The 70,968-nt window shown below is 49.0% G+C and overlaps 1 protein-coding gene, 2 non-coding genes and 1 pseudogene across 4 annotated transcripts; all 4 read right to left on the bottom strand.

Annotated features, from left to right (window-relative positions):
- The window catches only part of LOC127033507 (N-alpha-acetyltransferase 15, NatA auxiliary subunit-like), a 9,849-nt pseudogene extending 5,430 nt beyond the window's left edge, over positions 1-4,419 (bottom strand).
- Positions 4,420-7,600: 3,181 nt separating this feature from the next.
- LOC127033888 (U2 spliceosomal RNA) lies at positions 7,601-7,788 on the bottom strand. The gene has a single exon (XR_007769243.1). It is a non-coding gene; the product is annotated as a U2 spliceosomal RNA (small nuclear RNA).
- An 8,833-nt stretch (positions 7,789-16,621) lies between these two features.
- Positions 16,622-16,703, bottom strand: TRNAS-UGA (transfer RNA serine (anticodon UGA)). The gene has a single exon. It is a non-coding gene; the product is annotated as a tRNA-Ser (tRNA).
- An 8,965-nt stretch (positions 16,704-25,668) lies between these two features.
- Positions 25,669-59,590, bottom strand: LOC127033793 (bone morphogenetic protein receptor type-1B-like). Of its 2 annotated transcripts, XM_050921980.1 has the most exons (13): positions 59,518-59,590; positions 58,440-58,460; positions 57,920-57,961; positions 52,167-52,263; positions 43,932-44,034; positions 42,265-42,373; positions 35,546-35,642; positions 34,612-34,747; positions 33,828-34,020; positions 31,952-32,249; positions 30,776-30,951; positions 28,974-29,104; positions 25,669-25,988 (listed from the first exon to the last, which is right to left on the bottom strand). In XM_050921980.1, exons 1-13 carry the CDS (start codon positions 59,588-59,590, stop codon positions 25,863-25,865), a joined length of 1,602 nt encoding a protein of 533 aa, XP_050777937.1. In that variant the 3' UTR covers positions 25,669-25,862. The 2 variants fall into 2 exon arrangements, with proteins under 2 accessions (XP_050777937.1, XP_050777938.1); XM_050921981.1 differs by lacking the exons at positions 57,920-57,961; positions 58,440-58,460.
- Positions 59,591-70,968: the final 11,378 nt, after the last annotated feature.

Genomic DNA, 70,968 nt, shown 5'->3' with positions numbered 1-70,968 from the left:
GACTTGTTTAACCTGGGACACGTGGTCCTCCCAGGTCTGGCTGAAGACGCAGATGTCGTCAATATACGCCACAGCAAAACTCTCCATCCCCCTCAGTAGCTGATCCACCAGGCGCTGGAAGGTGGCCGGTGCTCCCTTGAGGCCGAAGGGCAGGGTCAAAAACTCATAAAGCCCCAGAGGGGTGATAAAGGCCGATTTCAGCCTGGCATCTGCGTCCAGCGGCACTTGCCAGTAGCCTTTGGTAAGATCCATAGTGGTGAGGTACCGAGCACCTCCCAGCTTGTCTAGGAGCTCGTCAGGCCTGGGCATAGGGTAGGCATCAGATACGGTGATGGCATTGAGCTTTCGATAGTCCACACAGAACCGGATTGACCCATCCTTCTTGGGAACCAGCACTACTGGCGAGGCCCAAGGGCTGGAAGATGGCTGGATCACCCCCAAAGCCAGCATGTCCCTGACCTCTCTTTCAAGATCCTGGGCAGTTTTACCAGTGACCCGAAAAGGGGAGCATCTTATAGGGGGGTGTGACCCGGTCTCCACCCGGTGGACAGTCAAATTAGTGCGTCCAGGCTGGTTGGAAAACAGCTGTCGGTACAGACGCAGCACCCCTCTGATCTCAGCGTGCTGGCCCGGGGTCAGTTGCTCAGAGAGGGGAATCGCCTCCAGGGGGGAACTAGCTTTTGTTCCAGGGAATAGATCCACTAAGGGGTCATCTCCCTGCCCCTCCCAATGTCCACACACGGCCAACACCACATTCCCCCTGTCATAGTATGGTTTCATCATGTTCACATGGTACACCCGACGGTGATGTGCCCGGTTTGACAGCTCCACCACATAGTTTACCTCATTCAGTTGCTTGATAACCTTGAAGGGCCCTTCCCAGGCAGCCTGGAGTTTGTTTCTCCTCACGGGGATGAGAACCATCACCTGATCCCCGGTGGCGAAGGCACGGGCTCGTGCTGTGCGGTCATACCAGACCTTCTGCCTCCTCTGGGCTCGGGCCAGATTCTCCCTGGCCAGGCCCATGAGCTCGGCCAGTCTTTCCCGGAAGGTCAGGACATACTCCACCACTGACTCTCCCTCGGGAGCGGCCTTCCCCTCCCATTCGTCCCTCATCAGGTCTAGGGGCCCCCTCACCCGCCTTCCATACAACAGTTCGAAAGGTGAAAACCCGGTAGATTCCTGGGGTACCTCCCTGTATGCAAACAGCAGGTGAGGTAAGTACTTGTCCCAATCTTGCGGATGCTGGTTCATAAATGTTTTTAGCATCATCTTCAGCGTCCCGTTGAACCTTTCTACCAGCCCGTTGGACTGGGGGTGATACGCTGAGGCCCAGTTGTGCTGGACCCCACATTTCTGCCATAAGGACCGGAGCAGGGCCGACATGAAGTTGGACCCCTGGTCCGTTAAGACCTCCTTGGGGAACCCCACCCGGCTGAAAATTGTCAGCAGCGCATCTGCCACTGTGTCTGCTTCGATAGAGGACAAGGCCACCGCCTCGGGGTAGCGAGTGGCAAAATCCACCACCACCAGGATGTATTTCTTCCCTGACCGGGTCGTCTTGCTGAGGGGTCCCACTATGTCCATGGCCACCTTCTGGAAAGGTTCTTCTATGATGGGTAAAGGCCTCAAAGCCGCTTTCCCCTTGTCCCGGGCCTTCCCCACCCTCTGGCAGGGGTCACAGGATTGGCAGTACTGTCGGACATGGGTAAAGACCCCAGGCCAGTAAAAGTTCTGTAGCAGCCTCTGCCTGGTGCGCCGGATTCCCTGGTGCCCTGCGAGAGGGATGTCATGGGCCAGGTACAACAGCTTGTGACGGAACTTCTGGGGAACCACCAGCTGCCTCCTGATCCCCCATGACTCTACTTCCCCTGGGGGAGCCCATTCTCGGTACAGGAACCCCTTCTCCCACAGGAACCTCTCCTTGCAACCTCTCCTCATGGTCTGTACCGCACTAAGGTCAGCCCGGTCCCTGTGCTTCCGCAAGGAGGGATCTTTCTGCAACTCGGCCTGGAACTCAGCAGCTGGGACAGGAATGGGGACCGGCTCTCTCTTGCTGGCTGGGTCTGAGGCCGCAGCCTCTCTGCACTGTGCCCCTGGGCGTTCCCCGCTCCCTGAGTTAGGGTCCTGCACCTCAGGTCGAGTACCTTCCCCGTTGTCGGGGAGCAGTGCCATTTGCCGACTCTGACTACGAGTCACGACCAGGGCACTCTGGGTGTTACTAGGCCAATCTTCAAGGTCCCCTCCCATTAACACGTCAGTGGGCAAATATTGGTGTACCCCTACATCCTTGGGGCCCTCCTTGGCCCCCCATTTCAGGTGTACCCTTGCCACGGGTACCTTGAATGGGGTCCTGCCCACGCCCATCAGGGTCAGGTAGGTGTCGGGCACCATCCGATCTGAGGCCACCACCTCGGGCCGGGCCAGCGTCACCTCTGCGCCCGTGTCCCAGTACCCAGTGACCTTCCTCCCATCCACTTCCAGGGAAACAATGCACTCTTTCCGGAGGGGCAGCCCTGCGCCCACCCGGTAAACCAAAAACCCGGAACCGGGAGCATCCACAGGTGGTATGTTGCCAACCCCCCTTTCCTGGGAATGTAGCCCCTCCTCCGATTGGGTTTTTACCCAGTCCACCCTCTGCGGGTTGGGTCTGCTTGGTCTGTCCCTGAGCTTGGGGCACTGGGCCCGTATGTGACCTCGTTGGCCACAGCGATAGCAGCCCATATCTCGTGGGTCCCCTTGAGTGGGTCGGAGGGACCTGCCGCTGGATGTTCCCCTTTTGGGGGGGTTCTCCATAGGCCCCCTTTGGGAGGTCCCATGTTGACTCTCTCTCTGCGTTGAGGCAGGCCTGCTCCTTTGAGACTCCTCCCTCTCACGCTGGCGCTGGTTCTCCTCATGTTTACGCTGGTTCTCCTCATGTTCACGCTGGTTTGCCTTCTCCTCCAGCTCTCGCCTCTTTAACTCGAGCTCTTCCCGTCTCAGCTCCCTTTCATATTCCAGCCGCATCCGCTCCACGGATGCCAAGCGTTGCCGGGAGGATCCCCTGCTGGGGGGTGAGCTTCGCCGGGCGGATCCCCTGCTGGCCGGGGGTGTCACGGTGCCCTCGGTATACACTGGGCTCCTTCCCGCCCTTCCTCTACGCCTAGGAAGGGGGGGTCTCGGGAAGCCCTCGTCCGCCGGCTGACCACTCCCAGCGGGGACAGACACTGGTGCCTGCGCTGCATCTGCTCGGCTGCTTCCCTCAGAGACAGGGCTCCGTTCATTCATGCGGTCTCCCTGCTCCAGCTGGGCAATCAGCTGGTCCTTGGTGAGCCTCCCACTGCGCATTCCCCTCTGCTTGCACAGCTCCAGCAGGTCACACTTGCGCCGCTTGGCATACATCTTCCTGCTGGCCACTCAAAGGCCGGGGTGCTCGCCGCTCCCCACGGTTTCCAGGGGGACCCCTAGTGCACCAGCCCTTCTTGAGGTCACCACCTCTCTGCCAGGGTCGAGCTGCAGACTCCTCCGCCCCTGGGACCGCTCGCTGCAATCCCCCGGGGGACCCTGTTACTGCAAAGTCCTTCTCACTGGGCACACACTCCCAGGGGTTAACCACCCCTTCGTTTTACTGCTCCCCAGTCACTTACTGCAGGAAGCGCCGTCCACGGGGTGCAGTATCTCCCGCCGCTGCCACCAGTTGTCACGGAGTGTGGGGGAGTCCGGCCCTGCACCCCTCTTCCTGGGACCCACAGTGACTCTCAGCCAGCCAGTAAAACAGAAGGTTTATTGGACAACAGGAACACAGGTTACAGCAGGGCTTGCAGGCACAGTCAGGACCCCTCCACCGAGTCCTTCTGGGCTTTCAGGGTGCTTGGATCCTAGCTAGGATACCCTGAATTCCGCCCACACAGCCCCAAGCCCAAACTCAAACTGCTTCCCTCCTGCCACTCCCTTCCTTTTGTCCCCTTCCCGGGCAAAGGTGTTGACCTTTCCCCTCCCTTACCTAGCTCAGGTTACAGGCTCTGGCATCGTCCATCCCCTAAAGTCCTCCCCTGCTCTCCCGCTCCCCACACAGACAGTTCCTACTGCATCACAAGCAGCACATAACACCACATGGGGCCAGGCTGAGTTGTTGGTGAAACATTTCTGCAAGAGGAGCTGGGGATTACCTGATGCCTTGAGAAACAGGGCTCGAGGGCTTCTCCAGTTTTGACTCTGGGTCTGGAACTCGAAAAAGTTCGGTTCCCCATCTCCGAGGGCCAGCGGGTTGAGCTGCAGGGTGCAGCTGTGCTGCAGGTCACCCAGGAAATGGGCATGCTCAGCCTTGTCATAGCCCTGCCCCAATGCTACAGTGAGCAGCACAATTCTCTCCTGGTCCTGCCTCCAGGGCACAGCTCTGATGAGCTGCCCCTCAGGGTAGGCGTAGGAGCAAAGGATCATCATGCATGAGCCGCTCCATCCAGCCAGGGGGCCCACAGGCAAGGTCAGCCCCCAGCCCTGACAGCCAGTACCTGGAGGGGCAGCAGCACACTGCTATCTGCAGCATAGAGCCCCCTTGTGCTACCCTAGGGCACTGGGGCCGGCACTGACCGCCAGGGGAGAGTCCCCACCCCACTCTCTGCAGCAGAGCACCACCTAGTCATGCCCTGGGGCATCGGAGCCAGCCCTGCCTGCCAGGGGAGCGTCCCCACCCCACTCTCTGCAGCAGAGCACCCCCTAGTCCTACCCTGGGGCATCGGGGCCAGCCCTCACTGCCGGGGAGTGTCCCCACCCCACTCTCTGCAGCAGAGCACCCCATAGTCCTGCCCTGGGGCATCGGAGCCAGCCCTCACTGCCAGGGAAGCGTCCCCACCCCAGTCTCTGCAGCAGAGCACCCCCTAGTCCTCCCCTGGGGCATTGGGGCCACCCCTGACTGCCAGGGGAGAGTCCCCACCCCACTCTCTGCAGCAGAGCACCCCCTAGTCCTACCCTGGGGCATCGGGGCCAGCCTGACTGCCAGGGGAGAGTCCCCACCCCACTCCCTGCAGCAGAGTACCCCCTAGTCCTACCCTGGGGGATCAGGGCCAGCCCTCACTGCCAGGGGAGCGTCCCCACCCCCCTCTCTGCAGCAGAGCACCCCCTAGTCCTGCCTTGGGGCATCGGGGCCAGCCTGATTGCTAGGGAAGAGCCCTCACCCTGCCTCCTGCACCGCAGGGCCCCCTGGTGCTGTCCTATGGCATTGTGGCCAGCCCTGACTGCCAGGGTAGAGACCTCACCCTGTCCCCTGCAGTAGAGCACCTCTTGGTGCTGCCATGGGGTATTTGGGCCAGCCCTGACTGCCAGGGGACCACCCCGCTCACTGAGCAGAGCGCCCCCTCATACTGTCCTGGCACATCGAGGCCAGCCTGACTGACAGGGGAGAGCCCTCACCCTGCCCCCTGCAGCACAGCATCCCTTAGAGGTTGCAACTGAACCCCAGACGTTCCATATGCCCCCTGCTGGATTCCAAGCATTGGCAGGTGGAGCTGGTGCCATGGCAGAGTCTCCAACATTCCTGGCTCCCAGTTCATCCCTGTTACTGTATCCCAGCCCCAGGCCCAGTGCAACCAGCACCACTCACCAGGCAGGATGGAGAGGGCCAGCAGCAACAGGTGCGGGGGTGGGGCCTCAGGGGAAGGGGTGATGAGGGGATGGGACTGGGAGAAGGGTCAGTGCAAGTGTGTGGTCTCGGGGGGAAGGGTCAGGGTGGGGGTTAGGTTGAAGGGGCGGGGTCTCAGGGAAAGTCACAGCGTAGGGGTGGGGCCTTGGAGGAAGAGGCAGTATGGGGCGGGGCCTAGTGGGGAGGGGCAATGCAGGGTAGGAACTTGGGGGAAGGGGTGGCTTGAGGGCAGGGCAGCGATGGAGCCTTGGTGGGAGGGGGTGGTGCAGGGCCAGTGTCTTGAGGAGAAGAGGAAGCACAACCCCAGGAATTCAGGGGAAGGGGCACTGTGGAAGACTAAGAAAGAAGACCACTACGCTCCAGGACAGACCAAGACGAGGATCACTATCTTGCCAGCTCCGCAGAAATTTTCAGCTGCAGCTGCTCCTGCATCTACTGCCTCATGGAAAACTCAGTAGTAACTGACCTCAAAGACCACCCTCTGCTCTTCTAGGGAGACACGGACAACCAGCAAGGATGAAAAAAATCAGTGCCTGGCTGAAGAAACCCCCCCGGGGTTCCTCTGCAGGGAGATCTTGCACCAAGAGGACGGTTCTTTGGGACCTCACAGCCAGGAGCAACATCTCACCAGCTCTTCAGGAGGAGGCCCCCCGGAGAACCTCACCCACTGCCCAGGACCCAGAAGCTACTCATCACCCTGCTACTCCTGAGACAACGGCTATCAGAGCCACTCTGCTTCCCTTAGCAGCTACCACTCCCCATCTCCCCCTCCCCACTCTGCCTCCCACCCCCAGCCCCTTCTCCACCCAGCTTCCCTCCTTCCCAGGCTTCCTTTCTGCAGGTGAGGCCATCCAGGGTGCCCTCCTCTTCCTCGCCGGCGGACACAGAGGCTTTGGTGCATCCACAGCCATGGCTCAGGAACACCCCTCTGGCCCCGTGCACTTGACAAGCCAGGAGGGTGTTTGACGTCCTGTCCTAATTCCTGGCACTGAGAGCGTGGGGCTGGGACATGCCTGCCCTCGGGCAGCTCTGGGAGGCGGCAGCAGAAGGGGGTGCCCCTCTATGGAAGTGGGGCAGTGGCCAGGGCGCTGGGACGTGTACAGTGGGGGGAGGACTGAGAGTCACTGAACGAACTGCAAACCCTGGATAGGATGGAAACTGCTTCCCGCCAGGGACTGTGGCAGCCCCTGTGAGCTCCCCTAGTCCCAGGCTCCAGCACCCCTAGGCAGCAGTCCCAGAACCGCCCCTGTCACTTGATCCTTCCTCCCATGTGAGCGGCTCCGAGGCTGGTGCTCTCAAGGGGAGCAGCCCCTGCACAGGGTAGATTTTGGGGAAGCCCAGCACTGACTGGCACCCGCCCCCACTCTGTCAGCTCTCCGGCTCCTCTGCCTTTGCCCAGAGGCTTTCTGGGCTACAACAACGCCACCTTGTGGAAGTTCCGGGGCCAGCATTAGGGCAGGACAAAGCTGGAAGGCCTGGCTGAGGGAATGGCTCCCCCTAAACCGCTGTGGCTGCGCCTCCGGGGCGCTCCAGTCTAGGGGAGAGTGGAGCAGCCGAGGGAGAGGGAAGGAGCCTGGGAGTGACCCTGGAGGGTTGTTGGGTGTGGATGGGACAGCAGGGAACAGTTTCTTTGGGGGGATTGTTAGGGAGTTGGGGCCTCTCTCCCCATTCAGCCTCTGGGTGTATGAATATGATTCAAACCTTCCTTTTCTGATCCTATAAACTATCCCCAGTCCCTGGGGAAACCAGTCATAGAGACTATTCCTGGAATAACTCTGTCCTGGGGGACACTGTTGAGAGATGCTCATCCAAAAACTCCTAAGTGCTTTACGATACAACACTAGAGCAGGAATAAGCAGGGCAGCTGCAAAGCTTCATAAACCTACATCACAAAAAGAAAAGAGAGAAACTAACAAAAAACACAAAAGAAAAGCACAACCCAGCACCTGCTTTTTCTGTTTTTGAACCAGTCTGCTTTCCCCAGGAAGACTCACCACACCCAAAGATACTGCAATACCAGGATGATGCACGAAGTGGATAGAGAAAGCCCCTAATCCATCTCCCCATTCCACAGATCTATTTGATATAAGGCTTTCAATGGGAACATACCAGATATCAAACTGATACAAAAAGATTTAAAAGTTTATTAGAGAATATTTAAATAAAGATGATACAGAGAGTTTGAAGCGTCAGTTATTGGTCATCGGGGGTAACATACAGAGTATAGGGGGATGCTGGTATTTGGATATTGGTTAGCACGTAATATATACAGTCTGCAATGTCCCCAGTGCGGGGTGTACGGTGGGTGGGATCAAGGTACAGTAAGGAAGCAGTGAGGGTACATCGCTCATACAGTGGGTTACATTCAGTCATGGGTATAAGTAAGCGGGCTGGGTAATGGGGACAGGATGACCCTCACAGGGTGGAATCCAGTACGGTGGGTTCAGGGCTCAGGGGATATAGTTCAATGGGGGGGTTTATAGGTCTCCTCCCCCCCGTGGGTGCACGAAGCCACGCCGGCTCACTCCTGGTAATGGTGGTGGCCGGTGATGTGCTCCTTGTAAATGTCCCTAGACCATCGAATAGTATACGAGACCATCAAACATCTCATGAGCCGCACATAGTGACAGCCCACTCCACAGGCCCTAAGTACACGTTCATTACAGGGGTCCCAGGGACCCAGCGCCCTGACGATCAAGGTGTTGGTGTAAACCTTGTAGCCCTTTGTCCACAGAGTGTCAGCCAAGGGGGTGTATTTTTCGAATTTATGGGCTCGGGCTTCCCTGAAGGCCGGGGTCCTGTTCTTGAACGGGATCGTCACGTCGACGAGGATGATCTTTTTCCGCTCCTCGTCTGTGACGACGATGTCCGGACGCAGCCAGCTGTTAGTGTCGGGGATGGTGCGGTTGACTGCAATCTCATCCAGGTGTGGGGCGATGGCCTTCACCAGTCGGTCTTGGAGGGCGTTGTGGCACAGCTTTCAGGCTCTGGCGTGGGGCTTGCAGCTGCACAGGACGTGGGGCAAGGTCTTCATGGCGTACCTGCACTTCCTGCAGTGCTTGTCACTGTTCCTGTGGTGGACGGCTCCATTGAGCGGGACGCAGTTCAGTCGGGCGCGGTGTATGAACCGCCAGTCAGCGAAACGGGTGAAGCTGCCCGCGGGCGGAAGGTGGTTGCTGGAGTCCCACTTGCTGGTCACCTCGAAGGCCTTGCCCTGGTCGGGTTTTTTCCTCAGGGTGTCCATGTACAGCGCACGGACGGCGGCCTTCAGTGACCTCTCCAGGACGCCTCTGGCTCCAGGGCTGACGATGGTGTTGCCCTCCATCTCGATCCGCGGCACCAGGACTCCCAACTCCTGTTGCTCCTCGCTCCATACCCAGAGGCAGCCCAGTCGCTTTCCCAGCCGCCGCATGGCATTGCAGGCGCGGGACCACAGCGAGGCAATGTTGCCCCCGTCCCAGGCGAATTCGCCATCCAGGGAGCCGCTCAGGAAAGTGGCTACATCTGCGCTGGAGGGAGGCCTGCCAATTCGCTTCTCGATGACAGTGCGTAGGGCGGCCTCTGCGACGTTCTTTACCATGGCATCCGGGCACGTCAGGAGGCAGAAGGCATGCGTGACGACCGTGATGCTCCAGAGGTCACCCATGTGAGGGATGTTGGCACCACCATGCCTGTGGGCAATGTATATGAGCTTGTTGCTGGCTCTCTGGGGCAGGGACAGCCACTTTTTGACCTGCTGCTGGATGGTGTTGTCTGCCTTGTTGAGGGGCACCTTTGCCACGGCGGAAACTCTCAAGATGAAGGCTATGCGGGGGATCAAGAAAGTGTTGAGGGCGTTAATCTTCTGCCAACGTGCTGAAGATGTGGTGGTGGGGGATGGACCTGGAAGCGTTGGACAGGTCAAGCCACGCTATCGCGCACTGCTTCCACGCCCTCTTGGTCATCTGGAGGACGGTCTGGAGAAGGAAGTTGTGCTCGTAGCACCCCTCCGACGGCATGAAGCCCTTCTGGGCCGGGCTGATGGCTCCCAGCCTTTGCCCACTCCGTGATCCTGGCTGCCAGGCAGCTGGCGTACAGTTTGTACATCGTGTAACAGAGGGAGACAGGTCTCCAGTTGCTGGGGTCGTCTCGCTAGCTCTTTTTGTGGATCAGGAAAGTCATGGCCTTCTTCCAGGAGGTGGGAGACCTGCCAAAGCGCCGGCATAAGTTACAGATGCCAGAGAGCACAAGGCAGCCAGGGTCTCGCTTTCTGAGCAGGCTGTAGGGGATGCCATCCTTTCCAGGCGCGGTATTCTTTGTTGTGGAAAGCCTGGCTGTCACCTCTTTGGGCGTGAAGTCGGCCTCTAGGTCGCCTGTATTGGTGACATGAGGAAGGGGGCAGAGGCAGTCCGGGCGCTGCGCGTCGTTCCTGGGCATGCTGCCAAACACTCGAAGGAAGTAGCTGTAGAGGCGCTCGGGTGGGATCGTGGAGTAGGATGGGGGGCCATCGAGGACCTCTCTTACAGCCTTGAGGCGGTTCGTTCTGTACAGCTTCTGGATCTTGGAGGCTGCTGCCGGGTCATAGCGATGGTTGGTGTTCCTTCTTCCCGTTCCTCTGGAGGTGGTGGCATGATTCGGGACGGGCCGTCTGAAGGCAGGCCGGGTAGTCACTTGGTTTGGTGCCCTCTTTGAAGCAGCCTCTGTAGGTAGCTCGCGGGTGAGCCTGTCGATGAGCGAGTCAAAGTCCTCGAAGGAAGCTGCTGCTTGGAGCTCCTCGATCCAGGTGGCCTGCCAAGGTGTGGCTGGCCTATCCGGCTGCTGTTCCTCGGGTTCTTCGACCGGTGTGAGCAGTGGCTTTGCCGCGTGATCAACAGGTTGTCTCACTTGCGGCTCAGGGGACCTTTCGGCTGGTTCCTGAGGCAGAGTCACCAGTAGGGTAGCACCGTTGTTGGTTGTTGGTGGGACTTGGTTTGGGTTGGTGGGTGTGGAGGTGACGCCTGGTCTTTCGTGCATGGTTGTCATCTGGTGGGTACCTGTAGGAGCACGTGACCTTCTGGTGGAGGGGATCGGCCTGGCGTCTTTTGGGGCGGTGTCGGTCCGTCCGATGATGGGGGACTGGTAGTGCGGTCTGGTCGTGGCGGTGGATCCTGTGACAGTAGCAGTGTGTGGAGTGGTCTAGGGGGTGGTTCCTGCTCCCCCAGTGGGTGTGGTTCGTAGTGCGGGTGGGGGAGTTGCGTTGGCTCCCCTTGTGGCTGGTGTTCGTGGGGTGGTCCGAGGGCAGCGGCAGATTTTCGGGCAGCCATGTGTGGTGGAGCACTGACCCTTCTTGAGGTGGGGTCACGCTGGTTGGGCCTTGAGGAAGCACTGAGACGCCTCAGCTCAGAAAGCTTCCGAGCGACCTGCAAGGCTGTGACAGGACCCCTGCTGGAAGGGGCTTGGCTGGCGTCTCCTTCTGCAGCAGGCTTCATCCTGGCGGCGGGGCCCTGGTCCACTAGCTCAGGGACTGGGGTAGGTTTCTGGGCAGCGGCTGGTGGGGTCGTACTGTTCCCTTGCAGGGTAGGAGCAGCGGGCCAGGACATAGGATGGTGGGGGGTCGGAGCCGGAGCTGCTGTTGTGTGGACTTTCTTGCAGCTGGCCTGGTGCTCCTTGCAACTCTTCTGGGACTCGAAGGGCAGGCTGCAGAGGGCACAGCTGAAGGCGGTGGACTTGTTGTGGCACCTTCTCAGATGCGTGGTGACCCCTCCGAGGAGAGGGAAGTGTCGGGGCTGCCAACAGATGGGACAGATGAGTGCATCCACGGCAAGGGGGTACTTAAAGTTGATGGTGTCTGAGGCTGACTAGTCATCTCATGGGGTGTCCCGCTGGAGGTCAGGGGGGTTGCCTCTCAGTGGCGGGGGCTGTTGGAGTGCAGAAGGTGTGTCCGGTGACTGCAGGAGAATGGCAGAGCCATCTCGAATCGGCTGGAGCTGCTGGAGTGCAACGGGCATGTCCGGTGACTGCAGAAGTACGGGAGAGCCATCTTATAGCGGCTGGAGCTTTGGGAGCACAGGGGGTGTGTCCGGTGACTACATGAGGACAGGAGAGCCATCTTGTAGTGGCTGGAGCTGTTGGAGCTCGGGGGGGGGGGGTGTCCAGCGACCACAGGAGGACAAGAGAGACATCTCTTGGCAGCTGGAGCATCTGGTGATCGGCGGGCAGGTCTCTCGTGAACTGAAGCAGCTTGTCCTCAGGGGGGCAGTCTCTCAGTGGCTGCAGTTGCTGGTGGGTGGTGGGGGATCCCCGTGTGGCTGAAGTGTAGGGGAGCTCGGTGCCTGGGGCAGCTCCTGTCTGGTGAGGCTGACTCTTGGCGGCTGCAGCCACTGGGGGGCGACGGGGGAGTCCCTCTGCAGCTGGGGTGTAGCAGGGGCATTTCTCTGCCTCTGGGATGGCTGGCATGTGGCGGGGCAGTTCCCCGGTGCTGGGTCTTGCCTCCTGAAGTGCATTAAGGAGCTCCCCAGGCGCTGCGAGCAGCGGCGGCTGGGGCATGGGGTCCACGTCCCCCGGCGGCCCGAGCAGCCAGGGTGCCCCTCGGAGCTCCCCCAGACGCTCCAACAGCGGCAGCGGAGGAGTCCCCCGGCAGCCCGAGCAGCGGCGACAGAGACATGCTGCAGGGCCTCCTGGGCCCCTCGGGCAGCGGCAGCCAGGGTGCGGGGTAAGGATCCCGTGGCGGCCTGAGTAGCGGCGGCTGGAGCACGCCACAGGGCTCGCCGGGCTGCCCGGGCAGCGGCAACCGGGGCGCAGGGCAGGGGTCTCCCGGCGACGCCGGCAGCAACTGCCAGAGCACATGGCGGGGCCCCCCAGGCCATGCGAACAGCTGGGCCGTGGGGCAGGGATCACCCAGCGGCTCAGACCACACCGGCCCGAGAGGATGGCGAGGCTCCCCAGGCCGGACAACCTGCCAGGGCGTGGAGCAGGGATCCCCGGGCAACTAGGGCAGCAGCGGCCGGAGCACGTGGTGGGGCTCTCCAGGGAGCACGCGGCAGCGGTATGGGACAGGGATCCCCGCAGGTATGGGTGATAGTAGCAGGGCCGCGGGGGGGGGTCCCCCGTGGGAGCAGGTGTTGGGGCTCAGTGGGGCACTCATCCATCGCCAAGAGCAGCAGCTGGGCAGCGGGGCTTCTTTCAGGCAGCTGGGACGCTGAGGGACAAGTTTCAGGCTGCATCAGTGGCTGGGCGGCTGTAGGTCTCTCCGGCGGTAGGGCCGTGGGGGCGTCGTCGTTCTGTGGCTGCTGGTGGTCGGGAGGCAATTCCTCCCGCGGGAGGAGCGTGGTGGTGCAGGCTCCTTGTAACTGCTGGCCATCGGGGAGGTTCCTTCGGTGCTGGGAGCCCGGTGGGGCAGACTCCCGGTGGCTGTAGCTGCGGGCGAGCAGCTGGGGGTTCCTCAGGGCTGGAGCACTGCAGGGCGGTCTTCCGTTGGCTGGAGAGCGGGGCGCAAGCCCTTCTCCGTGGTAATGTTCTGGCAGGCTGGTCTCGTGGTGTGGGAGCCACGTGTAGCGGCATCTCAGGGGAGATCCTTCTTGGTCTTCTTCTGCCCCCTGGATTTACCAACCTGCCGTGTCCGTGGGACCACAAGGGCAGCACTTCGGAGCCTCTTGCGAGTAACCACCGGGATCCTGTGTCGGGCGGTATGGCGTACCGGGGAAGAGATCGGTGCCTTGGCCTGCGTTTTAGGAGCAACAGGGTGCATCCCTGACCACCATTACACTTTTTTAAGAGTAGTAAGTACAGTGTATATAAGTGTAGCAAATAGGGTTAAATCGAGATCTAAAGGTTTATTAGAGAATATTTAAATAAAGATGATACAGAGAGTTTGAAGCGTCCGTTATTGGTCATCGGGGGTAACATACAGAGTATAGGGGGATGCTGGTATTTGGATATTGGTTAGCACATAATATATACAGTCTGTAATGTCCTCAATGCGGGGTGTACGGTGGGTGGGATCAAGGTAAAGTAAGGTAAGGGGCCGGGTAATGGGGACAGAATGACCCTCACATGGTGGAATCCAGTTCAGTGGGTTCAGGGCTCAGGGGTTATAGTTCCGTAGGGGGGGTTTATAGGTCTCCCCCCCATGGGTGAACGAAGCCACGCCGTCTCACTTCTGGGATTGGCGATGTCTTCGTGGTACTCGTCCCCTTACAGTATGAGGGAGGCGATCATACTGTAAAGGGAAGCGTAACACCCTCCTGTGTACAATACTATAAAATCCCTCCTGGCCAGAGACATCAAAAACCTTTTACCTGTAAAGGGTTAAGGAGCTCAGGTAAACTGGCTGACACCTGACCCAAAGGACCAATAAGGGGACAAGATACTTTCAAATCTTATCGGGGGGGAGGCTTTTGTGTGTGTGGGGGGGTTGTTCGCTCTTGGGACTAAAAGGGACAGGACATCAATGCATGCTCTCCAAATCTTTCCGAACCAGTCTCTCATATTTCATAGTATAATTCCCAAATCTGGACCTTAGCATCCAAAATAGGGGTACTAGCATGAATTCTCTTAAGCTTAATTACCAGCTTAGATCTGATAGGCTGCCACCAATCAGGATTCTGAGTACCTGATAAACTCTGGTCTCCCCAAACCTTCCCTGGGGACCCCAAGACCCAAATTCCTTGAGTCTCACAACAAAGGGAAATAAACCATTCCCTCCCCACTCTTTACCTCCTCCCAGATCTTTCCCGCCCTGGGTACACTAGGAGATCACCGTGATTCAATTCCTTGAATCACCACACAGAGAGGAATGATACCTTACCCCAGAGGCAATCCAGATTCAAGCTCCGTGAATCTAAAACAAAGGGATTCCACCCTTCCCCCGCTTCTCTTTCCCTGTTAAGTACAGACTCAATTCCCTAGAGCCTCAACAAGGGGGAAAAACTCAGGCAGGTCTTAAAAGCAAAACTTTTAATAAAAAGAAAGGAAAAATAAATGGTCTATCTCTGCAATTTAGATGGTAAAAAGTACAGGGTTTTTCAGCTTATAGACAATAGAAAGAAAGCTTTCTCCAGCAGAAATACAATTTAAAATACTTTCACCCAAATACACATTAAAACTCTACCAGCCAGATACACAGTTGCAAATACAGAAAAACAATTAAAAAGACTAAACTGTCTTTCTACTTTTGTACTTACAAAATTGGAACAGAAGATTAGAGAGCCTGTAGGTACGTGTGGTCACTCTCAGAGCCTAGAGAGAACAAAGCAAAACCCAAAAACTACAAACAAAGGCTTCCTTCCACCTAGATTTGAAAGTATCTTGTTTCCTGATTGGTCCTCTGGTCAGGTGTTTGGGTCCCTGTTTGTTAACCCTTTACAGGTAAAAGAGACATTAACCTTAACTATCTGTTTATGACAGGGGGAGGCTTTTGTGTGTGTGGGGGGGTGTTCGCTCTTGGGACTAAAAGGTACAGGACATCAATCCATGCTCTCCAAATGTTTCTGAACCAGTCTCACACATTTCCAACTTGTAAGTAACAGCCAGGCAAGGCGTATTAGTTTATCTTTGTTTTCTCAACTTGTGAACATTCCTTTGCTAGAGGGAAGTTTATCTCTGTTTTGTTGTAACTTTGAACCTAAGGCTAGAGGGGGTTCCTCTGGACTCTTTGAATCTGATTACCCTGTAAAGTTATTTTCCATCCTGATTTCACAGAGATGATTTTTACATTTTCTTTCTAATAAAGTCCTTCTTTTAAGAACCTGACTGATTTTTCCACTGTCCAAAGACTCAGAGGTTTGGGTCTTTGTTCATTTTTGTAACCAATTGGTGAGAATATTATTATCTAGCCTCCCCAGGAAAGGGGGTGTAAGGGTTTGGGGGGATATTTTGGGGGAAGAGGCACTCCAAGTGGTCCTTTCCATCTTTCTTGTTAAATCACTTGGTGGTTTTAGCATACCAGGTTTTGACCTAAGCTGGTAGAAATAGGCTTGGGGGCTTTCATGTGGGTCCCCACATCAGTAGCTTCGAGTTCAGAGTGGGGAAGGAACCCTGACAGGGGATGAGACTCTCTGGGCGCAAGAAGTAGAGTTCCCAGCAAGATGTGAGACTTAATTCTATGGAGCCAGGTGCAGGACTTTGACAGGGAGGCTCAGGTATGGAGAATTGGGGGGCAGCGGATGGAGTGGCTGTCTAGATGCAGAGATTTAGTGACCCTGAGGTGCAGGAGGGAGGAAGAGGACAAGGAATTGGCAGTGGCCATGGAGAAGAAGAGGAGGGGTGGAGCCTCTCAGCAAGCCTGGCTAGCTCAGTCAGGAGAGCATCAGGCTCTTAATGGGAGGGGCCAGGGTTTGAGCTGCTGTCAGGGACTCAGCTTTTCAGTTGCCTTGTGTGCCAGGAGCCAAATGACTCCTGGTGGTGCCTAGAGCCACTTGTGGGCCAGGGAGGCTGAGCCCTGTGGCACCTGCTTTGTGCAGGGCTTCTGGTTGCTCAGACACAGGGAAGGCTTCTGCACTGCGGCGCTGACTTTCCGAGTTCCCGGGGGTTGCTTGGCCCCTGCTCCACCTCAGGCCCTGACCCCAAACCTCCACTCTGTCCAGTCTCTTCCCCACACCCTATTTCTTCATCTCCCCATGCCTCTCACACACCCAATCACTGGCAGGCAGGAGGCGCTGCAGGGGAAGAGGAGGAGCTTGTCAGCCAAGCCTGCTAGCAGGTGGCAGGTGCAGGGGCAGAGCTGGCTGCCAGGCACCTGTTTTTTTTTCCTGTTGGTTCTGCAGCCCCATAGCACCCATGGAGTCACTGAGTCGGCTCCTTTAACACACTAGAGAGAGGAGCAGAACCAGGGCTATGGCTAATCTGTGGGGCGCTAGGTGAGCAGCAGAGGCTTCAGGGACTGAGAGTTTCCCTGACACCTCAGGGACACAGTGTGAGGTGGTGTCCCAGGCATCTCCAGGAAAGGAGCAGAGCAGGATTTGCTTGGGGTGGGGAGAGATTTGAGAGTGTCTAAGGGGGCTGTACAGAGGTATTGCCTGGGTGAGGGACTGGCTAAAACACAGACCTCGTTGTGAGCAGGATTTGAACCTGCGGAAAGGAACCTTATTGGATTTCAAGTCCAACACCTTAACCACTTGGTCATCACAGCTGTAAGCACAATAATGCTTCAGTACCACAAAAACTGGTAAAGAATCCCAATGTCCAAGCGTGACGTCATCTGAAATCCAGATTTCCCACAGCAAACCTGGCTCCCAAAGCATCTGGGTGATTTGGGGTTTGTTCTCTTTGCCTAGCCATGTGCCATCGCATAGACAGCACTTTGAAGTCTCCCCTCCCACAGAGCGGGAATGGGAAATGATTCTGAACTGAAAGCTTGATGTGAATGAGGATGTCGGGACCACCGGGCCAGGGACTGGCCTTTGCTAGAGAAACCAGTGACACACAGAGCCAGGGTAAGGAAAATGTTTCCTGGAGTCAATAGGTGGAATAGCAGCAGTATTGTGCAGAGAAATGTCTCACGAGAGGAGTCAGTGCATTGATGGTTTGGTAGCAGAATTCACAGATACAATGTGGAAAGTCTGTGGGTCATGAATGAAGGGCACTGGCAGAAGGGTGACAGGGGAGCTCAGGGCTGGGATTTCAGGTGCTTCAGGTCAGGAATGAGGGGCCCTAGCAGAGCAGTGATGGGGGAGCTCAGGACTGGTTTAATAGAGGCTTCGGATTGGGAGTGAGGGGAACCAGCAGAGCTGTGAGTCTGGAGATCAGGACTGGGATAGCAGGGGCTGCGGGTCGGGAGAGAGGGGCACCAGCAGAGCTGTGAGTCTAGAGGTCAGGACTGGGATAGCAGGGGCTGTGGGTCGGGAGTGAGGGGCACCGGCAGTGCAGTGACTGGGGAGCTTAGCAGGTAGCCCAGGGGGCTGCGGGTCGGGAGTGAGGGGCACCAGCAGAGCTGTGAGTCTAGAGGTCAGGACTGGGATAGCAGGGGCTGCGGGTCAGGAGTGAGGGGCAGTGGCAGAGCAGTGAGTGGGGTGCCCAGGACTGGGAATCAGGAGTTGTGGGTCAGGAGTGAGAGGCACCAGCAGAGTGATGACTTGGGAGTCCAAGGATGGGATAGAAAGGGCTGCAGGTCAGGAGTGAGGGGCACTGGCAGAGCTGCGACTAGGTACCTCAGGGCAGGGACAGCAGGGGCTGCGGTTCGGGAGTGAGGGGCACTGGCAGAGCAGTGACTGGGGAGCTGTGAGGAAGTGGGAATGTTGCTGTATTATGGTAATGCTAAGTGAGGAATACTGACCTGGGAAGGTGGCAGGGGAGTTTCGCTGGGACTGGCTGTACTGGGGAAGGGAGGACACCTGAGCATGTAACCTGAGACCCCAGGCAGGGGGTTGGAGGGGATTTTGGGGGGCCTGTCCTGGGGAAGGGAGGACACCTGAGCATGTAACCTGAGACCCCAGGCGGAGGGTTGGAGGGGAGTTTGGGGGGCCTGCCCTGGGGAAGGGAGGACACCTGAGCATGTAACCTGAGACCCCAGGCGGAGGGTTGGAGGGGAGTTTGGGGGGCCTGCACTGAGGAAGGGAGGACATCTGAGCATGTAACCTGAGACGCCAGGCTGGGGGTTGGAGGGGAGTTTGAGTGGCCTGCATTTGGGAAGGGAGGACACCTGAGCATGTAACCTGAGACCCCAGGCGGGGGGTTGGAGGGGAATTTGGGGTGTGTGTCATAAACAGATAGTTAAGGGTTAATAGAACAGGAGTACTTCATGTCTGTTTTGCCTGTAAAGGGTTAACAAGTTCAGTAAGCCTGGCTGTCACCTAACCAGAGGACCAATCAGGGGACAGGATACTTTCAAATCTTGATGGAGGGAAGTTTTTGTGTGTGCTGTTAGTGTTTGATGGTTGTTCACTCTGGGGGCTCAGAGGGACCAGACGTGCAACCAGGTTTCTCTCCAATCTCTCCAATACAGGCTCTTATATGTTCAGAATAGTGAGTACTAGGTAGATAAGGTGGATTAGGCCTATGTTTGTTTTCTTTATTGCAACTGTGTATTTTGCTGGAAGGATTGTATCTCTGTTTGCTGCAACTTGTATTTGTGCTGGGGTGAGGATTCTCTCTGGTGTCTATAAGCTGAAAGTCCCTGTAACATTTTCCATCTTGATTTTACAGAGATAATTTTTACTTTTTTTTTCTTTCTTTAATTAAAAGCTTTTCCTTTCTAAGAACCTGAATGTTTTTTTTATTCTTGTGTGAGACCCAGGGGACAGGGTCTGGACTCACCAGGGAATTGGTGGGAGGAAGGAGAGAAGGGGGGAGGAAAAGCCCAATTTCTCTCTGTGTTAAAATCACTATCTCCCTCTCAGGGAGAGTCTGGGAGAGGGAGAGAAGACGGGGGAAGGTGAATTTCCTCTCTGTTTTAAGATTCAAGGAGTCTGAATCACAGTGATCTCCCACTGTAACCCAGGGAGGGGAAAATCTGGGAGGAAGAAAGTGGGGGGAATGGTTTATTTCCCCTTGTTGTGAGACCCAAGGGGTTTTGGGTCTTGGGGTCCCCAGGGAAGGGCTTTGGGGCCAGAAAGTATCCCAAAACACTATATTTTTGGTGATGGCAGCTCTACCATTTCTAAGCTAGTAATTAAGCTTAGAGGGGTTCATGCAGGAACCCCATCTTTTGGACGCTAAGGTTCAGAGTGGGGAATCGTACCTTGATAGGCATGCATTGGGGAAGGGAGGACACCAGGAGGGGGGTTGGAGGCCAAGTAACACCTCTGCCCGGGACACTTGACAAAGGACACAAAGGCTGGGGGAGGAGCCAGGGGGAGGCTGGAGGAGAAGCTGGAGGGAGTTTCTGTTTGGAGCTGACTAGGAAATGGAGAGCGGCCCCGACGGGGCCTGGGCTCCCCAATGGGGCTGTGACCTCCCTGCGTCCCCAGATGGACTGAACTAAAGGGGGTCCTGTTGTCTGTACCGGCAAGACCTGTTTTGGACTGTGTTCCTGTCATCTAAATAAACCTTCTGTGTCACTGGCTGGCTGAGAGTCCCGATGAATCGCAGGGAGCCGGGGGTGCTGGACCTTGACTCCCCCACACTCCGTGACAAGCCGTGTCTTTACAAACCTGCATGTGCTGTTCCTTTGGGACAGTGCTGAGCGGCACAGGCTGGGCAGTGCACTGGGCGTGGGGACCTCGCGCTTGTAACTAGAGGCTGGAGGCATCAGAGAGTGGCTCCATAGCCAGACTAAGAGCAGTGAGGTGCCCCTGGGGCCCCACAGAGAGGGGGACGAGGAAAAGAGAGAGAGATGGGCTTGCAGAGTGTGTGTGTGTGAGAGAGAGCGAGAGAGAGAGAGCGAGAGAAAGAGATGGGCTTACAGAGTGTGTGTGTGTGTGTGTGAGAGAGAGAGGGAAATGGGGTTACAGTGTGTGTGTGAGAGAGAGAGAGAGAGGGAGGGAGATGGGGTTACAGTGTATGTGTGTGTGTGTGTGTGTGAGAGAGAGAGAGAGATGGGGTTATAGTGTGTTTGTGTGTGTGTGTTTGTGAGAGAGAGAGGGAGGGAGATGGGGTTACAGTGTATGTGTGTGTGTGTGTGAGAGAGAGAGAGAGAGATGGGGTTATAGTGTGTTTGTGTGTGTGTGTGCATGAGAGAGGGAGGGAGATGGGGTTACAGTGTGTGTGTGTGTGTGTGTGTGTGTGTGTGTGTGTGTGTGTGTGTGTGTGTGTGTGCGTGCGCATGAGAGAGAGAGAGAGAGATGGGGTTATAGTGTGTTTGTGTGTGTGTGTGTGCGTGCGCGCGTGCAGGTACTAGTCCCTGGTGGAACTCAATGACCCTGCTCTCGGTGGGTAGCACAACACTCTCCCATTTGTCTCCAGTGAGTGTGGGCTGTGTACACGTGCAGCGGCAGGAGTGGGGGGTGGTAATCAGTGTGAGCGGCTCAGTTATTGCTGTGCCCCAGCCGCTGGCGTGTGCTTATTTCTCAGCTTTTTGGTGGGTTTTGGTTTTGGCTCTGGGTCTGTGCAGGGCTTGGCCCGGCTCGGTGACCAGGTTCCTCAAGCGATAACACCCATTACGGGAGCCTGGCCTGTGCGGTCTCAGGGGTGGGGGAAAGCAGCAGCCTCACCGGGAACCGAGGCGCTGGCACAGGGAAGCAGTGAGCAGGGGCGAGGAACAAGCCGGCTGCTCCCGGTCATGCAGGGAGCACGTGGGGAAAGTGAGTTGGCCTGGTGGTGGTGGTGCAGACAGGCCCCCCAGCAAGGGCAGACCAGCTAAACAGGGCCCACAAAGCCGGGCCCCGCGTCCCCTTCCGGACCGCCAGGCCCTGGTAATTTGTACGTGATCCCGCCTCCCTCATCGGCCCCGGGTGCAGACACACTGTGCACGGAAATAAAGCAGTGTCTCTGTCGGGGAGCCAGGCCCCGTCCCTGCCTCCTGGACAAGTCCATGTCCCGCGTTACCCGGCAGTCTGCGCAGCGCGGCATTTAGGACGAGCGTTCCCATTGGCTGGGGCCACGACGGCGGGAGGATACAGCAGGAAGCGGCTCACGTGCAGCGGCTGCTCCAGCATCCAGAGTACAGAAGAGGCCAGAGAGGCGAATGGCTGCCGGGCCCCCAGGAGCACCTGGCCCGCTCCCTACTCAGGCTCGGTGCTACAGGCCCCCCGGCATTCGGCAAAGTCAACGGGCAGGACGAGGGAGGACCTACAACTTCCCTGCTTTGGGGGGGTGCATCTCTGGCCTAGGTTAGGCCGAGCAGGAACGCTGTGGCCTGGGTTGACATTCTGCCGGCCGCACACGGGGGAGGCAAGGATTGAAAAAGCTGGAGACTGGCAGGGCTGGAGTGCAGCCGCGTCACCCTTGGATTAGTTACAGTCGCACAGAACCAGACCCAGACGGAGGTATCTAACTCAGGGGTCTCAGACTGGGGGTTGGGACTCCCCCCAGTTATTACATGGGGATGGGGGGATGTACTGTTAATTTAGAAGGGGCGATGGGTGGGATGGGCTCATAGTCAGAGGCTTGCTAAGTGACAGGGCTCACCTGTACGAAAGGGCCTCCCACAGTGCTGTCTGGCATGTCCCTTGATCTCGTGCCATGCACCTGCCTCATCGCGGAGACCTGGCTGGGCTGGAACACTGGCCCGTTACCACTAACTAGACAGTAGTTGTTTAATCTTGGGCTTTTCCTTCTCCACTAATTAACACTTCTGCCTGCTCTGAATTATTAGTGATAATTCTCCCACTACCCTTTTCAAAAACTCCTTCTCCTTGTTGACCTTTACTCTGCTGGCAGATTTCTCCTTGTCTCTCTTTACTTCCCATATCAACTTTCTTCCATTTTTTTCATAGCTGCTTACACCAATCCACCTTTCTTCCTCGATTGTGGTTTGTTTGCATTTTTTATAGCAACATGTATCTATCTCACAGGTCTGGATGTTAGTCTATAGTCTATCTCCACATTACAGTTCCTCTTTAAAATGTATTTTAGTACTGGCCTTCCTGAATAGCTTTTAACCATTGATTTCTCCTTGGTTAATTTTCCTGACCCATTGAAATTATGCCAGAGCTTTTCATTTCCTCCTTGGTGAGAGGTATAGTTGTGGGGGAAGGGATAGCTCAGTGGTTTGAGCACTGACCTGCTAAACCCAGGGTTGTGAGCTCAATTCTTGAGGGGGCCATTCAGGTAACTGGGGTAAAAATCTGTCTGGGGATTGGTCCTTCTTTGAGCAGGGGGTTGGACTGGATGATCTCCTGCAGTCCCTTCCAACCATGATATTCTATGATTAATAGCAAGTCTACCAGATCCCAAACCCATGGTTTTTGGGGCTCCATACTGGGAGAAGGGGAGCAGAGAGCCTCGTCCTTACAGTTTCTTCCTAAGAGTCTCAGAAGCTTCCAATAGGGCTTATCTGCACTGGAGAGGGGATGGCCCAAGATGCCCGTCTCATTCTGAGCCTCATGTCTTGGTAGTGTCAGGGTCAGCTGGCTGTGAACAATGAACCGCGGCTTATCTTGTGCTATGGAGGCAGCAGTTCTGACAGTCAGAAGACCGGGGGTGCAGTGGACAGGCTGCCTGCCAATGCTGAGGTCCGGTCTAGCCCATTAACACTTCTGCCAACTTATTGTGTATATGGCACAAATTATGATGCATGGGACTGTGAGGTCAATTACTGATATCCTGAACTTACAATACAGTCCATGCAGTCCAAGTGATTTTCCCACAACCCCGATAAAGTTTTTTAATTTGACAGGTTGGAAGAAGGCCCTGGACCATTTTGTGTGTGGTTTGAGGGCAAAATTTGGCCCAGCATCTCCTCGTATTCTTCTTTGCCCTCCCCCCACATAGCACTGTCACTGTTACTTGTCAATCTGTGCATTTTCATAAATATTGTATTTCATTTAGTGCTTTATCATCCACAATATTTTCCTCTTAATCCACATATGAGAGTTATTCTAACTCCCAACTGAATATATCTATGTCTATAACATATAAACCTGAACATCTTAACATAACAAATATTATGACCTGCCAACCGGCATCTTAGAATCCCTTCCTTTCAGGAACAAAAAAATTAAAATCCTTGGGAACTCATTGGGACACTCAGCGAGTGGCTGGCGCGAGGCCTCTCTCCCTTGCTACATACTGAGAGCATCTGGTTCAGGGCGCTTGGAGGAGTCTATCTGAAAGCTGCTGAACAGCGAGGTTGCACTGTGCCCGCCAATCACCAGAACAATGGCAGCTGAGCCGCTCTAAGATAAGTCTGGGAAAAATAAATTAAAAAAACTTGGAATATTTTAACATAAATGAGATGCACATTTCCTTCTATTGGGGAAAAATGGATAAGGAAAAACCACCTGGGATACCATCTGCAGGAGAACTAGCAAGGTCTGAGCCTCACAGCTTTGGGGTGGGTCATTGCAGGGTCGTTGTTAGGGAGAACCCTCCCTGCAGCATGTTCATCTCTATACTGCTGGGGATTACGGTTGGAAACTCACACAGCTATGACTGGTGGAACTTGTGAAGATTACCTCTAGCACCTTCGCTGTCCTCAAAATGGAGATTAACGTATTTCCCCTCTTTGGGCATTTCTTATTCATGACCTAATTCTGCTGTCCGTTACTGCAGCGAAAGCTGATTTATCTCCACTGCATTCATCAGAGTTACTGAGGAATTAGAGCGGTGGCAGAGACCAGGATCTGTCCCTCGGTTATTAACCCCACTGCTTTAGAAGGCCAGATCCTTCTCTCAGATAACCATATGCATCATCCACTGAAGCCCATGGAAATTGACCTTAGAAAATGCTTAACCAATACTGAAACTCTTCTGTTCAAACGTCTTGAACTTTGCACATTTTTATCAGCTTTAAAATATGAAGTCATAATTTTTCAACCTATAAATAACTGAGGCAAGCCATGAAGCTGAACTCAAATGACGTTTACCTGGGTGATACAAATAAATCAGTTTTGTCCAAAAAGTGAAACACAATTCCTTTCCTTATGAAAGCACTATGACTTACAAGTCCTCAGGTGGAAAACTCCATGACTGAGCAATGCCACCCAGAGATCCAGACGTTAGTGCAAAGGCTGTTTAAAGTAACAAGAACGCTAAAGTTTCACACCAAGATTTAAAAAAAACCATGAGCCTAACATTAGGCTCTAAATCCATAGTTAGGTGTTCAAAATCAGTGGCCTGTTCCAAAAGGGCTGAGCGCTCTTGGAAATCGGGCCTCTTGTTCCTGCATCTAAACGCAGATTTAGGGAATGAACTTTGGTCTCAGATTTTTGAAAGCGTTCAGCTCAGATTTTTGTTAATTTTCTCCCAAATACCTTCTATTAAACATAACTGGAGAAGAAAAACATATTGTGGGAAATGTTTTCCTAAAGTTAGAAATGTCACACCTTGTACGCATTTTAGAAAAAGAATTCTCTATGCATTTCTAGGTTTTAAAAAAAAGGGATAGGACCTGATAATGGTCAGAATAAAGAAATAATTCAAACAGTGTTTCAAAAGGGACTCTGAGAACTAATGTTTCTTTGTGCAGTAACCATGGAATTTTTCTTCATAAACAGTAACACTTCATAATGGGCGAAAGCTTGGACCAGATTGCCCACCCCTCACCTCTTCCACTGACTGCAGCGGGAGGTTTTGGTGGAAAGAGAAACGCAGCACTGGGTCCAATTCTGCCTAAACAAATCCAAACCGCACGATCAACTAACTGTCAGCAGTTCCCTCCTTTCAGTCCTTATCAACAGGAAGTTAAGAAGTCTCACTACATTTAAAAAAGTAACAACAAATAATCCCCCAGAATAAACGGGATATTTTTTTCCTAAAAGCGTTAATGCTTCTTTCACATGCTGAAGGGGAACTCTCACTCGTGTTGTGTATAAGTGTCTCCTATGCAACATTTTCATATGCGGTTCACAGCAGCTTCACTCACCAGTGGTTTCTCTCGTAAATGAAAGGCCGTTAAGATGAACTAAACTCGTTCTTGAGTGAACCTGTTCCTTTCACATCAAAATTCTTTACTTTTCAGTAAAAAAGGCTAGAAAAAGTGTGCTTTGGCTTATCCTAGAAACCAGAAATCCAAAAGGTGTATGAAAAACCACAAGGCCCACAGAACTGCCATTGCTACATGGCTTCTGTTTTTCTCCAATTCAGTAAGTTCTGCCTGTGACAGGCCACCGGCAGAAAGTCAAGAAAGTAGTACCTTTACATAGGGAAGCTTTCTAATCAGGGTACATCTACACCGAGAGAACAGAACACACGAGACTGTGAAAAGTAGTCTCTATACGAAGGTAGCTTTTAAGACAGTTTCTTTTAACTTCAGAGCCGCTCCTCAATATTTTTCTTTTCTGGTGGCATGCAAATCTTTTTATAAATCAAAAAAAAGTCACTTTACTTTCATCTTCAGGCACAGTTTCTTCTGAGTTTTTAATGTAACAATATAGGTCTTTACTTCTCACGATAAGTTTCATTTTCATAAAATTTTAAAACAGTGTCTTCTTTTAAACAATCAAAAATAAAATAAAATAAAATAATGGGCTTTCACAGAAAACAACATGCATAATCTCCAACCAGTTACTGAAATGGTAGTTCCCCGTGCAAACAGGGAGCAGACGAGCCTTTTCTGGTCTTGTGTGTCAAAGGCCGCTGATTTTGCAAAGGCTCCTCTCCTCAAAAGATGTTAGTTAAATCCACAGTTGCTCTGAAGCATGACTGTGTTCAGGATCCATATTAGTGAATGCTTCTGATTCCTCTTCATGTCCTCTGACCACAAGGGAAAGTCGTTTTGGATGGGCTTTCGCCAGAGATGTCTTTTGTTGAATCAGATTGTAATGTCCCGTGACTCCATCATTTTGGCAAGTGTTTTCTTTACTTGCAGGGCTGTGAGCCGAGAAGCAGGGTCGTGAGCCCAACACTCTGTCATGAGTTTTTCCATTTGTCTCAGGCACTGTGGAAAGAAAAGATTAAAAAGGCTCATACTTGGGTCAGCTGGAATGCAAGACTGCTGTCCCGAAAAACTGCAGTGTATTCTAAAGGCGATGCCAGCTGCTATGCCACAAAGAAAGGTACACGCTGGATGGGATGACATTTTCTGTATATTGACTGCAGTTCTCAGCAGGTCACTCAATTTGAACATTTATAACAAACTGGGCTCCACCTTTGGTTCAAAAATCCAACATCAGAAAAGCACTTTTCCCATCTCCCTTCCCTGAATGCTAAGGAAAACCTCTCTGATAACTTCCCCTTAATGTGGGCTGCATGACCCTTGTGCAGCAAGGCTTTGGGTCTGGAATGCAACAGGGACTATAGGGTAGAATTCACTCTTTTAGCCTGCAAAGTGACCCCAGGCTTCAGCACAGCCTGAGTGTGGCAGCTTTTCCAGCTGCTGTCCCACTGAGTCGTCTTGCAGGACTTCTCACTCACCCGACTCTATTCTATGTTACTCTTATCCCCATAGTATGAGACGATCTGGTCGATGTCTGCTGTCTGCCACAACGATTCCTTCTTTTGTGCCGACCCACTGGGGGACAGTCACTGCTTCTGACATGGGAAAGGAGGTACAGAGGACGTGATCCACAGCTCTTCTGCCTATTCTTTGCTCCATCACAGAGGGCCCTCGCAGGCCATCTGCACTGGGGTGAATCCTAGGATTTAAATCACTGCAAGTTCCTGTTGCTATATTTGAAAAAAAATGGTTTTGGAAAAAACTCTTCCTGATGTTTGCATAAGGCCAGGAAGGCTTTAGCGGCCTGAGAGGGGCCCTAGATAGAAGTGTCCTGTAACCAGAGCCATCCCCTGGATAGGGTGAATCGGGGTGATGTCTGGGCCCTGCACACCCCTAGGGATGGCCCTGTTCATCACCACTCCTTGATACCACCTCCATGAACCCTCCTTCATTAATGGCAAGAACAGTGAAACAGCACAGGTCGGAAAGGTGGGTGCAGAGCATTAAAGTGCAGCAGCATTTACTAAATAACCAACGAAGCCAGAATCTTTTCTGAAAGTGTCTTAGATAAAAATGGGTTGGGATCCCATGTGGTCGCATGCACTAATTTACTAGGTTTGCTACCTGGCAGTGTGGTCCCCATCCTGGAGCTGGTGATGCCAACTGCTCGGAGAAGAGTAGCTAACTCAGCAACCCTGCCCAGCACCTGATGGGTGGTAGCAGCCAGACTAGATTCTTTATTTCTCTGCGCTAAAGCCTTTCTAACCAGCCCCACTACAACACAACTTCCCATTTGCCTGACTCCCAAGATGAAGTCCCCGTTAGGCTTTGGTCAGCAGCAGTGCGAGACAGGTGGTTCCTTCACTGTTAAACAAGTACTCAAATTTCCAGGGATGGGGGTGTGGGGGGGGGTTAACCCACGCCCCACTTCTCTGACCGCTTACAACTCTTGCAGCTGAGATCTTTGATCCAACTGCCAAACGCTCAACCGAATGCTGCTATTCCCAAACCACACCTGTCTGCTACAATAACAGCACTACACTATCCCCTTCCACAAGATGAGTGACCTCCGCAGAGCGTCATCGTCAGTCGGCAAGTTTATCTGAGGTACATCCATTATTGCTCTACTGAGCAGAAATGCCATTTTGATTCATTAGAAATTCTCAGAGGACTGAGTTCAGATCCTCCCCTCCCCTCAAACCCAGCATCCCTAAAGGAAAAACACCAGTATGCTCGGGAATGCCGTTTCCTAGAGCCCATTCTTAGGGGAAACATACACATGTGCAGGCAAAGAGATGCATCGATACCTAGAGCCCTGCAAATCCACCAGTAGCCGCTTTCGATCCGCGGACCATTTCTGCAGATAGCAGCGCAGCTGTGGCTACAAATCTGCATAGGGCTCAGACAGTCAGAGCTGGCAGGCAGCTGTGAGGAACCGTGGCAGGGACACCAGGGCTGCTTGGGCCTCAGGCCCAGGGTAAGTGGAGGCTCCTCCCAGCTGCCAGCTCAGAGCTGCTGCCTGGCCATGGTAAGAGCTGGGCAGGCGGCAATGAGGAGCAGCAGCGGATCCTCCACCTGCCCTGGCTGGGGGCCCCCGAGCAGCCCCAGTGCAGCTCCACAGGCCTCCTCCCTCCCCTCGGCCACGCTGGCGTGGAACCCAGGCAGGGAGCTGCAGCGGACTCTCCTCCTGCCCATGGTGTGGGGGGGGGCACCAAGAGCAGGGCCCAGCTGTGTCTCCACCTGCCGACTCCATGCAGACACCTCACAGCTGCCAGCGCACCCCACCTGAATTTTTGCAGATGGCGGATCGGATGCGGATACAATACAATCTCCTTTTTAAAAGGTACAGTGTAAAGACAATTGGACCCCAACGTAGCCCGTTAGCTGTATTTCTAAACAAGTGTACTAGGTGAGGGTTTTGGCTGCGATTCCTGGACGCTGTGGTATTGTGTACAGATGGTAAAATGAAACTTACTGGAATCATGCCCTCAGGATTGCAAGCCTGGGATTGCCCCATCGCAACAGAACCAGAGCTCTCAGAAAAAGGGCCACTGACAATGGTTGCCCTGATTTAAAACAAACACTACGCAGCGGGTAATTTTGCAAGTAGGTTGAGCTTCCGGCCAGCCACTCTTTAACAGTAATTCTGACAAGGGAAAGGGAAAACATGCATAAGAGCAGAGCTGAATCATACAGTCTGCGTGCTTTCACGATGTGATTCCGGTCGGTAGGAAAAACATAACACGTCTTTCTGAAAAGACTTCAGGCCAGCTCCTCAGGGAATCAGAGCATCTACCTCAGTGGCCCTTCCGTTCTGGGGCAACATGGCAGGTGCTAAAATCAAATATAACCATCTCACTGATCCTAACAGGCACAGCGCTATGTTTGAAAATCCCACGTGTCTAGTCTGGGTGAAATCACAACAGTTTTGAGGACAGATAAATGGCAACGTAATAAAACTTGCTTAATTTTAAAAGGATTTTTTACCTCGTCACTTCTCCATCTACTGAGTAATGCGGGACGGAGCTTCTTTCTACACACGATCTCCCACATGTCCTTGCAGGAGGGGTCGGTGGGCAGAAGATCATGGTATGGAAGCTGGTATTTGTCAACTATTCCTGAAAGAAACATTTTCCAGATGCATCATAACTGCAGGATAAAAATCCCTGGGGACTAAGGATGTCTGGACTATATCAACTACACCCTTTTGGACTCTACCAGTCACACTTACCTCTGTGTTGCTCAGCATAGACACTAAGGATACATCCACACTACCCACCAGATCGGCGGGTAGCAATCGATCTATCAGGGATCGATTTATCGAATCTCGTCCAGACGCGATAAATCGATCCCCGAACGTGCTCCCGTCGACTCCGGAACTCCACCAGAGCGAGCAGCAGAAGCGGAGTCAACAGGGGAGCCGTGGCCATCGATTCTTACGGGAGGTAAGTCAATCTAAGATACGTCAACTTCAGCTACGCTTTTCTCGTAGCTAAAGTTGCATATCTTAGATCAATCCCCTCCCTCCCCCAGTGTAGACCAGGCTTAAAGAGTATTAGCCATGTGAGCTATTCTATTTTGCTTTGGAGATGGGGTCATCTTTTTGAAGAAAATGAAGTATGCATCTGACAAAGTGGGTATTCAACCATGAAAGCATATGCGCCAATACATGTGTTAGTCTATAAGGTGCCGCAGAACTCTTTGTTGCTTTTCTGGGTTTGCAGCCTGTAATAATACCATTTGGGATCCAGATCTCACAATCTGAGCATGAGCGGATTTTGGACCTGATCCTGCAATGTGATACACATGGTTGGATTCATGGGCCTACAGAGAGCCCCAATGACTTCATATAGCATCCAACTGTAATATCGGGGCCTCATTCTGTACTTGGATAGCAGATGTCCAAGGAAAATTCAGGATGATGTTGGAATGGTGATGACTGAATAGGTGCCTCTCTTCCCTCTTACTAATCCCTGCATCCTGGCTGCATTTCTGCCTGCCACGGAAGCAACTTGTGTTTTTTTAAAGATAACAGAGAGAGAACAACAGTCAACTGCCTAATAGTTGTCTGTTTAAATCATTTGTCAACTGTAACACCTAAGCAAAATCACCTCATTTTCTTTCTGCTCAAACAGCAGAGTGTTCCTACTCCAGCAGAAATGTTTACCACTCTGAGGCTATGTCTACACTACCACGGTCAGTTGACCTACACTACACAACTCCAGCTACGTGACTAATGTAGCTGGAGTCGACGTACGTTAGGTGGAGTTACCGTGGGGTCTACACCATGGGGTGGGGGTGGAGGGCGACAGGAGAAAATCGCCAATCGACTTACTTTATTTTTCTCATCAGGGTTACCATATAGGGGTTGCCTAGAGAGTGATCTGCAGTCGATCTGGTCGGTCTTTACTAGACCAACTAAATTGACCACTGGTGGATTGATCTCAGAGAGTCAATCCTGGCTGCAGTGTAGACCTTTCCGGAGAAAACCCACAAATTAGCTCCATGTTCCCACCACAGGGATGAATCATTGCATCTTTAAATAGGCTACTAAAACATAGTGTAAATCTTTGTTGTTAAACTAAGACTGAAGCTGACAAGCCCTCAGTGCAAGGAAGCAGAAATGAATAGGCTCAGGACTGCCAAGGTGTCTACCCAGCGTAGTTTATTGCAACAAAATCTACTACCCAGAAAGAAAGGACGGAACTTGAAGCTTCAGGTTATAAATGGAGTTTGCTGCTACAAGGAAAAGTCACGTCCCACTTACCAACAATATGTTTGCCATTTACCTTCTGACACACATCTCCTTGCTACCTCCCAAAGGATGAGTCCAAAACTGTACATATCGGCCATGAGATATGACTGGAAGTGATTCCTATTCAACCTTTTATCCAGCACCTCAGGAGCCATATAGCGCTTTGTTCCTACCAGTTTTTTAGGTGGTACGTCCACCCCATTTTTATCACTAAAAGGAAAAGAAAAAGAAGAATCAAACATACAAAAAGTAATCTGAAAAATAATCACCTCAGAAAACCCAACTGGATGTGGAGAAAAAACAAATTCAAACAAAAATCATTCTTGAACAAGGTCAAAAATAATGCATAATCTTAATGGAACAGTTCTTCTAGGGAAAGGTACAGACTGTGACCAGCCCCCAACTTCTTAAAAGGCTTACTTGCCTCAGGTGGTATTAAGCATTCAAATGCAGAACCACAACAGAGAGAAGACTCAATAGGGACCCTGGCAACATTTGGGAGATTTTGTTTAGCATTAGACTTAACGCTAATGCAGGCGATACCAATCAAATCTTCATTAAATGTTGTTTTCTTAACATGTTGTTTTCAGCATACAGTAATATTAATTGGTTGTCTATTAAGGTCAACTTACTGAAAATGGAATTTGTGTGCAAATACTATTAGAACAACCATTTAAATACAAAACCGCTGTTTATAAACATGCAATATATAATATACAGGTCTGTTGCATCTTACACTGAGGTTACGTTCCGCAGTCAGAGCGTAAAGCGAAAATCGCGTCTAGTCAAAATTACATTGAATGTAATGGCGGGCGGAATCGCCCGCACTACAAGTACGATATTAAAATTGTTATTTTTCTCTTTTTTTTGTTTTTGCCAACCGCATAAAACTGAAACTGTGCAAGTTAAATGCGCGTAAGATGTCACAGACTTGTACCTGCCCCTAGTATAGTATAAGGGTGTATCATACATATTACACCCCACAAACAATAAAGAGTCCTGTGGCACCTTATACACTAACAAATGTATTGGAGCATGAGCTTTCGTGGTGAATACGCACTTCGTCGGATGCATGTCAATGATACAAAAAGATACCGTGGTATCTCTCCGATCCCTTTCAATTAAAAAACACCCATTTTATTGCTGACATTAACAAGCCTGGGGGCAGGAAAGAATACACCCACAAAGAAATGCACCTCATTTTACTCACCTAAACCATTTAACTGCCAAGCCTAGGTCTGCTATACAGCAGGTTCCATCCTTTTTCACTAGGATGTTCTTACTTTTCAGATCCCGGTGGGCAATAGCTGGCTTGACTTGAGTCCCGAAGATCTCCATGTGCAAGTGGCACAAGCCGCTAGCAGAAGAATAGGCCAGGTTTAGCATGGCTTTTGGATCCAAGGGAGTGGATTTCAGATAATCATACAGGGAGCCATGCTCATGGTAGTCTGTGATAAGATACAGTTCGGTCAAAGTCCCCGTACATTTAATGTCCGCAGCAATGAACCCTATGGGGAGGGAGGAAATGTTTTCAGATTAATATTTTTTGGGGCTTTTGAACACCACACACGACTCTACATTCTCTCTCATCCACTTGTGAGTTTCAGCTACAAAGTTCAACTTCTTTATTCTATCTATATTGTATTCAGTTAGTAAGGATATGAACCTTGCCTGCATCAGCACGTATTAAAAATGTGGATTATACTGCATGAAAAAAGTGTGCAACAATTACTCTGAGTGATTCCAAAGCTATATTAAGACCAGCTCAAGCTAAAAGTTATTGCTGGTTTCTGTCTAATCCCCAGGTTAAAGGTTAAATTGTGATCGAGGGGGACAGGGACTTCACCAAAAAAACAAAACAAAACACCCTCTCTGTCCTTTGCTTGTTCAAGGGAAGAGTCGAAGGAACCACTCAGTTAAGCAAGGTCGTCTCCTCTCAGAAAAGATATACTGGCATTAGAAAAAGTTCAGAGAAGGGCAACTAAAATTATTAGGAGGTTGGAACGGGTCCCACATGAGGAGAAATTAAAGAGGCTAGGATTTTTCAGCATGGAAAAGAGGAGACTAAGGGGATGTAACAGAGGTATATAAAATCATGAGTGATGTGGAGGAAGTAGATAAGGAAAAGTTATTTACTTATTCCCATAATACAAGAACTAGGGATCACCAAAATGAAATTAATGGACGGCAGGTTTAAAACAAATAAAAGGAAGATGATCTTCATGCAGCACACAGTCCACCTGTGGAACTCCTTGCCTAAGGAGGTTGTGAAGGCTAGGACTATAAAAGGGTTTAAAAGAGAACTGGATAAATTCATGGAGGTTAAGTCCATTAATGGCTGTTAGCCAGGATGGGTAAGGAATGGGGTCCTTAGCCTCTGTTTGTCAGAGGGTGGAGATGGATGGCAGGAGAGAGATCATTTGATCATTACCTGTTAGGTTCACTCCCTCTGGGCCACCTGGCATTGGCCACTGTCAGCAGACAGGATACTGGGATGGATGGACCTTTGGTCTGACCCAGTACGGCCGTTCTTATGTTCCTACGTCTGCTCAGTTCTTGGTCACTCTAGAGACATAATTGTGTGGGGAAGGATCACACAAACATCCAGCAGCCACAAGGGAGACATACCTCCTGACGGCTCTCCCTAGCACAGCGTGGCTCCACATCGCCCCCTACAGAGAGCTCTGTACAACGTGCATAACTGAGTTTTAAACAAATACCCTGAGAATGCCTTCAGTGTCTCTTCTTTTTCAGTTCCACATGGTGTCATTTTTAAATGTCAGTTCAGTGGCCTGGAGTTTGCTTTCTAAAAAAAGAACCCCAGACACCGGTGGGAAAAACAGGTGTATGGTTGTTGGGGATTACAACCTCCCAAAGCCAGTTACTCCCTATCTGCATGGAGACCCTTAAAACGATTTGCTTTTTGATATCTGCCCCATGGAGAGAAGCATATTGTGGTTAATGGCAAAGCATGGCAGGTGACAAAATGCATGAAGAAAAGGACATCAGCAAGTACAAAGTTATTAGCAAGAATAACTAAGAAACTTAAAACGGCATCATTTCTATCTTTTATTTCACTCACTCACCCAAAATGTTTTCATGCCTCAACAGGACAGTCTCGTAGATTTCAGTCTCTTTCAACCAGCTGGCCTCCTCAGTGGCGAAGAACACTTTTACAGCTACCTTTTCTTCACGCCACTTTCCCATCCAAACTTCTCCATAGCGACCTTTACCGGTCTGTTTCACCATCTCAATCTGCCTTGCTATAGTAATTTCGACCTGTTAAATCCCAAGAAATGTCGTTTAAATATACTCCACAACATGGGTTTCATCTCTCTTTGTCCATCTCCTTCTCTCATGCTAAAACATAGGAACCCTTGCACAAAGCTGGAATGCACAGGCCACAAATCAGATATTAGGAATGGCAATATACAGAAACCTGTAGGAGAACACTTCAACCCCCCTGGACACACAATAGCAGATTTAAAGGTAGCCATCCTGCAGCAAAAAAAACTTCAGGACAAGACTTCAAAGAGAAACCGCTGAGCTTCAGTTCAGTTGCAAATTTGACTCCATCAGCTCAGGATTAAACAAAGACTGTGAATGGCTAGCAAACTACAAAAGCAGTTTCTCCTCCCTTGGTATTCACACCTCAACTGCTAGAAGAGGGCCTCATCCTCCCTGATTGAAATAACCTCATTATCTCTAGATGGATTCTTGCCTACATATTTATACCTGCCTCTGGAAATTTCCATTACATGCGTCTGACAAAGTGAGTATCCACATACGAAAGCTTATGCTCCAATACTTTTTAGTCTATAAGGTGCCACAGGACTCTGTGTGTGTATCTAAATTACATTCCTTTCTTACCATAGGGAAACTAGACCCACTTCCTGTGCTCTGAGACCATTGAGTCGAGTCTTTCAGGGTTTCCCCTGGAGCAAAGTAAGTCTCATCCTGTTCAACTCCAATGCAGTAATGAGGTCTGGTTGCTTGCCTTTTGTGCCTATGATTTTAGCGAAAATTAAATTAGTTGACAGTGCAATGAGGAACAGATGCTACACAGAAAACGCTACTCATATTTAATTTTTAGTCATCCAGAAGTCCCCAGCAATTACCCAAAGTACGAGCTAGTCTCATCACCGACTATTTTCTGATCTATTTGCAACATTAGAACGCTTTCGGTCTATGAAAGGGGATGACTATCATCTGCTGGGGAATCCAGCATAATTTTGCATAGCCAAGTACCAACTTTAAACCCCTAATTCAGAGAATAGTCCTAAAAACAGAGATGTAGTAAATCCCTCGCCTTTTAGTTATGAATGTTGTGGGTTTTTTATGACCAAACAAAGGTATTGTTATGAATTTATCTGTGCTTTCTGAATCTCCCTGCCTCTTTGGGTAGAGTTTGTGAATTTGTGTCAACCTTGTGTACACTGGGTTAAAAGGGTTGTGAGCTTTATTTACTATAGCGTGTCTTTGCACTATTGTTTTCTTTAATTTTCAGTGTATACTACTCTGTGTTGTTTTCCACTGGAAAGCTTTTTAGGACATACTTTCTATGAAGGATGCTATACAAAAGACCAACTATTTTATGGGACATTATATTGATGACTTTGTGATTTTAACGTTAACAAAATATACAATTTTTCCCTGTAATAAAAACAATGTGTTTTTAATTGTTCCCCAATTCCCTCCTGTTAATTTTTTTTTAATTTTACAGTTCATAAGCCGGGGTGGGGGAGGGGAAAGTGATGTTAGGAAGAAATCTGAAGCAGACAAAGTTGAAATACTTCCCACTTACCTGAAGTACCAGAATATGATGAGAAGTACCAGGAGTATATTGCAAACGATCACTGAGATCAGCAAGGCCCTATGACCAATGTTTCCTTCAACACAATCTGATTTAAAAAAATCAAAAAAAGCTTTGTACAATGGCTGTGTTTTTGTCTTAGAAGCCAACGCTGCTCTCTCACATCTGAGATGTCTTTCCCATTAGGTTGGGTGTAACATGCATTCTGCCTTCCTGGGGTTAGTTTCCCATGTAAAAAGACACACAAGAATTTATAACTATATTAAGCAAGAGAATTGTTCCCTTTCTTTTCTACTGCAGCATTGCGTAATGCAGCACTTGATTTCAGACCCATTTGAGGTGTTCCTTCTTTAGCTCTCATTGAACAGGGCAAACACAGCACATGGAACAGCAATCGAGGGCCTGACTGACCCTGCAGTCTTTACTCAGTCAAAGCTCTCACTGGTAACTCTAGTGCTTGTGACTGAGTTTGTAAGGGAGTATTTAGCCCTTCATGACCAATCCACTAACCCCCACCGCCTCAAACCTGGGATTTGCACTCCAGTATCTTACGTGTCTTGTCAGCTGGAACAAAGACTTTGTCCTGTTTGATGCCTCTTTATCTTAATTAACTTTTATTAATTTCAGAAAACTGAGAGTCTTAACAAAAGCAATTCCTATACCCAACTGTATCTACCCCAGCACAGAAGACATATAAGGGATGTCTAATCCCTGCTAGGGCATAGAGCTAAAGTCCCTAACATTATATTTACATCAATGTAAGGATCTCTCTCTCTCATAGCACTTTAGCAGGAAAAATTATTTGTTTTTTATTCTTGCAATTGTGGGAAAATGTATCATTGCAGATGAGCCATTCTTTAAAACCACTTCAAAATGCAACATTACCAAGCAACACGTAAGATTTGTGATTATATAAAAATAACTGAAAAGTTTGAATTAATGCTTGCACGCTATACCCATTTTCTGCTCTAAAATTTAGCTATCATCTCCAAATTTGTAGACGCATTTCAAACGTCTACGGTGTTGGACCGTCGTGCATATTCTCATGCTGAAAACTGAAGAAATCCTGCACCATCTTCTTTTAAAACTGCAGAATCTCAAAACTGTGTTACTTTAGCACACTCCCCACCTCCAGCCTGGTGTTCACTCTTAGGCAGATAAAGATGAGATTTTCTCAAGTCCTCACCATCTGATTGTCTTGCATCTTCCACACAAATGCTGAACACACAGTAAACTGTGACAATTCTAGCCTTAATTGACTCACCCTGGAATAACACTATTATGTTTCAGATTTACGAGGGCAGGAGTCAGCAACCTTTCAGAAGCGGTGTGCCGAGTCTTCATTTATTCACTCTAATTTAGGGTTTGCGTGCCAGTAATACATTTGAACGTTTTTAGAAGATCTTTCTATAAGTCTATAATATATAACTAAACTATTGTTGTATGTAAAGTAAATAAGGTGTTTATAATGTTTAAGAAGCTTCATTTAAAATTAAATTAAAATGCAGAGCCCCCTGGACCAGTGGCCAAGACTCGGGGCAGTGTGAAAATCAGCTTGTGTTTCGCCTTCAGCACACGTGCCATAGGTTGCCTACTCCTGTACTAGGGTAATGAGACAAAGAGGATCCTAGGGGAATCTTGGCTTACTGTCATGCACTTTTCTTTTAAAGATCCACTTCACTCTCCCACCTTTGCTTCCAACTTTTTCCTTCCCTCTCCTTCCCATCATGAGCAGAGATGACCTACCATTATCTGCCTTGTGAGCACATTGGTCATGTTTTAACCTGACATTACCTGGTCCTGGAGCATTAACAATGTAAACATTCAAGCCATGGCCATCGCCTTTGAAAGGAGACACCAACACAGGGCCTATCAGGAAAAAAACCTAGAGCACATCATTCTCATTGGAGCAGCAGATTTCTACCTGAACTGTCACTCTGTGTGTGCCAGGAGCTGAAACTGAGAGCCCGCTGGGGAGCCCAGTTCTCTCTGTGAAAGAGGTGGCAGCTCAGGGGGCCAAGCTTCTATTTCATGGTTTGTTAGCAGTCTGTGTCTGCCGGTCATTTCCCTCTAAAGGTGTGGCTTGGAACAGTTGAAGCTGTCACTGTCTATTGGCTCAGGAGAGGCTAAACAGAGTCTGCAGACTATAGGGGAAGAATTCTTCATACTCTGGAGACTAGGGAAATACATTTGCAGCATGGCCCTTGTAGGGTACAAAGTACAAAGTAGCGTCTCTCTGTCTTTTTGGCCATAGGGGCCAACGAAACTGGCATCTGCCACAAGGTGCGGAATGTATCAGCTAGCATTCTGATCAATGGTAGGGCAAGCCTAGGTAGGTCCGAGGGGGACAGGATATCCACTACCGGATCTACATCCACCTTGATCTCTTCCACTTGGATCGCCAGGCTCTGAGCGTCACGTTTAAGTAGCTGCTGAAGCACCTGGTTGTCCTCTAGGGCTGGTGCCACTGACGTTGCCACAAGTGCCTCATCTGGCGAGGAAGAGGAGATGACCACCTGCAAAGGACCTTCCTCTGTACCCTCAGCCTCTGCAGGGCTCTGCAGCACACAGTACTCTGGTTGCGTGGCTGGTGCAGATGTAGGATGCGGCACCGGGGCCGGTACCAGGGTCAACGCCAAACGATGAGGAGTGCTGGGCGGTGCCTGCGGCATCGGAAACATGGTCCCTGTCGGTGCTAGTGTCTGATTAGGCGATGCCGGGTTCTGTTGTGGCACACTCCTGTCAGACAGTGGTGCCGGTGGGTAGATGCATTTGCGCCAGAGCCACCGACGTCGAGGAGACCGACACAGACCTGGAGCACAGACCATGCACATGTCCCAGGGACTGACGGTAGGCCCAGGGAGTCCAGAACGGCCACTGAGATGGCAGTTGCCACTATTGCTGCCACTATGCCGGGTAAGGTCATTAGCTCGCCTGAGAAGCCGAACTCCTGTTCCTCCATCTACTGGAGCAGTAGGATTCCGCCTTTGAGTCCGAGGTCTCCAAATAGGAGGACCGAGGGTGAGCAGTAACCACTGTCACCGGGGAGCGGTGCCATGAGGCCAGGGAGTGCTCTCTCTGTGCCGGTGCTGCCGGAACGGCACAAGGTGGGAACTGGGGCAACATCCTGGCCTGCTTGCCCCTTGATTGAATTGGGGGTAGGGCCGTGTCTAGCAGCTCTTTCCACAGGCGTGGGGAGGCCGGCACCGGGAGGCTTAATAAGTCAGAGGCCACCTCGAACGCCTCCGGCGTCAATGGGGGATGCACATTCTCACTGAGGTCCGGGGATCTAGACCGGTCCGGACTCGACAGCACCCCCACCGGGGCAGCAGTCAACGGGACCTTGGGAGGGTCCGGTTGTGGCTCGGCTTGTCCCACCGCAGTCGTGGATGCCGCTGGCCTTTTAAGGTCCTGGTGGGGTGATTGGTCCCTCACCGGCCTCTTCTTTTTGGCAGGCACTGGAGATGGTGATCGGTGCCACACGGAGGCCGATTTTCTATGTCCCGATTCTCTCCGATGCTGGGATTTAGAGATCTTAGACTGGGCCTCCTGTCTCATTAGCAGTGCCAGAGCACCGTGCACCAAGGATGAGGTGCTGGGCGCCGGATTGACAGGCTTAGGGTCCGAGTGTGGCTGTAAAGCCGCCTATATCAGGAGCACTCTGAGTCTCTGCTCTCTGTCCTTAAGAGTCCTGGGACGGAATCCCCTGCAGATACCGCACCGGTCTCTTTGGTGGCTCTCCCCGAGGCACCTCAAGCAGGATGAGTGCAGGTCACTCTTCGGCATAAACTTCACGCAGTCCATGCAGAGTTTAAACCCTGGGGACCCGGGCATGCCCTAGTGGGGCGACGAATATGTTGGGGGGGTGTAAACCGGTTGTGTCGAGGCTCGTCCCCCTCAGGCGCGGCGGGGAGCCAGGGCGCCTCCTTACGCACTGCAGTCCGGATCAGCTTAGCTCCTCGGCAGGTGTTGAGCGGGGTATACGGTCTGTAAACAGGGTAGAGCCCGGCCCTCTAGCCGGGGTTGGGGCTCTCAAAGTCAATAAGCTCCGGCCCTTGGACAGGGCGGGCAGCAATAGTTCAGGCTCAGGCCTCTAGCGGGGCTGAGCAAACACAGTATCAGCCCAGGCCCTTGGACAGGCTGGGCAGCAATAGTTCAGGCTCAGGCCCCTAGGAGGGGCTGAGCAAACACAGTATCAGCCCGGGCCCTTGGCTCGGGCGGGGCACCAAACACAAGTCTAGTTCACTCTGGCCCTCTGGGTCAGGGCAGCGCAGTGGCAAAGTCAAAGGGCCCAGCCCTTGGTCCGGGCGGGGCACCAAATACAAATCTAGTTTAGTTCTGGCCTCTGGATCAGGACAGAGCAATGGCAAAGTCAACGGGGCCCAGCCCTTGGTTTGGGCGGGGCACCAAACACAAGTCTAATTAGCTCTGGCCCTTTGGGTCAGGGCAGCGCAGTGGCAAAGTCAAAGGGCCCAGCCCTTGGTCCGGGCGGGGCACCAAACACAAGTCTAAGTCGCTCTGGCCCTTTGGGTCAGGGCAGGGCAGTGGCAATAGGCGGGAAGAGGGAGAGTCTGCCACCCGGTTACAGGTGGCAGGGGGAACGCAGGCCCTCCCACTCCACTGCGTTCCAGCCCGGGGCCCTAGCAGCGGTCAAGACCCGCTGCAGTCAGTGGGGATCCTGGCCACAACGCACTGACATGGGTTCGGGCTCTTCAGGAGCCGAACCAGGGTCGGCTATCCCCGGGCTACTTCCAACCTCCCCCTCTCTGGGTACCTGGTTCTTGTAGGTGTCGTCTGGTGGGTCCCAGACCATAGGTTCCTCCGGGTACCGGTCGTGGGGAAGCTCAGGCCACTCCTCGGGGTATTGGGCACACGGCAGGTCAGGCCGACGTTCCTCCGGGTACCGGGTCTGAGGCAAGTCCAGCCAACGCTCCTCTGGGTAGTGGGAGCGGGGCAGGTCCGGCCAGCGTTCCTCTGGGTAGTGGGCGCGAGGCAGGTCCGGGCAGCGCTCCTCCGGGTAATGGGCGCGGGACAGGTCAGACCAGCGCTCCTTGGGGTAGTGGGTGCGAGGCAGGTCCGGCCCGGCGGGAGCTTGGGCACCAGCGTCTGTCCTCTCCGGCAGCCTGCGCCCAACTGAGTGCTGGGGCCGGGCTTTTATACTTCCTGTCCCACCCCTTGACTTCCGGGGAGCGGGGACAAGGCCGTGCTGACTCCGCCCACTGAGGCACCTGCTCTGGCTCGTCCCCCTCAGGCACGGCAGGGAGCCAGGGCGCCTCCTTACAGGGGGGAAGTCCCCAACAACTATTAACTATCTAGAACTAACACTAACTCTAAACTATGAGAGAGGAAACAACTATATACACTTAAACGAGACACTGCTAGGCTTGCTGCAAGAGCAAGCGAAGTTCCAGCTAGCTGTCACCGGCGGTAAGAAGGTGGAGGGTCGGCGGGCCCCTATATAGGACACCATGGAGGCTATGCCAATGTCTATAAATGTCGTGCTTACCCAGGAACTGCTGTATTTAAAAAAAACAAATATTGTACAACTTCTAACCCAAACTGGACATGCTTTTGTGCAGAGTGTTACTGTATTGTTTGTTCTATAGCTCTGAAACACAGAGGTCATGGTGACGCCTAGACCTTATTCTCAGAGGGCCAGATTATCAGCGGCTATAAATCGTCATTAGTTCCATTGGCTTCAGTGGCACTACACTGATTTATAGCAGCTGAGGATCTGGTCCCAAGCATCATTCAGAAACTGTTGTGTAGCTACAAACTACAATCTTTTGAGATGACAGAGGGCATTTGTGACGAAGAGTGAATGTTCTTGCTGTATTATGGGAATGCTGAGTGAGGAGTATTGACCTGGGAATGTTGCAAGGGAGTTTTGCTGGGACTGGCTGCATTGGGGAAGGGAGGACACCTGAACATGTAACATGAGAACCCAGGAGGGGGGTTGGAGGCCAGGTGACACCTCTTCCCAGGAACCTGGACAAAGGACACAAAGGCTGAGGGAGGAGCTGGGGAGAGGCTGAGTGAGAGGCTGGAGGGAGTTTCAGTTTGGAGCTGGCTGGGGAATGGAGAGAGGCGCCCGACGGGGCTTGGGCTTCCTACCGGGGCTGTGATCTCTCTGGGGCCTCAGATGGACCTAACTAAAGGGGTCCTGTTGTCTGTACCAGCAAGACCTGTTTTGGACTGCGTTCCTGTTGTCTAAATAAACCTTCTGTGTTACTGGCTCGCTGAGAGTCCTGGTGAATCGCAGGAAGTGGGGGGTGCGGGGCCTGGTCTCCCCACATACTCCGTGACACCATTCATGATTGTTATTCTATATTTGTATGGCATGAGTACCCAGAGGCCTCGGTAAGTCACCTCCGCTGGCCCGCTAAGCACTGTACAAAGTAAGAGATAGTCCCTGCCCCAGCCCAAGCTAGACTGTGAGCTCTTTGGAGCAGGAACCATTCTTTTACTACGCCCAGTGCCTAGGGTAATGGGTCTCTGATCCTTGACTGATGCCTGTAGGCATGATGGGAATCCAAACAGAGGTAAACACCAGCAACAACCAAGACGATACTTTTTCTGAATATTACCAGAACAGCTACACGATACAAAAAAAAGTTGTTTTTCCATGCAGGTCGTCTAATTCTCTTTTCTTTTCTAGGAGAAGCACATGGACCTACTGATTTAAGGCTATATTTTCTTCTTCCTCTTACCGCTATTTCTCAGAGGTGGCAGCGCTGGGTGAAGGTTTTCATTGCAGAAATCTTTGTCTCTGCAGCACGCAATAGAAAGAGTTCTTCTCTCATGTATTATGAGCATATCCTGCAACAGAGAAAGTCACAGAGAACTGTGTGAGCAACTTAGTTCTTTTAAACAGACACTGTTGTTTTGGAACTGGAGAAGGAGACAGACCTGACATGGGATGCAGCATCACACCTCCCAGAGCAAAGCAGACAGAATTTTGCCCCAAGGCCAAGATTTCCAGAAACAGATGCCTAACGTCAGGTGTGAATTCAGAGACTTTAGGATGTTCAGCATTTTGGAAAATCTGGCTACTTATTTAGTAAGCAGTTAGAAGCCTCATTTTAGACTCCTATTTTTGAAAATCTTGGCTTTAGTGCATGATTCCCTTCATGTAGGGGCATCCTCAGACAGCTTAAAGCCAACATAGTCAACTCTGTCATCTATTCCCCCCAGCGAAATAGATTTGTGAAGGGCATGAAGAGGGAGCAGGAGGTGACAGAACACAGTGCACTATACTTTGGAGATATTTACTGGAATAATGGCTCCTAGGAGTTTATTACAAGCAGGTGCAAATAAGAGCAACCCTTAGCCTGCTCTAACTTGAACCAATAGCTGGTTGTCCCCCTGGACAGGCCCAGATATAGGTGTGGGAGCTGAAAGATTACTTAAGGATACATCTAGACTGAAAACAAACAAACAAAGAAAATGCGGCAGCCCAGTCTCAGAGCCCAGGTCGACTGACTTGGGCTCACACTAGAGCACTGCAGATGTTTCTGCTTGGGCTGAAGCCTATGCTCTGAAACCCAGCAAGGGGTAGAGTGTCAAAGCCTGGACTCCAGCCTGAGCAGGAGTGTCTACACTGCTATTCTTACCCTGTACCCTTATTCAACACCCGGTAGCAAGAGCCCAAGTCAGTTGACCCAGGCTCTGAGGATCGCTGCCATGGGCGTGGTCTTTTATTGTTTTATTTTGCAGTGTAGAGGTACTCAGAGTCATCTTCATTCCACCGGCTGTTCTGCCTCCACTGTCATGCTGAGGTCTGCACGGAACAGCTGGGGACTTAACCCCGAGTGGTTTCTCTGTGTTAAACATGGAAGCCCAAAAGAGAATTGCTACATAGGGTGAGAAGCTGGTGGCAGTACCTGAAATGGACACACATTATTCTCCCTGGAACAAGAAAACCTTCATAAAGGTGGATCCCCAAATGTACCAACTGGACTGTCTACACCTACAGGACTTACGTTACACATCAGTGATACGCAACAACTCCGCATGTGAAAACAGCAACTTTTTATTGCTACGCAGCACACAGCAGTTTGGGAAAGGAAGGGAAGAATGTCTTACCTAATTCAAGCTGCAGGGGGAATTTAGAGATTCAGAATGGAATTACCAGAGTGGTAGTTTCACCAGAAGAGCAGGGGCTAACATTAGTGAACTAGCAATACTGTGTGCCTGAAGAAGTAGCAAGAGTTTTGGGGAGCAGACTCCATTTCCTCAGCATTCTGTGCAGAGAGCACATTCCCCACATGACCAAAATTCAAAGCTGCAGATGTGTGCATTCATCCTGACCACACTGTTGCTGGATGAAAACTATCATAATAGCCAGACCAAACCTTGATCATAACTGTTTTCTTACCCGGCATTGGATGTCTAAGCCTTCGAAGCGTAGGCATCCTGAGGCAATTGTATGTCCTCCAGATTCTTCATCTTCTACTGTGGTGAAACAGTAGCCATCAGTCCTGAAGATTGGAAAGAGCAAAGCAGAGTTATTTTTTTTTTTAAATGAGAGATTTGCTATTGGACATGCTGTGCCCCACAAACAAACTGTTGATAAATCAACACACTTTGAACAGCAATGTAACAAAATGCATATGACTAAACTATTATCACGTTTAAAATCTTATTTATTTACGCAGTGTTATTTCAACGTACAAAACAAACAAATGCTTATCGTAGGCTCCTGGCACGCATACACTGCTGGATTTAATTTTAACTAAGACAGACGGCAATCACAAACTGATCACTTTTCTTCATAAAGAAGCCAGGCCACAAAGCTGACATTGTCACACAAACCCGTAACCCCTATAATTAAAAATCTTCACCCAAGGCCCGTCCTCTCTGTACAAATGTCTATCCCAGTGGCTCTCAATCCATGGCCTGCAGGCCGCTTGCGCTCAATCAGCGCACAGCTGCGGCCCGTGTGATATCCTCAGGGCCATAGAGGTAGAGTAATATATTGTGTGGATATGGCCCACATAACGCATGGAGAGTTGCATATGCAGCCCACAGTGGTAAACAGGTTGGGAACCATTGGTCTCTCCTAATCGATGGGTCTCCAGTGATGCAAAGCCTATCTTAGGAAAAGCATCAATGCTAAAGCAGGCCCACTTGTGCGTGCACACACTGTACAGAAGCAGACCTGAAGAGGCCACCGTCACTGAGCTAATGACCATGAAACACTATTAAGAGTGATAGTAGTCCTCCTTACTTTAACCATATTGCAAACTGCAACACTGTTGCATCCAAATTCTTGACTTATCAATATCCTTCATAACTGCTTACCTGGGTTATAAGCCTAAAGTGATCCATTATACTTCCGTTTACAAGAACATGTACAACAGAGGACAAGTATACTAACAGATGGCGAGATGGTGCTGGTGACAAATGTCCTTCCCTAATGAAGGTCAAATGCATGAATGTTATCAGGGAAACAAAAAGAGCGCCTGCATCCGAGTGAAAATCTTCTTTGCTCATTTCTCATCACTTTCTGGGGACTCAACACCCTATCAACACGAATGAAAATTGTCCTGATCATAAGAAATAAAACAAATAATAAAAAAGAAAGAGCCCCTTATCCTCAAACAATCAAGTCCTAGAGCAATATAATGTTTTATTAACCTCTTATTTTCTTTTGAATATTTATGTTTATTAGATATTTTCATAACAAAAGAACAAATGAACAAGGACAATAAAAGAGAAACAGACAGAAGAAGTAACTAAATGGTTTTACAAGACTTATATAAATTGGAATTTCAAATCATTATTTTTTTTACTTGAAAGAAAGGAAAACCCAACAAAACAAACAAACAAAACCACGAATGCCAATAAAGACGTTGTAGGGAAAGAGGAACATCCTGTTACACACTGAAGGCATAAACACAATTTGGAAATATTAGCTGTGGCACAGAAGGACGCCGGATAGGAAAACACCAAACATTTGCCGTGGCACGTTTTTAAATTAACTGTGTGAAATCTAGTCAGAGTAAGCTTGTTTCACAGTTATTTTCAACAACAGGACAAGTTACTAACTTCTGGATCTGAACAGTAACCAGTTGCACACTACAGATCACTTTCTCACAAAAGCACACAATTTACTTTTATACTACTTAGATGTGGTGCATGAGTAAAGTAAGGAAGACAACAACCCTTTTGGATAACAACTCCCATGACTTCATTACTCAGTCTCAGGATAGGAATGACAGGATTGCCAAGAAAAGAGACTGAAAAGAATCCATGAGCGTACAATATTATATTATACTACATTTTATTTGTTTACATGGTGCCTTAGATTCAAAGCAATGAGTAAATGTAACTCAGGGACACAGTAACGAAACAGTGAACTGCAATCAACTGAAAAAGAAAAGACGTCAACAATTGATGTTCTCTAATAAAGTCAATATACACAAGGAGGAGAAAGAAAAGAATCATATCATTAGAAGAGGTGCTATTAAGGAGGGAAAGAGAAGACTCAGGAAGTTTTGGCGTTCCACTGACTTTCAACACGACATGGACTCATAAATCAGTTTTGAAAATGGGACATAGGCTCCTAAGTCACTTAAGTGCTTGTGAAAATTTTACTTCTGATGTAAAATGACAAAGCAAGTTAGATCATGGAAAGCAGAGGGGGAGAGAGCTCAAAAACTTTGAGGGAATAGAGGAAATGATTCTTTTCGGAGACAGAAATAGAAGAATGTCGCTCAATCTTCAGCCCATGATACAATGAATGAAGAATGTGGAACGAAATTAAAAGGGGAACGTTTTATATAGGAAAAATGAGATTTGAGAGGGAGAATTTTCAGTGTAAAAGTTACCTTCACCCCTTGGAAAGCCACCCAGAGATCTGGGCAAGAGAATAGAAGAGAGAGTGTCTCCTAGAACCCCTGGAAGAGCTCTGTTGTGCTGGTGGGGAACAGATCCTCAAAGGGTGACTATAACACACTCTACATACAGAGGAGTGCATAGCACACTCCAGCTGCACTGTTCAGCCGTGTCAGAAACTAAAACCTTTCCATCATTAAAAACAATCTGAACAAGCATGCAGCACATCTATTATGCTGTAGTTCACTGCATATTACATGTAAGTATGCGTGTATAAGACAGAATGATGAATATGGGGGTCCCCTATATACACTGGGGTTGTGTTCTTGAAAAGGACGGTGGACACCGAAACGACGTATACCGGTGAATTTTTCCCCATAAGAAATAATGGAATAAGAGCTGGATGTGTTCACAACTTCACCACGCTCGCCTATGACAACGCTCTTTTCACCTGAACAGTGTTACCTTTTTACACTGATGGCTTATACAGCACACATTTTACACACAAAAACATTGAACAAAAGAATGTAGAATCCCACTAACACTGTTCAAACACACAGAACATTTTAACACAGTAAATACAGTACAGTGATACAGGATACAACAATGCCAATTTTGCTAAACTTAGCTAGGGGTGGCGGCTGGGTTTTCTTGGGCTGGCTTTTCGGTTGCAGAAGTCTTAAAAAAGGATTTTGTCGATGTCTGCTCTCCTTCATGACCCTTTGAATGATAGATCTCCCTGTAGCAGGCCACTGCATCACAGAGCCCTGGAGACTTTGGCAGACCGTAAAATGAAAAGGATCACCCCTCTGTATGATTTCCGTCATCTCACCCAGCAATCTAAAGAAATGGGAGAGATACTTTGTCATTAGACTCCTGGCTTCCTGCCCTATGTCACCCTCATCATCGTCCTTGCTTTCTTCAGATATCCGTTGTTGGTCCAGCTCAATCAGTTCCTCATTTGTCAGTTGCTCAGCGTGAAACTCCAACAACTCCTGTACATCATCTTCCTCCACCTCCTCAAAGTCAATATCCTTCCCCAACTTGACAATTCCTTGCTCGAAAGCAGAAATGGCATCAAATTCTATGAAGCTGTGGACAGCATCTAGCACTGCACAGCGCAAAACACCATTCATACATTGCGAAGTGACTTCTTCCCCTGACGGATCAGTGTTTTCCACGCCGTTCATGATGTTGTAGGACTTCCAGAGCTCCTCTACACTGGGCTTTCCTTCACCTGCCGTCTCCTTAATCAGCATGGAGAATGTCCTCCGTAGGTAATAAGCCTTGAAAGTGGCCAGCACACCCTGGTCCATAGGCTGCAGAAACAATGAGGTGTTGTGCGGCAAAAATAGGACATTGACCTTTGGGCAGAGGGCTTCATAGTCCAGTTCATGGACACTTGTGTTATCCAGCAGAAGGAGAATCTTTAAGGCCAAATTTTCCTTCTGACAATAAGCCTTAAATTCAGGGACAGCATGGTCTACAAACCACTCATGGAAAATACTGCATGTCATCCAGGCCTTTCTGTTCGACTTCCAAATTACAGGGAGATGAGACTTGACGTAGCCCCTCATTACTCTTGGGTTTTCATTGTGGTCGACAAGCAGTATCAGCCTACTCATCACTGGCAATTAGGGTTTGGACTTTCTGCCTTTCCCCAGACCTGCTCCACTTAGGTATTTTTGTCTCTAGCTCCCTGCAACCAGGCTCTTCTCCCTCTACAAGCAGAGGAAGACTGTTTCTTCTGCCCCTGGCTTCTCTGCCTTTATATGGCCAGCTGAGTCTGTTTGGGGAATGGCTCCAGCTGCAGCCACTTCCCTCAATCAGCCCAGCCTAAAAACTGCTTTCTCCAGCCACAGCCCCCTCCCAGGGCTGTTTCTAACCTTTCAGGGCAGGAGCGGAGGTCCACCCCGCTACAAGGAGAAACATTGTTTATAGAGAAGCAGAATGAAAGTTCATGCTTGTTTTAAGGCACTGCAATGTGCAAACAGCAATTCAGACTACAGTGAAGGGTGAAAATGGTTAAAGGTTCTATGGTGTGAGGATCCCAAAGTAAAAGGAGTTCCAGTTTAGCAGGGTAGGCTCCGCCAAGTCTCTTGAGAACTGACTACAATACAGTCAGCTGACTGGTGACCTCACAATCTCTCTCAGTGCTATCCCCTTCATCCTGGTATCCTTCCATCCAGAGCTGAAGAAAAGCTCTGTGCAGCTTGAAAGCCTCTCTCTTTCACCAATGGCAGTTGGTCCAGTAGGAGATTTTACCTCACCCACCTCGTCTCTCTAATATCGCTCACTCACTCCTTCCCACCTTCAGCAGCTGGGCACCCTTCGCAATACAGAGGTCCCTTTGCATCTCTCTGCCTTAATTCTGAATTATGTTCGGAAAATTTTAGAAAGAAAAAAAATATTAAAAAGTAACTGGACTCTGCAAATATAAGGAAAATCGGGGTCACCTGGAGCTCAGACATAGATTCTACAATGATGGGAGGTGTACAAATATTAAATCGTTATCCTTGAAAAGAGTCCTTGTATATTATATTTGGTAAGAGGCCCCTTTGAATTATATCTTTACTTTATTGCTGATAAATCATAGGGTATCTTTACAAAGAAATATAGTATAAGAAGTATGGTACAAACTTCCATTTTCCAGCTACTGGCTTAGCAATTTCTTCTTTTATGCCGCTGCTCAGTGTGAAATGAACAAAGAGTACTGTGTTCAGATGACATAGGAAAGGGCAACTGGTGGGGGAAAATGAAAGCATTTCAGGGGTCGAAGGGTTGTGCTGGGCTGGAGGGAGAATAAGGTTTTGTGAGGTAAACTCCGGTTTAAACTAAACATCTGACACCTTAATTAAAACTGGAAATAAAGCTCCAGAGAGGTGTGACTCCAATAAGGATGATTTTGCGACAGGTGTTTAACAACGGGAGACTCGGGTTAACAGAACATAAATTTAACATTAATTTCCCCTCTCGTTCAGGCTGACATGACATCGTATTCTGGTATTTCACTTTTTTTTTAACTGTTTGTAAGTGGTTAGCTTTAAGTATACATAGCTGAAAACAGCTAGAGGTTATGATGTAAAACTAAAGGGATGTTTTAAAAGTATGACATCGAAGGACTCTGAATAAATCCTGATGTTTCTCTGTGGGACTTGTGCTCCTGACTACACTGAAAACGGTCCATCGGCACAGCTGTGTCTCTCCGAGGTGTGAAAATATCACATCCTGAGAGACGTAGTTCTGATGACCTAACCCCTGGTGGAGACAGTACTAGGTCAACAGAAGGAACGATTCGTCCATCGACTTAGCAATCACCTCTCGGAGATGAGGTAGATTAACTACAGGGCCAGGAGAACCTCACTTCCTATTGCTGTAGTGACAGTCTAGACTGCAGCACTGCAACTGCAGCACTTTAAATGTAGCTATCGCCGTAGGCTGGTCTACACTAGAAAATTACACCAGTTTAACTATGTTGCTCAGGAGTGTAATAAATTCACACCTCTGAGCTGTGTTGTTAAGCCAACCCAAGTCCCCGCATAGATAGCACTAGGTCGATGGAAGAAATCTCCTGTTGATCTAGCTGCTGTCTCTCAGGGAAGTTGGTTACCTATAGTGACAGGAGGACCTAGGTAGTGCCTACTGTGAGATGCAACAGTGGCACATCTGCTGCCACTGTAGTGCTTTAAGTATAGACAAACCCTCAGAAACTTCACATTACACTGCTAATGAGGTGTTAGCTTGGTGGCAGGTTCTGCTTCTAGCTCCTGGGGATGCTTCCACCAGCTAACTGAATGTTTCCGAAGCGGATACCTTTGTGTTTTCTTATTTTCTAATCAGCTGCAACTTTTTAGTTACTGCTTCACAAGTACTCTGCTGTGAAAGCTGGTATGTGTAAAAACAGTGGCTCTCCTTAGACATGACCAGGAAATGACTGATTCCCACAGCAGAGAACCTGCAAACTCATAGTCATGTGTGGAGTTTTAAACCTTAAAAACAAAAGACCACGCAATAGCGGTTAACTGCTGCTCCTAGACAGAGCGCTAGGACTTGGAAGAGGAGTGGAAAGTGGGACAGAAAAATACTATCCAAGGCTTTTATCAAAGTTTGGCACTTTTAAATCTGACAAGTATTGAAATTGCAGGCTGTGCAGGATAGCGTTGAACTGAGAAGCAACTGGTTTGTTTTTTTTTAAAACCCTCCAAATCTCTATCAATATCTTGAACAATCTTGGAGATTCCTTTCATCCTGTTCTTTTATAACACTTTGCCTTGAAAAGTAGTCCAGTAGTATTAAAATATCAGACTCCCTGTAACCTCCACAGATTGAACTGCATACCCAGCTGGAATGTCCGGTCACAGTAATATATCTGTGGCCATGTCTACATCTAAAATTTTGCAGCGCTGGTTGTTACAGCTGTATTAGTACAGCAGTATAGGGCCAGCGCTGCAGAGTGGCCACACTTACAGCAACCAGCGCTGCAAGTGGTGTTAGATGTGGCCACACTGCAGCGCTGTTGGGCGGCTTCAAGGGGGGTTCGGGGAACGCGAGAGCAAACCAGGAAAGGAGACCAGCTTCGCCGCGGTTTGCTCTCGCGTTCCCCGAACCACCCTGCAAACCGCAGGGAAGGAGACCTGCTTGCTCGGGGGTTCGGGGAACGCGAGAGCAAACCGCGGCGAAGCTGGTCTCCTTTCCCGGTTTGCTCTCGCGGTCCCCGAACCACCCTGCAAACCTCAGGGAAGGAGACCTGCTTGCTCGGGGTTCGGGGAACGCGAGAGCAAGCCGGGGAAGGAGACCAGCTTGATTACCAGAGGCTTCCTCAGGTATGCTGGGATACCTGCTTATTCCACGGAGGTCAAGAAAAGCGCTGGTAAGTGTCTATACTTGATTACCAGCGCTGGATCACCAGCGCTGGATCCTCTACACCCGAGACAAAACGGGAGTACGGCCAGCGCTGCAAACAGGGAGTTGCAGCGCTGGTGGTGCCCTACAGATGTGTACACCTCCTAAGTTGCAGCGCTGTAACTCCCTCACCAGCGCTGCAACTTTCTGATGTAGACAAGCCCTCAGTCCCAGTTCTAGAGTTCTTGCATACCCAATACTCCACTGGACTCTGATGAAAGCCTAAAAGCTGTAGGGACTTAACATTAAATAGCAAAATCTTCAGTATTCCACATTCCTTACAGAAGCAGAACTCAGAGTTCCTCACATACGGGGAAAAGAGAACAACAGAGTTGAGATTCACCACACCAATCGGACAGCAGCATTTTCCCCTCATGTTGCTACAAGAGAGGCTAACCTCATATACATCCTGGGTTAGATTGTGCCATTATTTACCCGCTAACCACCACTAACCCTCCAAAGAGGCAAAGCATTACACTACTGCAGGAGAAGCACAATTTCTTTAATGCTGGTCCTTATGCACAGGGGAAGAGCAATTTGTGCCATCCATCCATAAGCTATGGCTTGTTCTTTTTGATAACCTATTTGTAGTTCAACTCTGTTTCATATGCAAATTATTAAGACAAGTATTGGCCTAAATGTTCAACCTTGAATGCATCAAGTTAAGCCCCTAAAAATCTGTATTTAGGCACCTAAATAAAAATGGTCTGATTTATAGAGCACCCACCACCCATTTCATTTGATACTGATTGTACTAAAGGTGCCTAAAGCGATTTAGATGCCGAACTTGAGGCACACAAGTTTTAAAAGGTTGATTATTGTGCATAACCTTCCCCCGCAGAATATCTGAAATACTAGTTGTCCCATCAACCTGCAGGTGCTGTTGACCGAGTCCGCTCTACAGTGGCGATTACAGCGACACCACATTGGCTTCTGGGTAGGAGCAGGTACCGTACTCTCACCATTGGCTACAAAAGAAAGAAGAAATGTAAGTTTCCAGGTGGGAGGGGGAAGTGCAAGACTCTGAACTAGTCTCATTTTTTTTTCTTACTCTCAAAACTTTCAGACAGTTCTTTGTTTTGTGCTGGAGATTAAAGCGCAGTTTTAAGTTGAAAGGTGACTCTAAAAATGTAATTGTGGGGTTTTACATTTATTGCGCCTCAATGTTTCCATATCTAATTTTCTAATTGTATAAATTTTCTAACAGCCATCCACACAACCTCAAGTGGGAGCTGAAAATAGGGTGACCAGACAACAAATGTGAAAAATTGGGACAGGGGGAGGAGGGTAATAGGAGCCTATATAAGAAAAAGACCCAAAAATCAGCACTGTCCCTATAAAACCAGAACATCTGGTCACCCTAGCTGAGAATCAAATGGTCCTCCTCCCTCCGCTTTTCATGCATCATTACCAGTACCAGATTCTGTAAAACAAATTCTGTACTTGGTTACACCTTTGCAAACGTGGCTTCATACTTAACCCTCAGTTGTACCTGTGCAGCCCCACTACCTTCAATTTAAAAAAACAAACAAATTCTTAAAACCAACTTATTTTTGTCACCAAAAGCAAGGAACTATTACTTTAAATATACATAGTGTAGTCTATTAAGCAAGGAAGTGCCAGGTTTTATGTAGTAACTACAGAGTAGGAATGCACTTTAGGATGAACTATTGCAAGCCTTATGGAGGTTATTAATCCCTTCTCAAACCAGCAAGCATGAGGTGATTTAGGGCTCTGTCTTTTTTGGGGGAGGCAGGGGGTTCAAAGAATTCTCTGCCTCAGCATGTTAATGGCAAGAATGTGATCAGGATAGAATGGGATGGCAGAGGCTGAAGGGGTAAAAGGCTAGAGGGACAGAAACCACAGGGCTATCCCCCTCAACCGTTCCCCCCTATTAGGCCCAGTCTCCTCATGGGACTCACAGGGTGCTTTTGGGTTTCAGACTGGGATACTCTCTCTCACACAGCACTAAAAACTTACACAGAGTTAGCATTTCAGTCTCAAGGGCAAAAAAAATTAGCTCAGCATTAAAACCATCATTCTTACTTTTAATTTTCTCCCTCCTCCCCTGCCTCTAATCTCTTTCAAGTGTTATCTAGAGCCAACTCTTATAACAACATTATATAGGTGATCTCTCTCCTGCCGTCCATCCCCATCGTCTGACAAACAGAGGCTACGGACATCATTCCTTACCCATCCTGGCTAATAGCTATTAATGGACTTAACCTCCATGAATTTATCCAGTTCTCTTTTAAACGCTGTTATGGTCCTAGCCTTCACAACCTCCTCAGGTGAGGAGTTCCACAAATTGAGTGTGTGCTGCGTGAAGAACTTCCTTCTATTTGTTTTAAACCTGCTGCCTATTAATTTCATTTGGTGACCCCTAGTTCTTGTATTATGGGAACAAGTAAATAACTTTTCCTTATCCACTTTCTCCACATCACTCATGATTTTATAGACCTCTATCACATCCCCCCTTTAGTCTCCTCTTTTCCAAGCTGCAAACTCTGAGTCTCTTTAATCTCTCCTCATATGGGACCCGTGGAGCTTAGACATCATCTGGATAACCCCCTCCACACACACACACCAAACACTCTTGTCTTACTTTTTTATTTACAATCTTCAGAAACCATTTGCATTTTCATATTTTTGATTCCTGGTCTGTTTCTCCAGATCCAACCAAACACTTTTTCTTATGCCTCCAGCAGGTCTGCAGGCAATGAGCATAGTTTCCTCTGCAGTGACTATTTCTTACCACTTGGGTAGCTGTGATGCAACTAAGGACAGGACAGGGAGACTAGCTTTCCTTCTCTGCTCTCTCCACCGGTGTGGAGTTGCTGGGCAGAAAAAAAGGGAGAAAGAAGCAGCAAAGGGGTGGCAGAAAGGGGTAGCTCAGTGGTTTGAGCATTGCCCTACTAAACCTAGGGTTATGAGCTCAATCCTTGAGGGGGCCATTTGGGAATTGGTCCCCCTTTGAGTGAGGCATTAGACTAGATGTCCTCCTGAAGTCCCTTCCAACCCTGATATTCTATGAAAGCAGCTGCTTCAGCATGTTAATGGCAAGAAGGTGATCAAGATAGAATGGGATGGCAGAGGCTGAAGGGGTAAAAGGCTAGAGGGACAGGAACCATAGGGCTGTTTCCCCCTATTAGGCCCAGTCTCCTCATGGGACTCACAGGGTGCTTTTGGGTTTCAGACTGGGTCACTCTCTCTACACCTGGATAAACTCTGCACACTGAGCTTAGCTTTTCCATATCAAGGAAACCTGTCCAGATAACAGCTACAAAGGCTGTACAAGCTTTAGTGTTCTCCTCATTCATTGAGTGACACAAATGAACACAGTCTTCAGCAAACTATGAAAAAAGGTTCTGAGCTCATAAGCTTTGATAAAAGTGCAACCTGATGGTGAAATGCCTGAGAACCACTGATCTACAGAGAAAACTTGGATTTGCGGAGATTATAGCCCTCCCATTCCAATTTCACCTCCATGGACCATGGCAGAAAATATCAAACTATCCCTATCAGGAAAAACATTTGAATACAACCAGCAATGTAATGCATGTGAAAGAGAAAGAAAAGCCCACGGAATGTACAGTCAAAGACCCATGGAATACACATGAATGGCCTGGGCCCTCATCCCACTCAACCCCATGAGAGCTCTGAGTACTCAGAACTCCTGAAAGCCAAACCAAAAACTCATTGTGAAGTATTTGCATTTGGTGCACAATACACTTGGCTTCCCCAGAGTCACAGAGCTGCTGTTTCTTTTTTTTTTTAATTTTAGCAAAATCAGAAATTAAAACCAATTTACACAAGGAATTCACTGCATCTGATGTATTCTCTACTTTCCCGTAGCGATGATTAATATTATTTTCTTTTTTAAATAAATTATATTTACATTATGATCTGCTTCTACATCTCTAAAAAGGGTTACATATATATTTATCAGATTTTTAAATCCAGCCTATATGCAACAAATTAACATTAATAGATGTTCTCTTTGTGGCTCACCGGAACACAGATTTTTAAACTAAATCCTCATTCAACAAGCCTTCACAAAGCATGTTTTCTGACTATATCACACTGTTCCTTGTGGATAAGGACTGAACTTTTAAAATGTTCCAGTCAAATATTTTCAGACGTCTGGCTCATCGGGCAGGAAATCTAAATAAAAATATTATTAGTATAGAATCATAGAAGATTAGGGTTGGAAGGGACCTCAGGAGGTCATCTAGTCCAACCCCCTGCTCAAAGCAGGACCCATCCCCAGACCCTAGCTCCCTAAATGGCCCCCCTGGGTTTAGCAGGCCAATGCTCAGACCACTGAGCTGTCCCTCCCATACAACTGATAAATCATCATAGCTCCTCTTCCCTATTCCAATTAAAAAGTGATCCAGGATCATCTCACTTGGATTCAGGAGAAAATACTAAGTACAAAAATCAAAATAGCAACTGGATTTTTTTGCCAAAAAGCAGAGTCTATATCTGCATATTAAATATAATTACGGCACGGATGAGCCAAGCTTACAAAACACTACGCTGACATAATACACAAGTGCCACTGGCCTTCCAACTAATTGTGTTTTAGCTGTTCATGGCTAGAAGTAAAATTCAGTATCAGTTCGGACTGCGCCGCAGAGTAACAAGGCCTTTTGAAATAGATTTATATTTGAGACATTTCTTTTTCAGTTCCATGACATGAGTTTGTGTCGTCTCCCCTCTCTTAAGGACATATTTTCAAATGAATCCCAAGCCAGCTGCGAAATTCAGGCATGCAGAATTTAAATACACGCTACCGTAGTTGACACAAATTGTGTCCTCTGTGCAGGCAAGTGATTATACACATACACTTCCCCCCCAAGGCTGTACAAGCTTTAGTGTTCTCCTCATTCATTGAGTGACACAAATGAACACAGTTTCAGCAAACTATGAAAAAAGGTTCGAGCTCATAAGCTTTGATAAAGTGCAACTGATGGTGAAATGCCTGAGAACCACTGATCTACCAGAGAAAACTTGGATTTGCGGAGATTATAGCCCTCCCATTCCAATTTCACCTCCATGGACCATGGCAGAAAATATCAAACTATCCCTCATCCGAAAAACATTTGAATACAACCAGCAATGTAATGCATTGTGAAAGAGAAAGAAAAGCCCACGGAATGTACAGTCAAAGACCCATGGAATACACATGAATGGCTGGGCCTCTATCCCACTCAACCCCATGAGAGCTCTGAGTACTCAGAACTCCTGAAAGCCAAACCAAAAACTCATTGTGAAGTATTTGCATTTGGTGCACAATACACTTGGCTTCCCCAGAGTCACAGAGCTGCTGTTTCTTTTTTTTTTTAATTTTAGCAAAATCAGAAATTAAAACCAATTTACACAAGGAATTCACTGCATCTGATGTATTCTCTACTTTCCCGTAGCGATGATTAATATTATTTTCTTTTTTAAATAAATTATATTTACATTATGATCTGCTTCTACATCTCTAAAAAGGGTTACATATATATTTATCAGATTTTTAAATCCAGCCTATATGCAACAAATTAACATTAATAGATGTTCTCTTTGTGGCTCACCGGAACACAGATTTTTAAACTAAATCCTCATTCAACAAGCCTTCACAAAGCATGTTTTCTGACTATATCACACTGTTCCTTGTGGATAAGGACTGAACTTTTAAAATGTTCCAGTCAAATATTTTCAGACGTCTGGCTCATCGGGCAGGAAATCTAAATAAAATATTATTAGTATAGAATCATAGAAGATTAGGGTTGGAAGGGACCTCAGGAGGTCATCTAGTCCAACCCCCTGCTCAAAGCAGGACCCATCCCCAGACCCTAGCTCCCTAAATGGCCCCCCTGGGTTTAGCAGGCCAATGCTCAGACCACTGAGCTGTCCCTCCCATACAACTGATAAATCATCATAGCTCCTCTTCCCTATTCCAATTAAAAAGTGATCCAGGATCATCTCACTTGGATTCAGGAGAAAATACTAAGTACAAAAATCAAAATAGCAACTGGATTTTTTTGCCAAAAAGCAGAGTCTATATCTGCATATTAAAATATAATTACGGCACGGATGAGCCAAGCTTACAAAACACTACGCTGACATAATACACAAGTGCCACTGGCCTTCCAACTAATTGTGTTTTAGCTGTTCATGGCTAGAAGTAAAATTCAGTATCAGTTCGGACTGCGCCGCAGAGTAACAAGGCCTTTTTGAAATAGATTTATATTTGAGACATTTCTTTTTCAGTTCCATGACATGAGTTGTGTCGTCTCCCCTCTCTTAAGGACATATTTTCAAATGAATCCCAAGCCAGCTGCGAAATTCAGGCATGCAGAATTTAAATACACGCTACCGTAGTTGACACAAATTGTGTCCTCTGTGCAGGCAAGTGATTATACACATACACTTGACATTACAAATGTACGGGACTTTTATGATATTTGGCTCTCTGATTAATCCATCCTGAATCTCTCCACAAGCCCCAAGCCCCTGTTCGCCAGCACTCACTGCCTCTTCCCTTGGTGCCAGAGGCTACAGTTACACTACAGAGCTTATGGGGACGCAGCTGCACCAATACAGCTGTGCCTCTGTAGCGTTGCTAGAGCAGACATTCTCGGCTGACAGGAGAGAGCTCTCCCATCGACTTAATTACTCCAGGCCACGCACGCGGTGGTAGCTATGTTGGCAGGAGAAGCACTGTCCACACTGGCACTTAACTCATTTAACTTATGTCACACTGGGGGTGGCTTTCTCACACCCCTAGCAACATAACTTATCCTGACCTAAGCTGTACCCAGCGAGGGTTGGGTGGGTGCATCAGTTCATCCCACCAGAAAACACCAACACAGTGTGCTGAGTTATTTGATGGGAAAGTGACACCCGACGACCAAAAGTCTCATGGACTTCAGTGATGCGCTGAAATTTCCATATTTTGCCGAATGAGCTGCTCAACCATTTGCAAGAATTTTAACTCCTCTGAGGCAAATGCCACCCTGCCAAGTCACCAGGCCAACCAGCAAGTCAGTGTTTTATGTAACTGAATAACTAACGGTATAAATTAGTGTACTGGTTAGCTGTCAAAATAGGGAGTGAATTGAACTGCCTGAAGCTCCTGTGGGGCTAACCACACACATGCTGAACAAGGATGCTGCTTCTGACATGCAATAAAAGTCTCATTCTTTTACCTCCTACTATAACCATCCTCTGAACTGACTGTGTGGAAACACCAAGCAAGGAAAAGAATCTGTAAGTAGTTAGTGAGTGCTGAGGTACAAAACAAATCTCTGGCTGAAAAGATGGGTGAATTCAAGAGCAAGTGGTACTGACTTACTCCGTTTGACAGGAAGCACAGTTTGCATTTGTATCCCCAACCTTTTAAAAGAATTGAAGAAAAATAAAATGTCAGACACAACCTCACTCAGGTTCCATATTGGACAGTTTTAACGCGGTACTTTTAACCAAGATACAGAACTGAATTTTGAAGCTTCAGCTTAACTTAGCAAGATTTACTCAATTACTACACAGAGTTTTAAGAAGTAAGGTGGCGTCTATGCAGTTCATAAACAGTTTCCCCAATATAAACTGGAGATTGGTCCAAATCACTCAGTTAAGAACCATATTCCAAGCTAGTTGTCATCAGAGAAGGTGGGACCTTGAGCTGAACTTCACCATAGTTCAGGGTGTTGGGATCCACAGTTTTATTTGTTCTCGGTGCACAGAGCAGACTCATGAAGTTAATTTTCTCCTACTGATTATTACCTTCCTACCACACATTCAATCTTTGAGAGCAAATTGACTCTACAAAGGTACTACTGCTGTTTCTTCTGGCCATTTGGTTTAACTGTATCATGTCCTATTAGGAAGCCAGAGTAAGATTTCCTAAAGCACCAAAAAAAAAAATACTCTCAAACAAACCACATGTCAAGTACTGAAGGATTGTAGGTGCATCACAGAATGCTGAACTGTTTCATACAGTGGTCTCCAAAGTGGGGTGCGCAAGAGGATCCTTTGGGGTGTGTGGCAGGAGGAGCGCCATACTCACAGCTAAAATGCTGTACTTTCCCAGACTGCACTGTGGTTTGGAGAGTCTTAAGCTGCGATTCTCCACACTAAACTTTTCCTTTCATAATAAAATTGAACAGTTACCTTTTATCTTTCAGCTCACCACCCTGTTAGAATTATATTGCGGAACACTTTTTTCTCCTTACCCTTCATGTGCATGGAGAGTAGCACGATCAAGGAAACGTGAAGCTGCCAGTTTGATGCTTCCAGCCAACCCATTGCTGCAGGAGAGGAGTGATTCTGGTTTGCCTGTGTTCTTCCAGGTAGTCCCTGTGCTTTGCCTCTGTCAGATCCTCAGACAAGTATGCCAGCAAGCCTGACAGAAGAATGTGAAAGACAAACCTGTTACAAACCAGTTCTGTTACCACGTATCAGAGGGGTAGCCCTGTTAGTCTCGATCTGTAAAAGCAGCAAAGAATCCTGTGGCACCTTATAGACTAACAGACGTTTTGGAGCATGAGCTTTCGTGGGTGAATACCCACTTCCTCAGATGCATGTAGTGGAAATTTCCAGGGGCAGGTAATATATGCTAGCAAGCAAGCTAGAGATAACAAGGTCAGTTCAATCAGGGAGGATGAGGCCCTGTTCTAGCAGTTGAGGTGTGAAAACCAAGAGAGGAGAAACTGGTTCTGTAGTTGGCAAGCCATTCACAGTCTTTGTTCAATCCTGAGCTGATGGTGTCAAATTTGCAGATGAACTGAAGCTCAGCAGTTTCTCTTTGAAGTCTGGTCCTGAAGTTTTTTTGCTGCAGGATGGCCACCTTAAGGTCTGCTATAGTGTGGCCAGGGAGGTTGAAGTGCTCTCCTACAGGTTTTTGTATATTGCCATTCCTAACGTCTGATTTGTGTCCATTTATCCTTTTCCATAGAGACTGTCCAGTTTGGCCGATGGAATACAAGCTGTCAGGAACACTATCCCTGATGATGCCACAGCACAACTGGCTGCTGAGCTCTGTGCCTTTATACTTACACACAACTATTTCAAATTTCATGACAATATATATCTCCAGATCAGTGGCACTGCTATGGGCACCCGCATGGCCCCACAATATGCCAATATCTTTATGGTCGACCTGGAACAACGCTTCCTTAGCTCTCGTCCACTCACGCCCCTTCTCTACCTACGCTACATTGATGACATCTTCATCATCTGGACCCATGGGAAGGAGACACTGGAAAAATTCCACCACGATTTCAACAGCTTCCACCCCACCACCAACCTCAGCCTGGACCAATCTACACGGGAGGTCCACTTTCTTGACACCACGGTGCAAATAAGTGATGGTCACATTAACACCACCCTTTATCGAAAACCTACCGACCGCTATGCCTACCTTCATGCCTCCAGCTTCCATCCCGGACACATCACACGATCCATTGTCTATAGCCAAGCACTGAGGTACAACCGCATCTGCTCTAACCCCTCAGACAGAGACCAACATCTACAAAATCTCCACCAAGCATTCTCAAAACTACAATACCCACATGAGGAAATAAGGAAACAGATCAACAGAGCCAGACGTGTACCCAGAAGCCTCCTACTGCAAGACAAACCCAAGAAAGAAACCAACAGGACTCCACTGGCCATCACATACAGCCCCCAGCTAAAACCCCTCCAACGCATCATCAAGGATCTACAACCCATCCTGGACAATGATCCCACACTTTCACAGGCCTTGGGTGGCAGGCCAGTCCTTGCCCACAGACAACCTGCCAACCTGAAACATATTCTCACCAGTAACTGCACACTGCACCATAATAACTCTAGCTCAGGAACCAATCCATGCAACAAACCTCGATGCCAACTCTGCCCACATATCTACACCAGCAACACCATCACAGGACCTAACCAGATCAGTCACACCATCACTGGTTCATTCACCTGCACATCCACCAATGTAATATACGCCATCATATGCCAGCAATGCCCCTCTGCTATGTACATCGGCCAAACTGGACAGTCTCTATGGAAAAGGATAAATGGACACAAATCAGACATTAGGAATGGCAATATACAAAAACCTGTAGGAGAGCACTTCAACCTCCCTGGCCACACTATAGCAGACCTTAAGGTGGCCATTCTGCAGCAAAAAAACTTCAGGACCAGACTTCAAAGAGAAACTGCTGAGCTTCAGTTCATCTGCAAATTTGACACCATCAGCTCAGGATTGAACAAAGACTGTGAATGGCTTGCCAACTACAGAACCAGTTTCTCCTCTCTTGGTTTTCACACCTCAACTGCTAGAACAGGGCCTCATCCTCCCTGATTGAACTGACCTTGTTATCTCTAGCTTGCTTGCTAGCATATATATACCTGCCCCTGGAAATTTCCACTACATGCATCTGAGGAAGTGGGTATTCACCCATGAAAGCTCATGCTCCAAAACGTGTTAGTCTATAAGGTGCCACAGGGTTCTTTGCTGCTTTTTCTGTTACCACATAGACCTCAGTTGATCACCTCATGGGGAGGACAACAGCAGGGCAGCAAGGATCCCAAGTTAGACTTGATTGCTGAGACAGGAGTATGGCCTGACTGTCCACACAGGCATTTGTGTAAACTTTGAAGCTGCCCCCACCCTCAGTTCCTTCTTGCCAGAAATGCTGACAGGGGGGAAGGAGGTGGGTCATGGAATGGACATGAGCAACACATCTCGAAGAACACCAGTTACGGAACAGGTAACCGTCCTTTCTTCGTCCAGTGCTTGCTCATGTCCATTCCACATTAGGTGACTCAGCAGTTCCTGTGGAGGTGGGTGGGAGTGCACAGAAACATAGACTGTAATACAGCTCTGCCAAGCCAAGGCCCCCTGGACGTCCAGTCTTGTGTGGCCTGCGACACAGCACAGGCAGGAATACGTCCCGGCTCATGTGGTAGGAAGATACCAGCTTTGGTAGGAAGGCTGGGTGGAGCTGCAGCTGGACCTTGTCCTTATAAAACACTCCCTTTACAAGAACTCTAGTTCATACGAACAAAGCCTAAGCAACGCTAGTAAGAGCGGCAAACATCCCATGCACCGCCACTGGCTGCAAGGAACTGAGGGTGGGGGGAACCGGCAGCACCCCCTATACCGTGCCATGCGGGCACCACTCCAGAGGGGGCCGGAGCAGGTCCCCTATGGATACTGCTGGTGAAAAAACATCCCACACCGGTGCATGTGGAGAGCACACACACAATGTGCAATGGACATGAGCAAGCACCCAAAGAACAGCTACCATTTACTAGTTTAAACCAGCAAGGGACCCATGCCCCATGCTGCACAGGAAGATGAAAAGCTCCAAGGGGGTCTGCCAAACTAACCAGGGGGGAAATTCCTTCACAACCCCATGGATGGGTCAACACCATTTACATAATCAGATGTTCACTACAAAGGTTAAAGGGAGACAGATGTACACTACAGAATAGCTCCCCAGGTGTACCTGTGTGACTCATCAGGGTTCTAGGAATACCAGTGACAGTCTCTCTGTTTTATGTTGCAAATGCTCAGCTGTGGACTGTGCACTTAAGCAACAGTGGTCTGTATGTGCGGATGGGAGGTGGGGGGAGAGAGGACCTTCTTTCCTACCCTCTATAATCAAAATGCATTCCAGGGATTTATATGTTTCACAGTGGTTATCTTCATCTCTCAGTGATGCCATTTTTTTTACCATATCCTTAGAAATCCATAAATAACCCCCACTGACTTGAGAACTGATGTTTCTGAGGTAACAATTAGGCTTCATGGATCAATTTAATCTAGTGTAACTTCACTGACTGCAGTGGAATTACACCACAGATGCATTTGGTCCCAGAGCCACTATCCACGAGTGTACAATTGAGGGCCAAATGCTGCAGTCCAGCTGAGGAATGGATCCTGGTAACGCACAGGAAAAAAGGGTAGCCAGCTACATCCTGCTCACTTTTGTGAGATGAGAAGTCCCAGGATTTGGCCCCTCTCTCTAAAAAAAATCTCCCCCTGAACTATCATTTTATTATTGATCGTTTGAGCTGCAAATTGGGAATTTTTGTCATGATTCTTAAAAGAAAAAAAAAGATATTTTGTGATATTATTCTCTGTAATGACCCTACAACAATTATTCATCTTAAACTGAAAAGGGAAGTGCCCTGATAAAATTGGCATCTGAGACTGAGGCTGTCCCAGTTTTCTAATCAAAATCAGTTTCTCTCTGGGATTATTATTAAGGCTCTGATTTAGTCATGGGTATTTCTAGTAGACATCACAGACAGGTCAAAGGTAATAAACAAAAATTCACCCCCCCGAACGATCCATGATTTATGCTAAAAATAGCTGTGATTAAATCTTGGGGGGATGATGTTGGGGGGACAAGGGGGCCACTGTGGGGAGGGGCCTGGGGGAGGCGCCTGGGGCCAGCAGCACCAGCTGCCAGAAGCTGCGGCTACTCTGGCTGGCTACCCAGGGACCGCTGCCTGGGTCAGTGGACCACAGCTGCTCCGGTCACCCCAGGATCACTGCTGAGAGCTGCCAGAGAGGAGGCTGCTGTGGCTATCCCCAGGGCCACTCCAGCAGCAGCCTGTGTGGCTGTGTTGGGGGCTACCTGAGCGGCTGGCCAAGGACCCAGCTGCTTCGCGGCCCTGGGATCAGCCACACTGGCTCCTGCAGAGTCATGTAAACTCACGGAATCTGTGACTTCTGCAACCTACGTGACAGACACGGAGCCCTAATTATTATTCAGATAGCACCAACGGTTTACTTGGCACCTTACAACCAGTGTTTGGTCACATTTCTAATTTAATATCAAATCTCACTGTATTTTTAGCACAAGAAAACTTTTAGCTGCTTCAGTAGCGTAGTCAATTGGATAATGTGCCTTTCTTATTCTCCAAACTATTTGAATTAATTTGATCATTAATTATAGTTAAAAGAATTATTTCCTTTGATTATCTTAGCTCTATTTTTATATAACCACAAACCCCTAATTAATGTACACACCCTCACATGTGAATGTCAGCCAAGAAGAGCATGATTTCTCTCATCATTTCTTGTAAAATCAATGAGAAACCTCCATGAAGGCCTTTGATTTATTTCAAAGCACAGACACTGTACTGAACATAACGACAGCTTTGCTTCTGAGACCGGATATCCGCTGACCATGTAGTGGAACTGAAACAGCAATCACAAGTTCAGAAAGGCCTCTAAGGTACTACTTTCCTCTGTGTGATGGATCAATAGCGATAGCTTGTTCATGAAGACTTGGCTCTGAAAGGCAACCAATCAAGCAATTTTACACTAAGATCTATCTGAAGGATGAAAACTCCCTTGGGAAAATTCCCATAGAATCTCTGCAGTGGACAGGATTTATGTCCGAGCTCCCTTCTCTAATGTTGTAGTCATCCAGACCAACATATTACATATCTGTATATATTTAACCTATTTGCCTAAAAGTTTTATCCCTGGGTTTGGGACAATATTAGTTTCTCATGCACTGGGAAGTAAAGGAGGATGAAATGTTTTTATTAGATGCTTGGGCAGCCTTCAAATTCTGGCATGTGCTAACTTTTAAGTATTTGACTTCATAACATGAATGTTCTTTTAACAGAGAAGGGTTTTGTAATTAAATAGTATACAGCAAAAACAGTATGAAGAAAATGGAATTAAACACAGAAAATATTATAACCACATTTTTAAAACTGCACTTTATACAAACATTGCATAATTCTTTATCAGCCTAACCTTACACACTGATTTGTGGATTTCACTTTATCTGCTAACACAATTAAAAGCAAAACGTGATTCTATTAAATAAAAAACAAAGCAAAAAGCAACACGAGACAAGAGGGTGGTTTAAATACGCAGCATGAAGAGGTATTCAAACACAATTCAGTCTGCAAGGCATCAATTCAATGAAAACATGTTCTGGCTACAGAGCCCATTTCAAAAATGAATTGGTGGTGATCTTCCTCAACTTTCTACTGTGAATACTTGCTGGCCTTATGTTTAGGACAAAACCCTGATTTTTTCCATATTATGTTCTGGTCTGGGAGGTATCTGGGCGGGGGGGGATTGGAGAAGGGGAGGAGGGGAGGTGTTTGGGGGCGGGGTAGAAGAGGGGGGTGAGAGGTATTTGGGGGGACGGGGGTAGATGAGGGAGGAGGTATTTGGGGGTGGGGAGCTAGATGGGGTGGAAGGCATTTGGGGAGGGGAGCGGGGGGTGGAAGACAGGGTGTGGGAGGTAGAAGGGGGGGCTGGACGCATTTGGGGAGGGGGCGGGGGGCAGAAGAGGGGGTGTGGGAGGTAGAAGAGGGGGGCTGGATGCATTTGGGGAGGGGGCAGGGGGTGGAGGAGGGGTTGTGGGAGGTAGAAAGTGGGGCTGGACGCATTTGGGGAGGGGGCAGGGGGTGGGGGATATTAGACGGGGTGGGAGGTGTTTGGGGAGGGGGCAGGGGGTGGAGGAGGGGTTGTGGGAGGTACATGGGGGGGCTGGACGCATTTGGGGAGGGGGCAGGGGGTGTTCGGGGGTGGGGGGTATTAGACGGTGTGGGAGGTGTTTGGGGAGGGGGCAGGGGAGGGGTTGTGGGAGGTAGATGGGGGGGCTGGACGCATTTGGGGAGGGGGCAGGAGGTGGGGGGTATTAGACGGGGTGGGAGGTGTTTGGGGAGGGGGCGGGGGTGGAGGAGGGGTTGTGGGAGGTAGATGGGGGGGCTGGACGCATTTGGGGAGGGGGCAGGGGGTGGGGGGTATTAGACGGGGTGGGAGGTGTTTGGGGAGGGGGCTGGGGTGGAGGAGGGGTTGTGGGAGGTAGAAAGGGGGGCTGGACGCATTTGGGGAGGGGGCAGGGGGTGGGGGGTATTAGACGGGGTGGGAGGTGTTTGGGGAGGGGGCTGGGGTGGAGGAGGGGTTGTGGGAGGTAGATGGGGGGGCTGGACGCATTTGGGGAGGGGGCAGGGTGTGGGGGGTATTAGACAGGGGCGGGAGGTGTTTGGGGGCCGGGGGGAGTTTGGGCAGCCCAGACCCCCGCCGCCGCCTTTACCCGCTCGCGCTCTGGGCTGCGCCAGGTGCTGCTCAGGAGCCTCTTCGCGGCCACGGGCTCCCCCCTCCCCCCGGGAAGCTCCGTCCCTCCCAACACAGCCAATAGGAAGAGGAAACAGAGCCCTGACCAATCGGAGTGCAAGAAAAAAGCTCCGCCCCCCCCATGTGTGAGTGCGAGGGTGGCGGCTGCCTGCAGTGACTAGATCCCCCCAGCAGGATGCAGTGAAGGGTGCAGCAGGGACCAGACCCCCACCCCCGGGTGTAGCGGGGTGGGGGGCTGCAGTGACTAGAAGTCCCCTCCCCCGGGTGCAGCAGGGACCAGACCCTCCCAGGGTGCAGCGGGGAGGGGGCTGCAGTCACCAGACACCCCCCCAGGGTGCAGCAGGGGAGGGGGCTGCAGTCACCAGACCCCCCTCAGAATGCAGCGGGGGGGGGGTGCAGACACACAGGAGCTGGTGGCACTTTGCACTGTCACTGCTGTGATGAGTTGGCGAGTCTCAGCCTTGAGGGCCAGGTGCTCCTGCTGTCACCCACCTCCCAGCCCCCCAGCTTGTCCAGGGGGTGCCTCTCTTTACCCTTCCTGGGAGCCGCAGAGCCATGCTAACAAACTAACCCCTCGCACCAGTCTCAGTCAATCCTTCCTGGGGACTTTATTCTGGTGAGGGGGACCCTGATTTCCAGCCTTCCCTGGGGGATCATCCTGGAATGGGCTCTCTGCTTTAGAGCCTCAAGACCCTCCCACTCATCTCCTCTACCCCCTGTCCAGAGGTTCCAGCAATACAACCTTTATTAAAATAAAATAATAAACAGGGTTTACTCTAAATAATCTAAATCTATCCAAATTTTAGAATTAAATCCAAAATCCTCTTAAATATCCCATCAGAAACCAAAACCTAGACAAAAAAAATTGAAACCAAAAACAATGCTTAATTTAAAACCCAAACATTAAGGAAAACTTGGTTTTAAAAAATAAAAACGTACAAATGCCACAAATTAATAATTTCAACATTTTATCAGAAAAGTGTGCAACAGCAGGAAGATAAATGAACATACAATAAATACACCCTCCTAGAAAGGAATTGAATACTGGCCAAATCTCTGTAAAGCATGCAGAACGGTGTCAAAACTGGTATTGCTCCACTCCAACTAAAAAGAACCAAAAAAACGGTCACAGCCTGAAACAAACCTAACACAGAAGCAATATTAAACCTGTGCCAACACTGGAACAAATGATGTAAATTTATAATTCTAATGTCTTGTTTCTCCCAGGAGGAAAGTGTTTTTCATCCCAGTAACCAGGCTGTCACTGTAGCTTTTCTTCCACTAAATAAGATTTTTACCAAATATAAATTGCCCTCAAATTTCTCTAAGAGAAATTGAAATTGTATCTTTGCACTAACATCCCAAGTGTGCAAGTCCGTTCTCTCAGAGCAGCCCCACATCCCGCGCTCCTTGAGCCCAGGGCAGAAGGGATGTTCTGTGGTTACAATCCCAACTGGTTTGTGCATTTGTAACCTGGGGCCTGAAGCTGATGAGAGAAAGGGAAGTGAGCGATCCTGGAGCTTTCCAATACCACCTGCTGGGAGCACAGGGAATTGACTGAGTGATGTCCTGGCTAATTTTCACCTTATTCTCTGCCAGCAGGCTCCACTGGAGAGCTCGGGGGTGACCTGACCATGGCAACATCCTATTTGCATATTAAAAGCCGGCATTTTGGGGCCATTGGGGTGAAATGTGAGTACGTTTGGAGTTGGGACCCACATGAGAAGGGATGTGGACAAGTTGGAGAGTGTCGAGTGTAGTTCTCCTGGTTATATGAATGAAGGACAGTAGAACAGTACTTGGCATGGCATGATTGATGGCCTCGCCCTAATCTATATGACACTCGCTAGGCAAGGGACATGGGTTTCCATAATGAGAATGAGGCTGAATATGGGTATTAGATAGATGGGGGCTTATGGCCCTAGATGTTGGTTTTATGTTTTTTCTGTTTTAAAAACAGAGCTGATTTTCAGTCTGTTAGGAGTGGTGTTCTGTGCTCCTGAACTCAAGTCAGTGATGTTTGGTTCTAAGCGTCAGACACTGAGGGGTTAAAATCCATCTGCATTTTATATAATAACCTGGTATATGGATTGTGCCAGCTCTTTCCCAGACCCAAAGACCAGAGGCCTAGCAAATTGTGATTAGCTAAGAGAAAGCTGGTGTAAACAGGTCAGCTTGTTTTGCTAAAATAAGCCTGGTCAGCAAATTGCCAGGTGTTGGAGCTAAGAACTAAATAATTGTGTCTTATTCAGAGTTGCAAATTGAACAAAGGATCCCTGTTCCTATTGCGTCAGTCTCTTCTGTAGGGAACGTTCTTCCCACAGATCCAACCTTGAGTTTATGAAAATTGGCACATGTCAGTATAAGATATGGCAGCCTCTCACCTCCCTTCCCAGGGACCAATGCCTGCCTTAAGACATAAACGAGTTAATCTGTATTGCCATATACTTTCACTGTTTCTTTGCTTTAACCCCTAGGAATGTACCCACTGGACAATCAAAGGAGTTGCTCCATTCCTATGGACCCCAAATCAGAATTCAACATAGATATTTTATACTAATAACATTTCATCAAAGTATTAAATGTTAACTTGCTAACTTGAGACCATGGGTGGAAGCAGTATGTATCCTGTTAACCATTGGCTAATGTGCTATCTTGTCTTGCAGCAAAACCTATCCCGGGGTGTGGAACTGCCTACCCCATCACTTTCCCCCACCAATGGAAAATCTATATATTATATTGTAATCAATTGATTGACAGTGTCTCTGAGCCTAATAAACCAGGTGACGCTCCGTCAGTGCTGTGTGTAATAAATTCCTATGCTTGACCTCTACACGGTGTGGATTTATGTCCTTCAGAAATACTTCGGGTGGCTGACTCTGCCCTCACTTATACACTGATAGTTGTAAAGATGTAGTGCTGAGTGCCTGGCAGTGAAGTCAGCTGTGAAACATCATGGTGGGATGAGGCATTCAGCCACTTCTTTCCACTCAGGCTTCAAGATAATTTTGCAGATTAACTTCTGGACTCTGAGAGTAGAGCTGTGGGTGGCGTGGGGTGTTGGATGACTTTTGGGGTCCATGCACCACCTGTCCAACTAGCATTTTTTACCTCACTCCATAACACCACGCATGGAGCAGACTTTTATCTATCAGTACCAAAACATACTATGACAAGAGACCTAATGCTCAAATTTAGTGCCAGTAACTAATAACTCTAATAGATTCAAAAACAACTTCGTGGACAGCAGGAATGAAAGCAACATTTACACACTGGGAACAAGCATCCATTTCTCCTTCTCTGGGGCTTTGGGTTTTTGACCCCATAACCTTAATGGTGAGTACTTTCCAGGGAAAGGCAAAGCTCTCGCCCCCTCTGTCATAAACAGATAGCTATGGGTTAACGTCTCTTTCACCTGGAAAGAAGTATCTGAAACACCTGACCAGAGGACCAATCAGGAAACAGGATTTTTTCAACTCTGGGTGGAGGGAAGTTTGTGAGTGAGTCCTTTGTTCTTGGTCTTCTGTCTGACTCTCTCTCAGCTATGAGGGGATTTCTATTTCCTGCTTTCTAATCTTCTGTTTCCAAGTTATGAGTACAGATATAATAAAAACAATAGGGGTTATTGTTTTTTTCTTTTGTGTTTACATGTCTATAGTTGCTGGAGTGCTTTGAATTGTATTCTTTTTTAATAAGGCTGTTTATTCATATTTCTTTTAAGCAATTGACCCTGTATTTGTCGCCTTAATACAGAGAGACCATTTTTATGTATTTTTTCTTTCTTTTTATATAAAGCTTTCTTTTAAGACCTGTTGGAGTTTTTCTTTAGTGGGGAACTCCAGGGAATTGAGTCTGCAGCTCACCAGGGAATTGGTGGGAGGAAGAAGTCAGGGGAAAATCTGTGTGTGTTAGATTTAATAGCCTGACTTTGCATTCCCTCTGGGTGAAGAGGGAAGTAATTCTGTTTTCCAGGACTGGGAATGGGGAGGGTGGACTCCCTCTGTTTAGATTCACGGAGCTTGCTTCTGTGTCTCTCTCCAGGAACACCTGGAGGCGGGAAGGGAAAAGGTTTATTTCCCTTTGTTGTGAGACTCAAGGGATTTGGGTCTTGGGGTCTCCAGGGAAGGTTTTGGGGGGACCAGAGTGCCCCAAAACACTCTAATTTTCTGGGTGGTGGCAGCTTTACCAGGTCCAAGCTGGTAACTAAGCTTGGAGGTTTTCATGCTAACCCCCATATTTTGGACGCTAAGGTCCAAATCTGGGACTAGGTTTATGTCAGGTACAGTTATTCTGTCCTTGAGTCAAAATAAACTGGAAAATACACTTGATTACGCAAATAACATCAGCCCCAAAAGGCCTTTACAACAGATGGCAGGGTAGAGTTCATTCTGACCCTGCTTACACTATATATTGTGGCAACGATTAAAAATCAGTGAACGTTAAATCTCACCAAATGAGGGTCAATACATCCTCATCATTGTATCCACTTGTGCTACTCCACACCTGAACTTAGCTATCATATGAACAACATACCCTCCTAGCTCAGTGTCTGTACATTGATCTGTTAAAC

The sequence above is a fragment of the Gopherus flavomarginatus genome, chromosome 13 (assembly GCF_025201925.1).
Source record: "Gopherus flavomarginatus isolate rGopFla2 chromosome 13, rGopFla2.mat.asm, whole genome shotgun sequence".
NCBI classification, from domain to species: Eukaryota; Metazoa; Chordata; order Testudines; family Testudinidae; genus Gopherus; species Gopherus flavomarginatus.
Note: the sequence above shows the minus strand (reverse complement) of the source record. Positions and strands in the feature narration are given on the sequence as shown.

What these genes read in the sequence shown, in the direction of transcription:
- LOC127033793 (XM_050921980.1), bottom strand. Translation starts at nt 59,590, where the DNA reads ATGGGTTGGCTGGAAGCATCAAACTGGCAGCTTCACGTTTCCTTGATC. An exon ending in AGCATCCTTGTTCAGCATGT is followed by an intron (nt 57,962 to 58,439) that starts GTGTGGTTAGCC and finishes CGTGGCCTGGAG; the next exon opens with TAATTAAGTCGATGGGAGAG. An exon ending in GTAGATGGAGAAGTGACGAG is followed by an intron (nt 25,989 to 28,973) that starts GTAAAAAATCCT and finishes TTCTTTCCACAG; the next exon opens with TGCCTGAGACAAATGGAAAA.